Genomic DNA, 72,089 nt, shown 5'->3' with positions numbered 1-72,089 from the left:
ATACAAATTGGTGTGTGCTGTGCCACCACAGTAATAGCTACCATGCTCATGCACTAATAGTGCATGATAACTGACACATTTCTTTGACGGGGTGAACAAACATGTGGATAAAGGGCAGCCGGTTGATATTCTGTATCTGGATTTCCAGAAGGCGTTTGACAAAGTACCTCATGAAAGATTCCAGAGGAAATTGGAGAGTCATGGGATAGGAGGTAGTGTTCTATTGTGGATTAAAAACTGGTTAAAAGATATAAAACAGAGAGCAGGGTTAAATGGTCAGTTTTCTCAATGGAGAAGTGTAGTTAGTGGGGTTCCCCAGGGTTCTGTGCTGGGACCGCTGCTTTTTAACATATTTATAAATGACCTAGAGATGGGAGTAACTAGTGAGGTAATTAATTTTGCTGATGACACAAAGTTATTCAAAGTCATTAAATCGCGGGAGGATGGTGAAAAAGGACCTTACGAGACTGGGAGACTGGGCATCTAAATGGCAGATGACGTTTAATGTGAGCAAGAGCAAAGTGATGCATGTGGGAAAGAGGAACCCGAATTATAGCTATGTCATGCAAGGTTCCATGTTAGAAGTCACGGACCAAGAAAGCAAATAGATTGTTAGGTATTATTAGGAAAGGAGTGGAAAACAAAAATGAGGATGTTATAATGCCTTAGTATCGCTCCATGGTGCGACCGCACCTCGAATATTGTGTTCAATTCTGGTCGCCGCATTCCAAAAAAGATATAGTGGAATTAGAAAAGGTGCAGAGAAGGGCAACGAAAATGATAAAGGGGATGGGATGACTTCCCTGTGAGGAAAGGCTAAAGCGGCTAGGGCTCTTCAGCTTGGAGAAAAGGCGGCTGAGGGGAGATATGATAGAAGTCTATAAAATAATGAGTGGAGTTGATGATACGTTGAAACCTTCTGCTCAGTGTGCTGCTGCGGCTAAGAAAGCACTTGGATATTTATGTATCCAAATTTGGATATCAGTATTTATGCCACCTGAATCCTGGTATAACTACTGACACCCAACTCTTGGCATTCAGGCATGGGAATGGTTGTATTCTATAACTCCATGCCCCACTTAGGGATTTAGGTACACAGGATTATAGAATACTGCACAGGAAGATGAGTGCAAAAAATCTAATTAATGCCAATTAACTGCAATAATTGATTTATTGCTAGTTAATGGCTTGTTAGCTAATTAATTTGTTTGTGCATCTTTGATCCACGTGCAAATTTGGCACTATATATAGAATCTGGGGGTAAGTGCTTAATGCACTTTAGTAAAATGTCCCCTAAGTTTGGTGACTTGTGCTTGAAATCAGTACTGAGCCTCTAACTTTGAACCCAATATAAAAAAACATGAGTAAAAATATATGCTAAAAAATTTAGGGCCCTGTTTACTAAGGTGTGCTAGCTAAACTTAGCACATGCTAAACACTATAGACATCCATATATTCCTATGGGTGTCTCTAGCATTAGCACATGCTAATTTTTAGCATGCGCTAAAATTGCTACACTGACAAAACACACTGCCTCATCCTCTCATCTCAACACAATACATACAAACCCACAACCATAAATACCCCAGACCACACCCTCCCTATAGCCTGAAAATACTCGGCGTTACAATCGACCGCAACCTTACACTTGAAAGCCAAGTGAACTTCACAACAAAGAAAATGTTCCACTCAATGTGGAAACTTAAATGCATAAAACCTTTCTTCCCAAGGGAAATATTCCGTAATGTAATACAATCAATGGTACTAAGCCATGCAGACTATTGCAACGGAATCTATGCGGGATGTAAAGAACAACTCACAAAGAAACTCCAGACCGCTCAAAATACAGCAGCCAGGCTGATATTTGGTAAAACACGATTCAAAGTGCAAAATCCCTCCGAGAAAAACTGCATTGGCTCCCAATCAAAGAGCGTATTACCTTCAAAATCTGCACCCTGGTCCACAAAATTATCTACGGTGAAGCCCCAGGCTACATGACAGACCTCATAGATCTAAAAACCAGAAACACAACCAGATCATCACGAACATACCTAAACCTCCACTACCCAAACTGCAATGGACTCAAATACAAAGCAACCTATGCATCCAGCTTCTCCTATATAAGCACACAACTATGGAACTCACTGCCAAAAGCTATGAAAACAACCTACGACCATCTAAACTTCAGAAAATCACTAAAAAACAATCTGTTCCAAAAGGCATACCCTACCAACCCAACATAAATGCCTACACTCTGCAACACAGCAAAACCAAAACTCGGAGTGGACACTATATAACCTCTCCTCTCTTCGATCCCCATTGTGCCTGAACCTTAATCAACCACAACATCACCATGTATTTGTTTCTCTACTGGACTTGGCGAGCGCCTTTACGGTACTATGTAAGCCACATTGAGCCTGCAAATAGGTGGGAAAATGTGGGGTACAAATGTAACAAATAAATAAACAAAGCAGCTTAGTAAGCAGGGCCTTTAGAAAGGTAATCACTAGCTATATCTCTCCACACCTGACATCACCGCCGAGACCCAGGCCAAGGTATCGGCCTGCTTATCCGACATAGCTGCCTGGATGTCCAACCGCCACCTGAAGCTGAACATGTCCAAAACCGAGCTCCTCGTCTTTCCACCTAAACCCACTTCTCCTCTTCCTCCACTCTCTATCTCAGTTGATAACACCCTCATCCTCCCCGTCCCATCTGCCCGCAACCTCGGAGTCATCTTCGACTCCTCCCTCTCCTTCTCTGCGCATATCCAACAGACTGCCAAGACCTGTCGCTTCTTCCTCTTCAACATCAGCAAAATTCGCCCTTTCATCTCTGAGCACACCACACGAACTCTCGTCCACGCCCTCATTACCTCTCGCCTTGACTACTGCAACCTACTCCTCACCAGCCTCCCACGTAGCCATCTATCCCCCCTTCAATCTGGTCAGAACGCTGCCGCATGTCTTATATTCCGCCAGAACCATTATACTCATATCACCCCTCTCCTCAAGTCACTTCACTGGCTTCCGATCAGATACCGCATACAATTCAAGCTTCTACTCCTTACCTACAAATGCACCCGGTCAGCAGCTCCTCACTACCTCTCTACCCTCATCTCCCCCTATGTTCCCGCCCGTAACCTCCGCTCACAGGACAAATCCCTCCTTTCAGTACCCTTCTCCACCACTGCCAACTCCAGGCTCTGCTCATTCTGCCTTGCCTCACCCTATGCCTGGAACAATCTTCCTCAACCCTTACGCCAAGCCCCCTCCCTACCTGTCTTCAAATCTCTGCTTAAAACTCACCTCTTCAATGCTGCCTTCGGCACCTAACCTTTCGAGAAATTTAGTATGCCCTATCAGATTGACTCTACACTTGTCTTTTAGATTGTCCACTTGTCTCTAGATTGTACACCTGTCTTTTAGATTGTACACTTGTCTTTAGATTGTACACCTGTCTTTAAGATTGTAAGCTCCTTGAGCAGGGACTGTCCTTCCATGTTAAATTGTACAGCGCTGCATAACCCTAGTAGCGCTTTAGAAATGTTAAGTAGTAGTAGTAGTATGCTAAAGATCACTAATCCCACAAAAGTGCATAAAGTTAGTCAAATACAATTAGTCTGAACAAAACATTAATTCATCAATTCAACTCTTTTTAGAACATATATAGAAATGGAATAGTTGGCTTATGGTTTTTTCAAATGATGTTGGTACAGTAGGCATTCTATGTTCAAATGCAACTTTATAAGTTTTTCCATTCAACTGGAGATTGTTCTAAGGGGGGGGGGGGTAATCTACTCGCTCTTCAATATAAGTCTGCATGGATCCTTCTGGGGCCTAGCAGGAGTTGAAAAAATAGTAAGGAAGAATCAAGGTTTATCTCCTCCATTCCACGATATAATAGTGTAACTAAACAGGAATGCAGGCTTTAAAATTGTTAATGCAGGATTCATCTATTGTGATTTAAAGAAGTGGGCAAGGGTAGTGTGGGACTGAGCTGATATGAAAAAGAGGCATTTAGGCAGTTGTACAATACTGAATTTTATCTTTCCTTTGATTGTGAACATACAAAATTGATACAAAAGGAAATTGACTCTAGTAAAAGAAATTAACTCTGATACAACAAACTTTGGTTCAGGGACTTATCACTGAGAAGGATGGATATTTCTTTTATAATAAACATCCCATAATACACAAATTTTGCATGGTACCTACAGTCAATAAATCTATTACTCATCCACTGGGATATCCAATAGTTTGCAGGCATCAGTTCTGTTTTGGAATCCTTATGATAGGCAGCATTTTAGATTAAGGATTCTATGGCATTAACTAGAATTTTATTTGCCATTGATAGAGCGGATTCCTTATGGAGACTAATTACTTTAGATATCACATCCTTGTATATGAATATTCCTCAAGATGAAGTAATAGAGCTCATCCATTCTAGATTAGAATCTGCTAGTTAATCCAAATTGTAGACTATATATTTGATTGATTTGTTCACTATAGTGTTGAAACATAACTATTTTTGTTTTAAGAAAAAAATAATTTAACAAATTTATGGCGTAACCTTGGGGACCAGTGTTCCTCCCTTGAGAGTATGTATTTATGTGATCAGTTTTGAGGAGGAAGTTATGTATGAATTAAGATATTGGCAATATATTCAAGTTTGAACTAGACTTATAGATCATATATATGTAACCCTGGTATACTCCTCAGGCAGGGTCACCAGCTAAGCTGCCTGGGACCATGATGAGCTGGGCACAGGCTGGGGCCAAAGAAAATCTCTGGTAGGCTGAAGGGTTATCCCATTTTGGGAGAAGTATGCAAAAGTCCACTCACAAATAATAGGCGCAGTCACAGTAAACTTTGAACTCTTCTTTTACTGTAGCAACTTCAACTAAACCAACAGTTCATAGAACATCCAAATATCTTTTTTTTTTTACATTTGTACCCCGCACTTTCCCACTCATGGCAGGCTCAAGGCAGCTTACATATTATATACAGGTACTTATTTGTACTGGGAGCAATGGAGGGTTAAGTGACTTGCCCAGAGTTACAAAGAGCTGCCTGTGCCTGAAGTGGGAATTGAACTCAGTTCCTCAGGACCAGAGTCCACCACTGGGCCACTCCCCCACTCCAATATTTACAATTCAGGTGCATAAGAAGCCATATGTCATATCCCATCAAAATCCAATTAAAGTCTAGCCTATCCCAGATCAAGGATCCTTCCTGGGCAACTGCCAAACAGTCCTGTCAGGGAGTAGAACTCTTCCACTCCCACTTCCCTCCCACTTAGGATGGTCTTTCACATCAGGCACTTCTCTTTTCTTTGATCCCTCATGCTGAGGAATCTAACATAAATCACCTCTGTTTCCTGGCAGAGGTTATAACAACCAGTCCTCTTGGGATTCCTCTGTTCAGCTCTGGGACTTCGCCTAAGCTCTCAGGGTCTTTCTTAGTGGGGATCGGGCAACCAAAGATCACTAACCACAGTCCATTTTATTGATCTCTCACTCCACATCTGGAGGTTGGGCTCCCCCCATCTCCACCCACTGAGCTGGTTTTACCGGTCCCCCAAAACCATGGTGACCTCCAGGAGATCCTCCCACCTCCTGATTAGCAGTGGAGGCTCCCAGGAGGTCACGTATATTTTGTTCAGACTGGTTCAGATGGAGTTCTTAAAGAGTTCTTGCAATGGATATACTGCCAAAAACAACATTTACATTTTATACCTCAGGTAACTTTGGATACGTGGAGGGGCATAATCGAAAGGGACGTCCAAGTTTTTATGAGGACGTCCTCGCAAAACATCCCCATCCAGGGGCGGGGAAACCCGTATTTTCGAAACAAGATGGATGTCCATCTTTCATTTCGATAATACAGTCAGGGACGCCCAAACCCTGAAATTTGGTCTTCCTTAGAGATGGTAGTCCCTAGACTTGGTCGTTTCTGATTTTCGGTGATAATCAAAACCAAAGACGTCCATCTCAGAAACGACCAAATGCAAGCCATTTGGTCATGGGAGGAGCCAGCATTTGTAGTGCACTGGTCCCGCTGACATGCCAGGACACCAACCGGGCACCCTAGGGGCACTGCAGTGGACTTCCTAAATTGCTCCCAGGTACATAGCTCCCTTACTGTCTTGCTCCGCCAAAGGATGAGCAGCTTTGCTGGTGTGAGCCCTTGGATCCGGCTGGAGACGGCGGAGTGAACCCCTCCTTCTCCAGAGGACAGCCGACCCACCCCCACTCTTCGCCTGGGAAGGCTGCCGTTCCTTGGAAGTTGAGCCTCCAGGTGCGGGCAGCCTACAGGGCTTCTGGAACAAGGGGCGGACAGGCCCAGCAGACAGCGCGGGCTCTGGGTCCCCGGGAGTCAACTGGTCTGAGGTCCCGGGGAAACTGGCACGCCGGCGTGGTGGACAGCAACAGCAGAGGTAGAGGCAGGCAGCGGTCAAGGTGAGTCAGTAGCAGGCAATGGTCAAGGCAGGCAGCGGTCAAGATGAGTCAGTAGCAGGCAATGGTCGAGGCAGGCAGCGGTCAAGAAGAGTCAGTAGCAGGCAATGGTGAAGGCAGGCAGCGGTCAAGATGAGTCAGTAGCAGGCAATGGTCGAGGCAGGCAGCGATCCAGAAGAGTCAGTAGCAGGCAATGGTCAAAGCAGGCAATAGCAGATAGCAAGGTACAGAGTTCCATCCAACGATGCGGAGCTCTCAGGAACGAGAAGCCGAAGCACTGGCTAGGAGGAGTGGTGCTCCTTAAGTAGGCCTTCTCATTAGCGCGGGACCCCAGCTGGTGCTTCCTGCGGTTGAGCCTTCATGTAACCAATCCGAGGTGACGCTAGTCACCGCTTCCCCTGCTTGATCCCGCAACTGGAAGAGACGCCGGCTATCCTCTGCCGGCGCCATGTTGCAGGGGTTCCATCCCGGAAGTGGAAAGCCGGCCATCGGCGGGAACAAGGCAAGAACAACCGGCGATCCTCTGTGGCTGGACTGAAGGCAATAGCCGTTCCTCCCCATTGGCCGGTGATAGCCAGCCACCAGAGGACCTGCGGCGAAGGCCGGCCATCCGTGGCAGCCCCGGGCCCCACGGCCCACTGGTACCAGCGGCGAGCAGTGAGTGTCGGTCCCGGCGGAAGACGGGACACTTACCTTGTGTGCTGAGCCCCACAAATCCCCCCCCCCAAAATCCACTACCCACAACTGTACACCATTATCATAGCCCTTATGGGTAAAGGGGGGCACCTAGATGTGGGTACAGTGGGTTTGTGGTGGGTTTTGGAGGGCTCGCTGTTTCCTTCATAAACGTAACAGGTAGGGGGAATGGGCCTGGGCCTGGGTTCATCCGCCTGAAGTGCTCTGCACCTAATAAAACTGTTCCAGGGACCTGCATACTGCTGTGATGGACCTGAGTATGACATTTGAGGCCGGCAATCAATATTTTGAAATATGTTTTATGAGGGTGGGAGGGGGTTAGTGACCACTGGGGGAGTAAGTGGAGGTCATCCCCGATTCTCTCTGGTGGTCATCTGGTCATTTCGGGCACCTTTTTGTGTCTTGGTCGTAAGAAAAATATGACCAGGTAAAGTTGTCCAAGTGTTCGTCAGGAACGTCCTTGTTTCATTTGATTATGGGTCGAGGACATCTTAGTGTTAGGCACGCCCAAGTCCCACCTTTGCTACGCCTCCGATACGCCCCCTTGAATTTTGGCCATCCCTGTGACGGAGTACAGTTGGAGACGTCCAAAATCGGCTTTCGATTATACAGATTTGGACGACCCTTTGAGAAGGACGCCCATCTTCCAATTTATGTCAAAAGATGGGCATCCTTCTCTTTTGAAAATCAGCTCAAAAGTCTTTTGTGGATATTTTGATTTTTAAGCCTGAGTATACATTTTCACTCTTCTATTTATTGATAGGAAACAGATAGTAACATTGTATTCATTTATCAAAGGTAATATTCCTACAAGTCATTTCTTGCACTTGAAATGTTTATGTACTACTAGAACAGATTATAAATCCCTACCTCAGTGTATGAAATGGTTTTTTAGTTTTAACAATTCTTATTGATGATTCAACAATATTTACATAACCGATAATTTAACCGGGTAAGAGTACATCACACTTGGATACATTCAGCCATATCTTGTTTCATCAATGATTTTATCCTTTTCTCCCTCCACCCTTTCCCATTCATATCATCATATTCAACAGGCTTGCGTGTACATTGTAACATGAATAACAAAAATAGCAGTGAATCTACCGATTACGCTTTGCAAGCAATATTTATATTGACTTCTTCCAAATTCCTTCTCTTCCCCTTACCCTCCCCCTCCCCCCCAACCTTACCAACTACTGGAAACATATAACAACTCGGGGTATCCCCGCAACTCAATAAACATATGCAATACATGTGACTGGTGTCTGATGGTACAGCTAAGCATACTATGATATAACAAAAGAGAGGGAACGAAGTACAAACTAAAGTTCAAACAAAATAAACAGCACCATGGGCCTTTAAAAATGGAACACAGTTCTTTAATGAATGAGCCTTGACAAAAAGACCCGACACGGGCCGTGTTTCGGTGACTAGCACCTGCGTCAGGGGTCACAGTGATGACGTGGAAAACTTGGGGAATAACTCGAATATATTCCTCTACAATATATTATTCCTTACCCCACGTCTCATGTAGTAAAAGCTACAAAGCACCAAGGCACTTTCACTTTCTGTATCCAAATGACCCCTGACGCAGGTGCTAGTCACCGAAACACGGCCCGTGTCGGGTCTTTTTGTCAAGGCTCATTCATTAAAGAACTGTGTTCCATTTTTAAAGGCCCATGGTGCTGGTTTTTAAAGGCCCATGGTGCTGGTTTTTTTTGTTTACAGCTAAGCATACTTGCATGCATAAGCCAGTGTCTTGAATCATCTATGTTTGAGAAGATTTTCTCTTCTCCATCCTACAGGTCGTTAACTCCCAATCCAAGATTTTAGTCCATTTTTTTTGTGAAGTAAATAAAACCCTAATGTGTGGATTATTTCCAAATTCACAGAATCGGTGCGCTTTATAGTACACCATTCTGTATAATTTCCCCATCGAAACAGGCCGACCCCGTGACCAAGTTAAGCATTCCCCTACCCATCTTCTCCACACTGACCAAGGATACCAAAGACTGGAAGATGTATATTGGTAAAATGGAGTTTATTGAAGTATGAAGATTCTGAGTGTTCGTACTTCAATAAACTCCATTTTACCAATATACATCTTCCAGTCTTTGGTATCCTTGGTCACCCTCCCACTTTTTTTGTTGTACTGTTGTATTTATTGTGGGGCGTTTTGAGTTCTCCTTTTTTGGTGATAAACAGTATTCCACATTTATTATACATAAAGCATACAAAAGAGCTATGTATATGAATCAAGATTTGTTACTGGATTCATAGAAACAACAAAGTACTGCTCGTCATACTTGTATTCTTCCATATTCTGCTCAATCTTTTATCACTAAAAAGATTTTTCAGAGTCAATGGGGGATATGTGGAGGGGCATTTTCAATATGATGTCTTTAAGTCAGACTTAAATGTTTTGCACTAACCCTCAGATTCTATATATGGTGACTGGAGTTATGGGCACAATTCTGGTTGTATTATGAATTGCAAATGCATTTTAAATGTCTTAACAAGCCAATCAGTGCTGATAATTGCTTGAGGAGGTGGTCTTCAGTTGGTGGGGGCTTGAGGATCCCTGCCAGCTCAGGTATTTATATTTTGCATTTGGGCAGGGGGATGGGGAGGGGAGGGGAGTGGAGAAAATTTGGTGCCCACCCTTTTTGGGCTCAAGCCCCCCCCCCCCCCAAAAAAAACCCAAAAATCAGCCACCTGGCTACACCTCTGAACAAAATATAAAAACACCTGTAATGCACATATCCAAAAGCTAACATATTCCTGTTAATAAATCCAAAATAAAACACTTTTTCTACCTTTGTTGTCTGGACATTTTATTTTATTTTTCCATCATGTTGGTCCCATTTTGGTTTCTCTTTTCTGCTTTTTGTCTGTGCTCTGCTAATTCTCTTTCTGGTGTCTGCTGTCCATTTGCTCTCCTGTCTTGTTCAATTCCCTCACTATATCTATCTCTAATATTTACCATTTCCTTTTAGCTCTTTCCTCCCTTTTCTTTTCTTTTCTGCCTCTCTGCCCACTCAAGTTTCACCCCCTTTCTCCCCCTTCTCCTCCTTTTTAATTTTTAGCTACCTATCCACTTTCCATCTCTTCTCATGCCCTTGTTCTCCCACTTCCCATCTCACTCCTTCTCCATCCTCCTATTTCTTTCCATGTTCTCCCCATTACCACATTTCTACCACCGTACTCACTATCCTCCTCTCACTCATCTTCTTGACACCCGTCTCCAGCAATTGAGAAGTATTGAAGATCTACACTGATAGCAATGTTTGTTATCTTATGTCGATGTTGAACTATTCACATTGGTATGGCTACCCATAAAATTGAAACTTAAATTATAGAGCACTGTTTGAATATTCGGAAGAAAAAAAATGGCTCTCCTAATGCCCCATTGTCTGCATATATCACATACAACTGAGGATTTTTTTTTTTTTGGGGGGGGGGGTATTTATAAAATCGTATATCCTGTACATGTGCAAATCTGGGTGACTTACAGTAAATCATACGCTATTCAATTAAAACAAAACTAGTATTAAAACATAAATTAGCATTCTACATGAGTCTAACAGATGAAACAGCAAAGTAGGGTAATATGAATAGCCTTCCAAATAAGGTAAAAAAAAGGGGAAAGTGAAGAGGGAATTTGTGTATATATATATATAGTTAGGTAGTTAGTTAGATCCTGAAACTCCTGAAGTAGGCATTTGATGCTGAAACACAGCTCCATGTGCCATCCTGATTTAGTTTGATGTATCAATGACCTCTGTTTACATCCTCTATTCTTTTTTTTTTTGGGGGGGGGGAACCTTATTTGGAAAGGTATTCTTATTACCTTACTTTGCTGTTTCGTTCATAAATTATTTTCCTATAGCATTTCCTTCTGGAATATCTGCAATGATTCTGCCTAAACCATTTTAAGGGAAGGGAAAGGGAAATGGGACTTGATATACCGCCTTTGTGTGGTATTTTGCAACTACATTCAAAGTGGTTTACATATATACCAGTACTTATTTTGTACCTGGGGCAATGGAGGGTTAAGTGACTTGCCCACAGTCACAAGGAGCTACAGTGGGAATTGAATCCAGTTCCCCAGGATCAAAGTCCGCTGCACTAACCACTAGGCTACTCCTCCATTAAGCCAGAGACCCCTTGTTGGCAGTATATAGTTTGCCTTGAAGTTGTAGGAAAAGAGTTTATTTGATTTATTTGATTGAGCTCAGCCCTGAGGTCTATGTACCATTCGCATAGACATTCAATTGCAGAGGTGCCTGATTCCAAACTAAGTGGGAAGAACAAAAGTTTGACCTGCTTTCTCCATGCTCTCTGTCTCTACCTTGCCCTCTGTGCCCCCATGACCCCCAAATACCTAAGCTGGTGGGGATCCCCAAGCCCTGCTAGTGGAAGAAGTCCTTCTTCAATGGCCAGAAACTCTCCAGCACTGGCAGTTGGCAACACATAAGAATAGCCATACTGGGTCATACCCAGTGGCAGACTGACCATTCAGGCAACCGGGCAGTGCCCGAGGGAACAGAGGCTCTGGGGACCCAGAGGTTCTGCCAGTTGCCTGCTGCTGCAGCAGCACATTGCAACCCTCCCGGAACCTACCTGAAGGGCCTGGTAGTCTAGTGGCCTCTAGTGCCGGTGCTACCATGTTTTAATAATGACTGCCAAGACTGCTGATATCTGCGAGACTACCACAGTAATCTCAGCAGCCATTTTGAAAAACACGATGGCATTGCCACTGGCCAGGGACAGTAGCAATAGCAGGCAGGAAAGATTAGGGTTCTTTCCTGCCCCAAAGAAGCCACTAGACCACCAGGCCCTTCAAGGTAGGACCAGGGATGGTGACGACAGTGCAGGAGGGGGCGGTGGCACAGCAGTGGGGTGGTGGGCAGTGGCCGGGAGTGGCCCTAATGACCCTTACTGCCCGGGGGCTCCGACTACTGTCAGTACACCTCTGGTCAGCTCAATGGTCCATTTAGCCCAGTATCCTATTTCCAACAGTGACTAATCCAGGTCACAAGAACCTAGCCTCCTCACCCTGCACATGCTCAGTTTTCATTTTGAAAGAAAGTGTTCTTTGTGAAGGCACCACAGTTGTGAAATGCTTTTCCCAGTGAACTTCATCACGAAACAGCTTTATCTCAATTTGAGAAGGGATTGAAAACACATATATTTAGATGTGCATATGGCCTGTAATTTTATTTGGGGGAGTCGTTGAAGTTGTGGGGGGAGGTAAAGGTGTTAGGGTTGTGTAACTTGGATGGTGGTTATTTTTGTAGTATTGCTTATTTATTTTAGGATACAGAAGGGTGTGGGCACTTCTCCATGCAGAGCAGCTTATGGTTTTCAGAATTTGGGTGGGGTGGAGGGTGAGGAATAAAGCTGGAATTCTGTAATTATAGTCTTGTCTTTCCTATTGTTATGTACAATTATGTATTTTCCTATTGTTATTTATAGTTATGTATTGTTAAGTGCAGGAAGTACATCAGATCTGCAGTATAAAAATGTGAATAAATAAATTGAAGACCTACTAGCAACCTATATATAAACATGTACTAAATTATAAGTGGATTGTCTGGAAATGTGATTTATTAGGTCACCGTTGAGTACCTGAGTGATCATCCTCTGCTTAAAAGATTTCATATTAATTCCATTATCTATGACCCATGCTTTAGATGAAGGACAGATTTCAAAATAACTGCAGGGGCACATCAGTGTTGTTGCATAAGAAATCTTTGTATTTTTTTTGTAGGACAATGAACAAAGAAACATTAAATGATGGTTGTATTCTATATTCTGTCTAAATGTCAAAAACAATACATATCAGACACACAAATAAAATTAAGGAAGTTTTCTGGCACTGAGAAAGATGAAGATGGACGAGTAAAAGAATACACCAGTGCTATGAAACATTTTTTTTGTAAAAGGATAGAGAAAATATTAACCAACTCAACCTCTCACTAATGCTGAACTCTAGAACGTAATGGGAACCAGATTTATGTCTAAGGCACTCTGATATCTGTAGAGCAGTTATGTCTTGACTTGCAGTTGACCTGAAGTCACAATGTGAGAAATTGGACTGAGTATTGCCTTACAACCTGGCATCTAAGCTTAGTGAAGGGCTATGAGGCATTTCCGTGATTATAAAAGTGAGGGACTAAATAGATTTAGTTGTACCAGGTATTCAGTAGCAAAATTCCTAAAGCCTGCTGCCAGCAATCCACCTTTCACCTGTGATCTGCAGCAACTCTGTAATTTTAGATTTATACCATTCATTAACAGATAACAAATCATGCATCGTACTCCTTACCCCTCCCAATCTCTTCTCCTTTTACTCATCCTATCTTTGTTTACCTCTCCATGCTCAATTTACATATCCTCAAAACCCCACTACTACTATATTTACTACAACTTGTAACATTCTCCTTCAAGACTTTGTAATTCTATTTACTATGTAAGCCGCATTGAACCTGCTATGTGTGGGAAAGCGCGGGGTACAAGTGTAATTAATAATAATAATAATAATAATGCTGAAATGTGGAGTCCTTTCTGATATATATATACCTATTGTACTTCAATGTCTCTCGCCTTGAGCTACCATTGAGAAAGTGTGTGCTAAATCCAAACTCAGGAACCTGACCCTAAGACCACAAGGAGTGGATCTGGAGAGAGGTCTGAGGAGGCAAACATGTTCAGGAGCAGGTTTTGGGCAGAGTGCAGGCAGAAGCCATGAATTACTCACATGCATTATAAAATACATGTGTTTATACATGCTCTACATGTGAACATTTAAAATACTTTTAAAACAGATAGGAGGAAATATTTTTTCACCCAACAAATAGTTATGCTCCGGAACTTGTTGCCAGAGGATGTGGTAACAGTGGTTAGAGTATCTGGATTTTAAAAGGTTTGGACAAGTTCCTGGGATCAGTAGCATAAATGTTACTACTATTTGGGTTTCTGCCAGGTACTTGTGACCCAGATTGCCACTGTTGGAAGCAGGATATTGGGATAGATGGATCATTGGTCTGACCCAGTATGGCTCTTATAAACATCTGTAGTTTCACTCTGGGCATGATTTCTGCACGATTTATATAGGCACCAATGTGTCTTTATAAAATAGACACCTTTTTGTCCTCTCAATCTAGGCTTCCTATATCAATTTACCTTCTGGGAGGGGGGAGTTATCAACATGGGCTACCATTAAGACAGATTGTTTTACCATAAATCGTGTTATTTTAGCACAGTGTTCCATTTTATACAATGAGACCCTGTGTTAAAATAGGATGACTTGTGATTTTAAAAAAGGGGGAATGGGAATACTGCCTTTCTGTGGTATAATAGAGGAACTTAGTTGTACCTGGGGCAACAGAGGGTTAAGTGACTTGCCCAAAGTTACAAGGAGCTATAGTGGGAATTGAACCCAGTTCCCCTAGATGAAAGGGTGCTGCACTAGGCTACTCCTCCACCCAGCTTAACAGTAAGGTAAGCATAACTTTGTCAATCTTCAATGGAACATTCCTGAGGGCAGCAAAGGACCTAGTGTCTCCAGCGCCTCCTGCAGTTTTTAAATGGTACTCTGTCCCTGTGTCCAGTTTCTCATTACTTTTTCCCTAATCCTGCCCTTGGTGCCCTCTCCCTGTGTCCAGCTTCTCGTTACTCCTTCCCTAACCCCCTCCCTCTCTAAGTGGCTTTCTGTCAGAGGGGGTAGACACTGCAGGCTTGATTGTGGGCCTCAAGCAACCACTGTAAGCAAGGTAAGTTTGGGGGAGGGGGTCTCCATGGTACCTCCCAAACAGTCAATAAATTTAAAAGGCAAACTTCAGCAAAATGTCACACTTCAGGTCTCAACTCAAAGTTTACCTCAAGTTGTGGGTAAGGACCCTCAGACATTCAGTCTACATTTACAGGTGGATGGTGTGTGCAACCAGTTACTCAGCCCACGCTGTTGACTGGGCAATGGAGTGAGGGGAAACTCGGCCTACGCCCACGGGTAAGTGGTGTGAGAGCAGTGTTTAGTCCTTTTGTTGCTGATTCATGGGCTATGCAAAACTGATTCTGCTTAATGGTATGACTTTTGTCTTCTTACTGGATTGTAAACTAACTTGATTGAAGAATGCCTCCCTTGGCCCTGCTACTTTAGCTGGGTTAGAAAGAGGAGCTCTTGGGGGGGGGGGGGGTTAGGTTGAAGGAGGAAAACATTGCATGCACATGCCATTTTCAAACATAAGCATGCACGTTCTCATAGACTTCCACAGCTGGTCTATGATTTTTGCACTTGTCTAGGTCTTGCTGCGTCTGAGTAAGTGGAACTGACATTTCAGCCATTGTGCTGTGGCTTACTTCAGGGTATGCTGTCAGGTCTGCAGTTTGTCTTTAAATATAGTGGGTTTTCAAACCTGATTTGAAGGCAACTGGTCTTGCAATCCAGAGGTGGCCAGTTCAAATCCCACTGCTGCTCCTTGTGATCTTGGGCAAGTCACTTAACCCTCCATTGCCTCAGATACAGACTTAGATTGTGAGCCCTCCTGGGACAGAGAAATATCCAGTGTACCTGAATGTAACTCACCTTGAGCTACTACTGAAAAAGGTGTGAGCAAAATCTAAATAAATAAATAAAAATAAATAAAAATCTAAAATCAATAAACTGGTCTTATATTTAGATTTGAGGACAAAGAAAACTTTGAGAGAGAAGATCGCTAGTGGCCGAGAAGAATCAGAGGCAATAGAGATAGCAAGTCACCCTAATAACTTTAATGGCGACAAAGGACTCATCCAAAAGAAATTATCACAAAAAGGACTGGGGCCAAGAATAAATGCCTTCTTCCCCACTCCCAAAGGTTTAGAATATGACCTACAGAAAGTCTTCCTCCTTCCAGAATCAGAATGATCCCGATGAATTCCCAGCCTTATCCCTGCCAGAATTTAAAATCGTGACCAACAGACTTTCCTGCCAAATTCTAATTTGTGACCAATGAACTTTCCCTTCAAAATTCAAATTCATGATCAACGGACTTTCCTGCCGCAATTTCTTGCCAAAATCACCTTAAACTCCAGCCAATCAGGTTTGAGAACCCACTATATATAATGACAAACTGCAGCCCTAATAGCATACCCTGAAGAAAGCCACAGCATGATTATTAAGGGGCTGAATAATATATTTTGTAAATTAAACCCTTGTCTGGTTTCTGTTTTTAAGGCTATCAGTGAAATGTTAGTAGATTCTATAACTGGTCTTGTGAATAGATTTTTTTACTAAACAGGTGATGCCTCAATGGGACTTGATATACTGCCTTTCTGAGTTTTTTGCAACTACATTCAAGGTGGTTTACATATATTCAGGTACTTATTTTGTACCAGAGGCAATGGAGGTTTAAGTGACTTGCCCAGAGTCACAAGGAGCTGCAGTGGGACTTGAGCTCAGTTCCCCAGGATCAATGTCCACTACACTAAACACTAGGCTACTCCTCCACTCCTTTAAAAGGACCTCCATCTCTCCACTTCCCAAGAATGAAACATTTGGACGCCCCTGTTCCAAGTAACTTATCATCCTTTTCCTTCCATTCCTTTTCTAGCTAAAGTTTTAGAGAATGTTGTTCTTCAGCAATTACAGGAATTTATTGACCAACATAATTTACTTGACAAAAATCTATTTGGATTTTGACCAAAACACAACACAGAAACACTTTTATCCCCTGATTCTGTAAAGTTCATCAAAAATTGTGCTTACAAATTTAGATGTGTTCCCAATTTGTGATACTATAAAAGTTTTTTTGATTGTGGGTCTCAATATTTTATAACTCCGAAGAACAGCAAAGATGACAAAGTCATAAGTGTAATGGCGTAAAAACTTTAATAAAGCATACACGACTCGGCACAGGCCATGTTTCGGCCTACCAGGCCTTCATCAGGAGTCTAAAACAGAAATTTATAACAAACATATATAGAAAAAAAATAGCTTAAAAACAATTTTAAATATGTTAGCATAAATAGTATAGATAATATAAATAATAAAATCTACCATTAAAAGAGATATCTAAAAAGGAATAGCAATGAACAAGAAAAATAATACAAAACAAATAAATGAGAAGAAGCCAAAGAATGAAAATGGAGTCTAAAAATACCATGTCTCTTATAATGGTAGATTTTATTATTTATTTTATCTATACTATTTATATTAACATATTTAAAATTGTTTATAAGCTACGTGCCTGTTTTTTAAAGTTTTTTATACCATTATACTTTGCCGCTTGTGACTTTGTCATAGTAACATAGTAGATGATGGCAGAAAAAGACCTGCACGGTCCATCCAGTCTGCCCAACAAGACAAACGTATGTGTAAACCTTACCTTGATTTGTACCTGCCTTGTTCAGGGCACAGACCGTACAAGTCTGCACAGCAGTACTTCCCGTCTCCCAACCACCAGTCCCACCTCCCACCACCGGCCCCGGCACAGACCGTACAAGTCTGCCCTCCACCATCCTCGCCTCCCAACCACCAACCCCTCTTCCCCCCACCTGCTCCGCCACCCAATTTCGGCTAAGCTTCTGAGGATCCATTCCTTCTGCACAGGATTCCTTTATGCATAGCCCACGCATGTTTGAATTCCGTTCCCGTTTTCATCTCCACCACCTCCCGCGGGAGGGCATTCCAAGCATCCACCACCCTCTCCATGAAAAAATACTTCCTGACATCTTTCCTGAGTCTGCCCCCCTTCAATCTCATTTCATGTCCTCTCATTCTACCGCCTTCCCATCTCCGGAAAAGATTTGTTTGTGGATTAATACCTTTCAGATATTTGAACATCTGTATCATATCAACCCTGTTCCTCCTTTCCTCCAGGGTATACATGTTCAGGTCAGCAAGTCTCTCTTCATACGTCTTGGAACGCAAATCGTCTCTGTTCTTCTGAGTTACAATTGTGCTGGTCATGAAGATTTGTTGTTTTATCTTTCCCTCAATATTTTATGGCAACCTTGGACATAGCTGCTTTTGCCAGCCAAACCAGCAAATGTTGGGGGCCCGAACCCAAATTGAAGGGGCCAAGGCCCCCCATGGCTTCATAAGCACATAACTATTGCCATACTGGGACTGACCAAATGACCATAAAGCCCAGCATCCTGTTTCCAACAGTGGCCAATCCAGGTTACAAGTACCTGGCAAGATCCCAGAACAGTACAATACATTTTTTTGCTGCATATCCTAGAAATAAGCAGTGGATTTTCCTCAAGTCCATCTCAACAATGGCTTATGGAGTTTTCTTTTAGGAAGCTATTCAAACCTTTTTTAAACCTCACTAAGCTAACTGCTTTTACCACAGTCTCTGGCAACTAATTCCAGAGTTTAATTACACATTGAGTGAAGAAATAGTTTCTCCAATTTGTTTTAAATTTACTACTTTGCAGCTTCATTGCATGCCCCCTAGTCCTAGAAGTTTTGGAAAGAGTGTACAAGCAATTCACGTCTACCTGTTCCACTCTACTAATTATTTTATAGACTTCTATCATATCTCCCCTCAGCCGCCTTTTCTCCAAGCTGAGGAGCCCTAGCCACTTTAGCCTTTCCTCATAGGGAAGTCGTCCCATCCCCTCTATCATTTTTGTTGCCCTTCTATGTACCTTTTCTAATTCCACTATGTCTTTTTTGAGATGCAGTGACCAGAATTGCACACAGTATTTAAGGTGCAGTCGAACTATGGAATGATATAAAGGCATTATAAAGCCCTCATTTTTGTTTGCCATTCCTTTCCTAATAATACCTAACATTCTATTTGCTTTCTTAGCTGTCACCGAACACTGAGCAGAGGGTTTCAACATATCATCAACGATGACACTTAGACTTGTTAATACTACAATTGAAGAAGCATTAAAACATTTGTCTCAATCTATAGCTTTGATCTGAAGATGGCTAGCTATAGATTTCAGTTAAATGTTCCCAGAACTCAGGTTTTGTTTATGTCTAAAATTAAGAATAGCAATTGTCTTGCTAATTTTATTCTTGATGGTTACAGTGGCGTACCAAGGGGGGGGCGGTGGGGGCGGTCCGCCCCGGGTGCACGCTGCTGGGGGGTGCCGTGGCGCGCACCTGTGGGCTCCGACTTCGCTAACTTTGCTCGTTCGCTGCAGCTCCCTCTGCCCCGGAACAGGTTACTTCCTGCCAATTGATACAAAGGATTAATTTTAAGATCGTGAATCTAGTTTTTAGGATTTTTAAAATTAAAGTAACTTCAATCTTGTCTACTACTTTAAAAGTATATAAAGGCTTTAAATCTGCTGACAAATTGCTTCTGGAAATTCCTAGTTTTGTACTGTCAGTTTAGTTGACCTTAGGTCTTCTACTTTATGGAACTCATTGCCTATAGACTTATGGAAAATTGATTCTTATCTTTCCTTTAGAAAGCAGCTTAAAGCTTATTTATTTCAGAAGGCATTTTCATAAGAGTTGAATAAAGGCTTGGACTAGCTCTTGATTGTTATTTGTGACATGATGTGGAGTTTGTTTTATTTTGTATTTTTTATTACATGTTAAGTATTTGGTTATTTTGATTATGTGTGATATTGTTATCCACTGGGAACTGTGGACTAAGCGGAATATAAATATTTTAAATAAATACTGTGATGCAGCAAGACAACTGTAACAATCATAAGCATGTACAACCATTTGTCTACCCAGAGAAATAGCAGATGCAAAATGTGCAGGAACCTAAGAATATTTATTCTACAAGGAAGCAGGTTCCTTTTTCAAACTATAGCATGCATAGTTACAAAGTATACATGCTAAAATATTGTGCATCTTTTGAAACTATGGAAGCTACTTAAATTGTCCCACCTAAAGAGCCTTTCGAGATTAGTTTTGCTATGTTCAGTAGCATTTCTTTCATTGCTAACTTTAGCTTAAATTTTTAAAGCCAAGCTCAAGGTGAGTTATATTCAGATGCACAAGTTATTTCCCTGACCAAATGGACCTACAATCTAAAATGTACCAGAAGCAATGGCGTGTGATGCAACTTGCCAAGGTGGCAAGGAGTGTCAGTAGAAGAAGCAGGATTTGAACTCTGGTTTGCAATCTGTCTCTCTAGCCTCTAAACTACTCCCCCATCTTGGCTGATCAGTACTTTATACTCTTTGTTACATGAAGTGTAGTTTAGTAAGACATCATTTCCTTTCTTATTCATTGTTTTACACTCTTTCTTCTCAAGTACCAGTATTTTTGTCTCTCCCCATTTCAGCCATAAAAACTGTTATTCAATAAGGCATTTTATACCATAGGCACATCTTGGCAAAACCCCCTTTTCTAAATACCATAAGTCCCATAAGATATATGTCTTTACTCTTCTATTTTATTTCTTTTGGAGATATAACTTTTGGCAACAGTGAAAGCTCTTTTTAAATATCTTCAATTTCCTTTCTGTCTCTTCTTATAAATTCTTCATTAGAATTTGTCCTAGCCAGCAAGGTATACTTCCCCTTAATGTGCCCTCTTTTAAATTTGATATCTTGGTTTTAACGTTTTTTTCTCCTTCTATGCCTTTGTCCTGATCTCAAAAGATGTTATGTTGTGGTCACTGTTGCCCAAATGTTCCATGACCTGCAGGTCAGGGACATTCTTTTCCTGGTTTGTAATTTAGATGGGACATTTATAAGCTGACTCACAGGTTTCAGCTTGTGGTAATTCAACCCCTTTTATGTGTGTTCTCAGAGAATTAACTATCATTAAAGATTTTCAGAAACCTTATACTCTCTTAACTTACTTGATTCCTTATTCCTATTAAGTTGGCATAATTAAAATTCCCCACGTTTATTTCATGCTCAGCCTGGCTTTTTTTTTTTTTTTTGCATTTGATTAAGTAATTCTAATTCAATTCCTCTGTAATACTGGGTGGTCTATATTATGCAGGGACCCCTTAGATTCCACACTAAGCTGTCCCCTCTTTATCAAACATATTTTTGTGAAGAATTAAAATGTTCTAATTGTATGAACATCTGTTTGGAAGATTGCCGGAATGAATTGCACAGTGAACATTATAAAGACTACTAGAGTTTTCTAGTAGACTTCCATGATGCTGTGGTTCAGAAAGAGATCTGTCATTCTCGTAGCATGAAAAAGATGCACACAAGCAGCACTTTTGGGGAGGGGGATAATCTTCAGGTTGTTGTATTCTTTTGGAGATTTAAGGAGAAAAAATAAGCCATAAGGTCTTCATTTCTGTATTTTGTCTTCTCAAAAGTCCTAAGGTCATAGACATGAGAAGGAGTGAAAATATCTCATAAGAATGTGCACTGGAAACATTTTGTTTTGCTCCATTTTCCATCAAATTCATTTTCAGGTTCCAGAAATTCATGCACTTAACATAGCTTAGTAAAAGCGCCCTAACCACTACTGTGCTTTCCACATACACTGTGTTATGGCATCAAGTGCAGCTGTGTTACCAGCAGGCCAGTAGTGCAGCTGCTGCCATCAGTTAAAAAATGTTAAGTGCCATATTTCAGTGCAACCCCCCCCCCCCCCATTCCCTCTGAAGCAAAAAAAAAAACCTTCCATCCCCTGTGCAGAACCCCTTCCAATCCCCCCAAGCAGAAATCCCCCTTGAATCTCTCCAGAAGAAACCTCCCCCCCCCCCCTCCCAGCAAGACCCACCAATGGAATAGTAACCTACCTAGTAACATGCATAGTAAATGACATCAGCTAAGACCTGCACGGTCCATCCAACCTACCCAACAAGGCAGCCAGAGCCTCACCCTCCATTCTATGCAGGCTATAGTCATTCATGATTAAACACTGGTTAGTAATTTGACATCATGCCAACCATATATAGGCAGTTAAATATGATTTAGTCTTGGAACAATATGGTGGTCATTTTACAAGCACTATTCACACTTTAACTGTCTCAATTCTGGCACTTATATGTTTTTATGGTCAAATAATATAAGCTAGTAATTTACAAAAGGGCAGGAAAAAACACTTAAGCCACTAAAATGTATAGGGTCAGTGGAGACATATTGAGGGCAATACAGGGGAGTGTGAAGGGCAACACTTTGTCAGCAATGTCTATCCCCAATTCTGGATAGCATGCCAACATACATCCAATGCCAGATGATAATTGGGACTTAAACCATCTTTCAATCACAAATAAGTGTCTCCATAGCATATCCTTATGACTCATTGTGTTGGTGATGACTGGGAGAGAACCAAGAGTCTGTGAACCTGATCGATGCTTCTATCCATCCAGGTTTGTTGGCTGAAACTGCTCTGTCTCCACACCTGCTACCTCCCCCACCTTCCAATACCACGCCAAATTTATTTTATTTATTTACTTATTTATTTATACAGTCTTGTATCTCACTATTATCCAAAAACAAGTTTCGGTTCAAAGTGGCTTACAGTTTAAATTTTGGTGGAGTTACAATAGTGTTATGCAATGTTGAGAGGGCATCTATAATTCATGCGGTTATTCATAGAGCTTTTGAAGAGAGAGATTTGAAGTGGAAAATGTAGTGTAACTTTTGTGTTCAATTGTAGAGTATTAGTGATATTTATTCATATAGTTTTTGAAGAGGTAGATTTGAAAGGAAGACAACAAAATATTTATGGTTAGCTGTAGAAATTTATGAAGAGGTAGGTTTTCATTTATTTTCTGAATTAGAGGAGATTTGTGAGGCTTCTTATGATTTTTGGTATCGAGTTCCACCATTTGGAACCCAGGTAGCTAAATCTTGCTGTGTAGATAGTTTTGTAGATAGTGTTTTTGCAGTTGAGTAGATGTAGGAGTAGGCAGTTTCTGTTCTCTCATGCTCCTCACGTGCCTCCTTTCCCTCTCCCTCTCCCCCTCCTACTCCCCCTCTGGGGTGTAATAGGTCCCATTTGTGATCCTATCTGGCTCTCAGCATGTTTATCATTCTGCTCCTTGAACTGAAGCAGTTCTTGTCCTGCAAGGGAAACCTCCTGTAATTCCACGTAGCCTCTGCCAGAGATTGTAAAATGGCAAGCATGATGTTTACAAATGCCTTACAAAAAATCTGGGTGGGAGAGCTGTAAACATTGTAATTTGGTATGTTCAAGTAAACATTTAGGGCTGCAAAACGTCTATGCCAGATGGTTTACAAATCTGGTAGCTTCTGTGCCTCTGTATTGAAAAATCGCCAGAGTTGTTTATAGAAGATTTGGGTAGTACAACTTTCTTCTTATTTCAATTCCTTTTTTGTGATTTGATGCCTTTTATATTGTTTTTTGCTAGTGATGTATGTACCTTGTTCCATTTCTGTGCAGTGCTGATTTAAAAAGGCGGCTGCTAAACATTTTTCACTATTCTGAAGAGATTTCTACCAAGCACCTCTGAATATCAAGCTGATACTCTAACCACTATGTTACTCCTCTGACTCTATACTGCAAAGCATTTTCCACTTCAGAGCCAGAGGAATAACTTAAGGAGTCTTTTACAAAGGCACGGTAATGATTTAAATGCCCATAGGAATATATGCGTATCTCTACTGTTTAACGCACGCTTATTTTTAGTGTGCGCTAATAACACTAGCAAACCTTTGTAAAAGGTCCACTTAGAGCACCAGACTTGACATCCAGTCAGAGGAGTGCTTAGTGACCAGAACAACTGGCTTGACATCCAGGGGTTCCTAGTATAAATCCCACTGTTGCTCCTTCTGATCAGAGCAGTGCAAAATGTTTAGCACTGCAAAATATTTTGTAGGGCAATACATCTTGTTTAGCTTAGCTGTTATAGCACTGTGCTTGATATCCAGAGATGCCTAGTTCAAATCCTTCTGCTGCTGCTGCTGCTGCTGCTCCTTGTGACCTTGGTGCAAGTCACTTCATTCTCTCAGGTAAAAAATTAGATTGTGAGCCCAACAGGGAAATGCCTAATATACCTGAATATAACTCACCTTGAGCTACTACTGGAAAAAGATGTGAGAATAATCCAATTAAATAAACATTTTACACCCCAGGGTGGTGTACAATGCGTCCAATAAAGCAAAGTGCATTGCACCCCAGAGCAGTGCTAAATGTTTTGCATGCACTATACATTTTGTACTGCCACCACAGTCGACACTAGACATTTTCCCCTGCAGGGGGCATGGAAGGGACCTCACAGATGCTATGTAGTTGTCCTATGTGGCAGTGGCGATCCTAGGTCGGCTGCCACCCGGGGCAGATCGCCGCTGTGCACCCCTCCCCCAGGTGCAGCAGCGTCTGACCCCCCCAAGGTGCAGCACGACAGCTCCCTCCCCCGGTGCAACAACACCTCCCCTCCCCAGTGCATTAAGCCCCCCCCCCCGGCGCAATGACACCCCCTCCCTAGCGCATCAAGGCCCCCCCCCCCGGGTGCATTCTTGGCTGCTGGAGGGTGCAGAGAGCAGCTGCGCGCCTGTCGGCTCCACTGGCTCCCTGCTCCCTCTGCCCCGGAACAGGAATTAATCTGTTCCAGGGCAGAGGGAGCAGGGAACCAGTGGAGCCAACAGGTGCGCAGCTGCTCTCTACACCCTCCAGCAGCGTGCACCTGGGGTGGACCGCCCCCACCGCCCCGCCCTTGGTATGCCACTGCTATGTGGGCAGGGCATGTTGATGTGAGCTCCTGTGGGCTGTTTTCAGCTTCATGGGCACCCTTGGATATACTTTATTTTTTGGAAGTTTTACTTTGCCGCATTTTCAGACCTCACTGTTGATGTGCTATACATTTTTGAATGCCTTTAGGACATGTTGGTCAGGGGATGGAGATATGACAAGTTTATATTAGGTTTTTACATTTAGTCCTGCATTTAGAAAATATGTCACAGGCTCTAGATGTTTTGCCTAAAATGTTTATATGCTGACATCCATGACTTCTCTAAAATGGTCCTGTATATGTTTAATCCAACAATATTTCTAACAGCATTTAACTTGATCATTTTAATATTAAGAAGTCTTCCCCTCCCCCTTGAAAGCACGCATACTCACTCATAGCATATGATATTAAAGTAATATAAAATACTCAGACTTGATCATCATCTGTCTTTTGCCATTTATGGGACATGGACCATGGAAGTCTGGTACTGGCCTTTGTTGCCTACTACTGAAATTGCCAATTCTTTATCTGTCTTTTTCCATTTATATGACAGACCGTGGAAGTCTGTCTGGCACTGACCTTAGTTCTCAACTACTGGAGTTGCCAAATAGGCACCACTCTTGCCCATCATAACATCTCAACAGTCATCTTTTGATTCCATCCTCTTTCTATTTAGGGATCCCCCTATGTTTATTCCACACATTATTGAATTCCATCAATGTTTTTCTCTCAACCACCTCTACTGGGGGGAGCATTTTAGGCATCCACCACTTTTCAAGACTTCTCTGGGGATTTCCTCATAGTCTAGAGCAGCAAGGTATGAGCTGTCCCTCTCCATAGATAGGCACATATTTAGAGAGGTTATCCAGTCATATAAGAACATTCATTTTTTTATATTGCTGGATAACCCTTTGCAGGAGCACTGCAAAACTATCAAGAAACTTCCAGGGGAGTCAGGGGTAGGGGAAGGTTAGGGTATCCTGTGGGGGAATCTTGATGGTAGATTTCTGCAGGGGGAATCAGAGAAGACTTTCTGCTTGGGGAAATCAAAGGGGGTTTTGTAGTGTAGAATTGGAGAAGACTTCTATTTGGGTAGAAGCAGAAGGAGGGTTCTGCTCAGTAGAGCTGATCATGGGGGGGGGGGGCTGCACTTATATTGTTTTGACTGAGTGGAGCACTGGGGTCTGCTTTATATGTTATCAGCAAGTAGCTTGGGTTGACTCATACTATCTACTGCTGCATGTAAATCAGGCCCACGTGCTAAGTCTCTGCCCTGAATGCAGGAGGCATGTTGATGTAGGCAGCAAGTACATGTGTAAATACTGGCATTCTAGTTATTTACACGCATATATGAACATATATATATACACAAATAAATGACAATAATCTGGCTACATGCTATTCTCTAACTAAATGCTTACTACAATGGCTCCTTCATTGCAGGTGGACTTTCACATAAGTGGAGCCGGAGAAGATGTCAGACTTGTGAGTTCTTGTACCAAGTAGAGCGCTGCTGAGCCCGGTACTCGGACCAGGTTCTGCTTGGCGGCCGGACAACCCCGGGTTTCACCTGTGCTGACCGCCGTTCCCCACAGGTTGAGCCCCTAGGTGCGGGTGGCCTGCAGGACTTACGAAACGGAGCTGGAAGCAGGATGATGAACGTATCGGCCAGTCAGGCAGCAGGCAAGAGAGTACAGGTACAGGCAAAGTCAATAGGCAGGCAGCAGGCAGGGGAGTAATCCAGGAACAGGCAATGTCAATAGGCAAACAACAGGCAAGAGAGTAATCCAGGCACATGCAAAGTCAGTAGGCAGGAACCAGGCAAGAGAATAATCCAGGTACAGGTAAAATCAATAGGCAGGCAGCAGGCAAGAAAGTAATCCAGGTTCAGGCAAAGTCAATAGGCAGGCAGCAGGCAAGAGAGTGATCCAGGTACAGGCAAAGTCAGCAACAAGGGACAAGTAGATAAGAAGCAAATTACTGAGCAAGTAACACCTACCAAAGTAGAAGCCGAAGCATGGAGTCCAGGAAGAGATCAGCTGATAAGGTGCTGGTGTCTGACATCAGCAGGAACCAGCAGGGAGAAGGAGCACAGTCATAGGACAAAAGCAGGGGAAGGAGGAACCAGAAGACCAATAGGAGAGAAGCAAGGGAAGCCAGGCAGAGGGAGAGCAGACACAGGTGGGTGGAAGCAAAGCAATCAAGGAGCCTGGAAGCCAGGCAGAGAGAGAGAGCAGACACAGGTGCATGGAAGCAAAGCAATTAAACCCAAAGAAGAACTACACACACATGGCTCAGGGCAGTGCCAGTCAAGTATGCGTGTCGAAGGTACCCTGTGCAGCCCGAGGACACCGCTTGCATTGAGGTAGGGGACATAACAGAAGTGCATCTAATTCAAAAAATAACAATGGAGAAGTGGAAAAAAACTAAGATCATTATACTTAAAACACATTCCCACTAACAAACACCAACACTGATGGAGTACATTTATAGTCAAACCATATAAAGGAAAAACATATTTAAAATATATATTTTTAATAAGGAAGGAAAAGAGTCCCAGTCTAAAATCTTACTTTAAGACCTTTCAGGACAGTCACTTCATTGGCCAAAAACTTTCCATTATTCTTTACAATAAATAATTGACTAAAGAATTCACTTATCTGTATATTTTCTAAGCATTTTAATAAAAAGGTAATTTATCTGTGCATTTAGTAAGCTTTTTGGTAAATGGTCCCACCAATGGTGGCCAGCATTTCACTTGAAAAGCTGCTCCAGGGAAAAGGACCATCTACAAGAGAGAGAGAGAGAGAGAGAGAGAGAGAAGGTGCAATTATTTCTCAAAAAATAAAAATACTTAAGTACATAAGTAATGCCACACTGGGAAAGACCAAGGGTCCATCGAGCCCAGCATCCTGTCCATGACAGCAGCCAATCCAGGCCAAGGACAACTGGAAAGCTTCCCAAACATACAAACATTCTATACATGTTATTCCTGGAATTGTGGATTTTTCCCAAGTCCATTTAGTTGCGGTTTATGGACTTGTCCTTTAGGAAACCGTCTAACCCCTTTTTAAACTCTGCCAAGCTAACCGCCTTCACCATGTTCTCCGGCAACAAATTTCAGAGTTTAATTACGCGTTGGGTGAAGAAAAATGTTCTCTGATTTGTTTTAAATTTACTACACTGTAGTTTCATCGCATGCCCCCTAGTCCTCGTATTTTTGGAAAGCGTGAACAGACGCTTCACATCCACCTGTTCCACTCCACTCATTATTTTATATACCTCTATCATGTCTCCCCTCAGCCGTCTGTTCTCCAAGCTGAAAAGCCCTAGCCTCCTTAGTCTTTCTTCATAGGGAAGTCGTCCCATCCCTGCTATCATTTTAGTCGCCCTTCGCTGCCCCTTTTCCAATTCCACTATATCTTTCTTCAGATGCGGCGACCAGAATTGAAACACAATACTCAAGGTGCAGTCGCACCATGGAGCGATATAACGGCATTATAACATCCTCACACCGGTTTTCCATACCTTTCCTAATAATACCCAACATTCTATTCGCTTTCTGAGCCGCAGCAGCACACTGAGCAGAAGGCGGGACTAAGGGCACGAATTTCACGCGAACTGCAGCAAACAGGGAGGAAAAGCTTGGGCAGCAGGGCTTTAACGCGGCGCTTCAACGGCAAGGAGGTATTTAAAAATGATGGATTCAAGGACTTCTCATCCAGAGACGGCAAACATCTGGAAAAAACCTGGACGAATTTCTGGGACACATTGCAGCCAGCAGCACGGAGCAGACTTCTAAATTAAGTGCACACTTGAATAATGTTTGATGGACCGGTTTACCGTGACACTCTAAAGGGGGGGGGGGTGAGGGTGGGTTAGAAAGGGGGAGGACTGGGGGTAGTAGAGTAGGATGTTATACTGCTGTACAACTTTACTTGTGATTGTACCACTAATTTGGGTTGAAACGTGAATAAGTGGAGTTAACAAAGAGTTGGGGCGGGGGGGGGGGGGGGAGGGAAGGAAAAGAGGGGGGGTTATAAAATTGTTTATGGTAATAGAAATTTCTGACTCTTGCTGATTGTCCGGAGCCATTGTTACAACAGATTTGTTTGTACGATTACGACTATGGTTCTTGTTTGTTTGATTGCTTAATAAAAACAGATTTAATCGCTGGGCATGTTTGGGAGTGGGAGAGGAGGGTAGGGGAGGGAGGAAAATCGCTGGACATGAGATGGGAGTGGGAGGGGAGGGCAGGGGAGGGAGGAAAATCATTGGACATGGATGGGAGCTGGATGGGAGTGGAAGGACAGGGGAGGGAGGAGAATTGCTGGGCATGAGATGGGAGCGGGAGGGGAGGGCAGGGAAGGGAGGAGAATCGCTGGGCATGGATGGGAGCCGGAGGGGAGGGCAGGGGAGGGAGGAGAATTGCTGGACATGGATGGGAGCGGGAGGGAAGGGCAGGGGAGGGAGGAGAATCACTGGGCATGGATGGGTAGAGGGGGGCAGGGGAGAGAAAACAACTGCTGGGCATGGATGGATAGAGGGGGGCAGAGGAGAGAAGACAATTGCTGGGCATGGATGGGTAGGGGGCAGGGGAGAGAAGAGAATTGCTGGGTATGGATGGATAGAGGAGGACAGGGGAGAGAGGAGAGTTTCAGGACATGGATGGAGGGGAGGGAAGGGAGAGAGAAGAAATGCTGGACATGGAGGGAAGATAGAGGAAGGAGATTAGATGAGGGAAAAGGAAGTGAGGAGAGAAACTGCACATGGATGGAGAAAATAGGCAGAAGCTGGATCCACTGTACAGTCAAGTCTGCAGAGGACCAGAAATGAAGAAGAAAGGAGGAAAGAAAAGAAATAAATGGAAAGGAAGCCATGGAAACGGAGTCAAGGGAACAGATAGAGAGCAGCAGAATCAGATACTGGGCCAGCATGATCAGAGAAACAAAGTCACCAGACAACAAAGGTAGAAAAAAATAATTTTATTTTCCTTATAGTGTTTGGAATATGTCCACTTTGAGAATCAGGTGCTGAATGTTAAAAGTTTATATTTATTTACTTATTTATGGCATTTTATCCCATATTAAACATGAATTAGATTGGAACCTGGGATCATTTAATTTTTTTTTCCTGGAGAGAGTAATGCATTGCCCCCCGCCCCCCCCCCCCCCCCCCCCCCCCCGGCTATAGCCAGCTCTGCAATTTTGGGGGGGGGGGCGCAGAGGTGGATGGGGGGCGCAGAGCTGGATGGGGAGGGCGCAGTGGTGGACGGGGGGGCGCCGAGGTGGACCGGGGAGAGAGCCTGTTGTTAAAAATTTACCAGCACACCACTGATCACTAACAACACCCTCTCCAAAAGACATTGACACTGCTTAACACAAGACTATCTCTACTTCAGGAAGCAGGTGAAAGCTTGGTTCTTCAACCAGGCCTTTAATGGAAGAAGTAACTAACTTGTTAGCAGGCCAGCCCAACCCAGTAAGCGGGGTAAGCACCGCAGGAGGGCGCCTGCCTTCAAGAGCGCCGGCTCCCGCAGCCTGCCCAGCTGTTCGACGGCCTTCCCACTTCCCGTTCCCGCCGTAACGCTGCACGCTGCGGTGTGCGTGCTTTACACCTCTGTGGCGCTGCTTGTCTCCTTCCAGCCTGGCCAGCTGCTCCTCCGCTCTCGACATCACGAGACGACGCCTCCTCCCCCTGCGGCACCCTGCGTGCGCGCTAGTGTGCCTTGAGGTTGCGGCAAGTGAGTAGCCTAACTGCCTAACCGTCTTGTGTCTCGTGTCCTCCTCCGGCCAGCTCGCTCCTCCATCCCAGGCACTGAGGCCCCCAGCTGACTGCCTGACTCACTGCCTAAGCTTCTGTCCCTGCCCTGACCTTTCCTGCACTGGCTTTCCTGTCCCTGCCCTGACCTTTCCACCCCTGCCGTACACGGGCCACGCCACTAGTCGGGACTCACTCAGCAAAGCAGAAGAAAAGAAGAATCTTCTCAATCAAGTTCTTTAAGCCAGTTAATGGCCCCGCGGGGGGGGGGGGGCGCCAACTGATAGTCTGCAGGCGGGCACCAGAGAACCTAGGACCGGCCCTGCTTGTTAGTTTCAGTCACACACACAAAGAGTGGCACAGGCTGCACATACTGTAGCAGGACATATTTATCCACTCCTACTCTAGCTGAGATAATATTTAAACATCTCTCTGACATCATGTGCACCTTTCTTTAAATTAGTCACCTTATTTTCCAACTCCTCTTACTCTCTTACCTATCTATATGTTCCATCTTTGCTTATAGCTCACACTGTCAATTAAAATGTTCTATTATGTATTGTATTGACATAGTAATTAATATACTATGCCATACTTTGTTTTATTTGAATAGTTTTACTGCTCTAATTGCCTATTGCTCATGTTTGATCTATTCTTACTGTACACTGCCTTGAGTGAATTCCTTCAAAAAGGCAGTAAATACATCCTAATAAATAAATAACTGCATTGTAACTTGCCTTGAATTATTTTTTTACCTGTTTCTCCAGAAGTAATAGTTCAAACAATATAGATACCTTTCTATGATACTTGGCATTCCTTGTTTCATAGATATTTTAAAACTGTTTTTAGGTACCAGTAATTAACAGGTGTCCTAAGGGCTATTGGTGGTTCGGCTTTCTATCTCTGTTTGCCTCCTAATCAGTAGGCTCACTTAGAGATGGTTTACAGAGCAATCATCTGCTTTACATTTAGCCCCTGATTTATCGAAGTCTCTTCCATAGACACAGAATGAAAGCAAAAAGTCTTAGTGATTCAGTTGATTCTGAATGCACACAATACCATATTACAGCTTTATAAAGAGTGGTTTAGATTTATAACATTGTATGTAGCTGTGGTCTGTCATAATGAGCATCACGATTAATGATGGGCTCGTTAAGCACATTTCATTTTAGTCAAACTGCGAGCGGCATTTTGTTTATATGGTTCATTTCTTCAACAAATTAGGTTTCAAATTGATTGCTTTCCAAAATGCCTTTGTTCATCAGTTTCTAAGCTGGGCAATTACAAATAGTATTCATGTAAATAATGAGGTTCTCTCTTATGAGTGTCCCTAGACCACAGGGCATCAGTGTTGAAGTGCAAAGCAATTTAACATTTGATATTGAAATCTTTTTTTGCCCTGATATCAAATCTTTCATATTGTCTTTTGGCAATGGATGATGTGACTCGGAATAAACTAAGGGGCCCTTTTACTAAAGTGAGGTAAAATTTTGCACTCACCCTGAATTAGATGTAGAAATCACTACGTGGTAAGTGCAAAGCCTCTGCACTATCTGTTGAAGGAGTTCCCATAGAGTTACCACACAGAAAAGATTTTTACTGCGTGGTAACTACATTCACAGTTAGCAAAGATGTTATATGTTATACACGTTATATGTTATTCAAAGTTTCTATTCCACAATCTCCTATGCAGATTACAACAATCAAGAAGCTGGACACTAAAATATCCAGGAATTACAATACATAAACGAATACATTCAATTACTTAATAATAAATTCTTGCTAAATAACCACACTTTTAGGGCCCCTTTTAAGAAGCTGCAGCAAAAGGGGGCCTGCGCTGGCATCAGCACGTGTTCTGACATCTTTACTGCAGCGGGTAAAAGGCAGGTCCTTGTTTTATTCAGGAAATGGTCATTTCTATTGGACTGTTGGCTTGCCTGATATTGAACATAGTGTGAGAGGGTGGTAACCAAGCACTACGTGTGATGTCAGACACCTCCAGAGAAGGGTGCAGCTAATAGTCAGGTGTGATAGTGAGGCCCAGAATACCAATTTAGTAAAAAGGAGCAAGATTGTTACTGACCCAAGACTTGGAATACCCTTAAGGGGAGCTATGCTGGAAGTAACCATAGCTAACAGGAGTGCATTGGGGTGATTCGTATGTTGCCACTGTGAGGCTTGAGGAGGAACCTGTGTCACTCCAATAGCTGTGTGATGAGTGTGAGCCCACATCATTGGCTCAAGAGCCCCCCAGTGGATGACTAGCAGGAGAGCTCATACGGGTAGCAGAGGCAGGAGAGCCAACCCGGTCTCCAAGAGCTGAACCCAGACTGGCCCCCAGACGACACCGAAGGGGAACTGGTTTGGGGGATGCAACAGCTGGGAGACGATTGAGCTGAGTGAGCCAGGCCACAGAGCAGCCCTAAAAGAGATGGCAAACCCCGAGACTGGGTTCCAGGTGCAGCTGGAGGGGAGAGAATGTGCAGGTTGTGCCGCTGTCTCCCTGTGTGGATGGAGGGGCACATAAGTAGCAAGTAGTCTGAAGGAATGCACACTCAGGAAATTTAGATGTAAGGAAAAACTCTAGTTAAAGAGAACTGTGTCTGCCTCATCAATTGTAGCCCGACCTGGAGGGGTGTTGCCAGGGAACAGATTTTTCCCAGTGGTTGAAACAGCAGATAGGGGAGTCTCTCCAGAAGCGCATTGAGGAGAAGACTCGCCTCAGTTATGCTGGAAGATCTTTCCAAGCATCCCATGCATGACTGAGTGGAACATGGAAGGATAAACCAAACCCCAAGTAGTACCGCCAAGATCACATAGCTGGACTAAATGTAATGCCAGTTGGACTTAGTGTCCCTGTTTATTGAACCATGTGCATGTACTGGACTGAGTTGAATTATGAAAAAAACAGAGACTGGTTGGAACCAGGTTCAGAATTTAATCTGTTGACAGTGATGTTACAAAATAGAGATAAGAGAAAATAAAGAAATGTAGAGATAATGTTACTGGTTGATTTGAGAGAATATGTAATAAGAAATAATGTTTAAAAAACAAATGTGTTTGAATTATATGGAAAACTGATGTGTTGAATAAAAATGGATGTGTTGTTGTTGAATAAGGTGTTCTTACTGGGTTGGAAAAATAATGTTATGACCTGTGGGGAAAAGCACACAAGGGCCTTCAAGACTGGGACAATGAATGAAAATTTATTCGAAAAATGACCCGACACAGGCCATGTTTCGGCGAGAGTCTGCCTGCATCAGGAGTCAAAAACATCCCAAGTTTCTTGTTATATCTTGCAGAATAATAGATAATGCCTGACAATACTGCCTGTTTTCCTATAAGCGTCTACACAATCGCAGAGAAAAACAACACTATCTTGGTACTTGATGAACTGGAAATATCTAAGAGGTATGACAAGTTATTAACTGGTTGCAGAAGTTACGGTAAAGTTGGAGTTGCATTTTCATAAAGCTCCTGGAGTACTGTATGTTCCTTTGGAACGTGAGTGAGAAAGGTTGCTTAGACTGAGAGGAGCGACACCCTGACAAACCCTGATATACTCCCAACACACCAGTTCACTATTCTGGACCATTTGACCCACTCCCATGCTTGCTTAGTGGAAACTGGAGACTGGATGTGTGGTGAGCTGAGTGGAGGAAGGATAGAGTGTTAAGAGAGAAAGATTCATTGTTTTTCCCTATGAACCAGGTCAGGACCGGAGCTAGCCCAAACCAGTGGCAAGACCTGGGTTACACTACTATTTAAACATGTAGATGTTTCTAAATTGACCTCTTTAGGCACCATGTAGATGCATAAATGGCAGATTTACACCAGCAAATTGAACTATAAATATAAGTAGAACATGGAAATTTAGTATGTTATGTCATGTTGACAGGGATTTATCTCTCGCCAGCTTTCTTAAATAAGATTCAAGGCGAGTTAGAGCTACTCAAGGATTAAGAGACTGATAACAACTATCAGGAATTACAAATAAAAAACAAATTCAAGCTTAAGGGAATGGGACTTGATATACTGCCTTTCTGTGTTGTTTTTGTTTTTGCAACTACATTCAAAGCAGTTTACATAGTATATACAGGTACTTATTTGTACCTGGGGCAATTGAGGATTAAGTGACTTGCCCACAGTCACAAGGAGCTGCAGTGGAAATTGAACCCAATTCCCCAGGATCAAGGTCCACTGCACTAACCACTAAGCTACTCCTCCACTTAAAAATGATGTTTGTAACCCCAGTGGCCTAATGAACAAATATGTTTTCAGGGCATTTTGATGATTTGATAATAATTATTTGATGAGCGAAATTCTGAGCATGGTTTGGGCAATCTTTTAGAATATAAATATATGAGCCAGTATTGTACAACCTAGCTGTTAGCAGTTTCTGAGGGCAACTTGGAGGAGGTACAGGTGGCAAACTGTGTAGCCTCCTAAAAATCACTGAGGGTAATATTCAGCCCAAAGTGATAAGCAGCTCATAAGTTGCTTCTAGCCATGGGCTGACCTCAGGTTCGGCATTAGGGTGGGCAAACAGGGCAGCTGCCCTGGGCCCCACAGCTCCAGGGGGCCCCCAAAGTCTGCCATCTCTTCCCCTTCTTACCACCCGATCCAAGGTCTCCCTCGCTTCCCTTCCCTTCACCTTCCCTGTCCATCTTACTTAATGTTTATGTTGATGGGGGGGATTGTTGGCATGGCAGTGATTCTGATACGCTGCCTGTGACTGTCCCAGCGCTGTTCCTCTGCTGTGTTCCACCCCCTTCTGATACAACTTCATGTTTTAGTGGAACGCAGCAGAGGAACAGCGCTGGGACAGTCACAGACAGCGTATCAGAATCTTGCCACAGAGGCTGAAACTCACAAAAACAACTTTTTCAGGTACATCAGAAACAGAAAGCCTGTGTGGAACTGTTAGATCATGAAGGAGCAAAAGGGACACTCAGGGAGGACAACGACATAGCGGAGATACTGAATGAATTCTTTGTTCTTTATGGAAGAAGATGTAAGAGATCTGCCTGTACCTGAAAATGATTTTCAAAGGTGATGATGTGGAGAAACTGAAAAAAATCTCAGTGTACCTGGAAGGTGTACTGAGCCAAATTGACAAATTAAAAAGTAGTAGATCACCTGGATTGGATGGCATACATCTAAGGGTACTCAAAGAATTCATGTATGAAATTGCTGATCTGCTGTTAGTAATATGTACCTGTCATTAAAATCGTCCATAGTACCTGAAGATTGGAGGGTGGCCAATATGATGCCGATTTTTAAAAAGGGTTCCAGAGGTGATCCAGGAAATTGCAGACTGGTAAGCCTGACATCAGTGCCGTGCAAAATAGTGGAAACTGTTATAAGGAATAAAACTATGGAACACATAGACAAACATATTTTAATGGGACAGAATCAGTATGAGTTCAGCCAAGGGAAGTCTTGCCTCACCAATTTAATTCATTTCTATGAAGAAGTGAATAAACATGTGGATAAAGGTGACGTAGTGTATCTAGATTTTCAGATAGCTTTTTATAAAGTTCCTCATGAGAGACTCCTGAGAAAATTAAAGAGTCAAGGGACAGGAGGCAAAGTTCTGCTGTGGATTAAGAATTGGTTATTGGACAGAAAACAGAGGGTAGGATTAAATGGTCATTTCTCTCAATGGAGGTGGGTGAACAGTGGAGTGCCGCAAGGATCAGTACTGGGAGCAGTGCTATTTAACATGATATGGAAATCAGAAAGATAAGTGAGGTGATTAAATTTGCAGATGATACAAAAATATTCAAGGCTGATAAAAGAAGTGCAGACTGTGAAATATTGCAGGAAGACCTTAAGAAATTGGAAGACTGGGCATCCAAATGGCAAATGAAATTTAAAGTGGACAAATGCAAAGTGATGCACGTTGGAAAGAATAATCCGAATCATAGTTACCTGATGCTAGGATCCACCTTGGGGGTCAGCACTCAAGAAAATGATCTAGGTATCATTGTAGATAATACACTGAAATCTTCTGCTCAATGTGCAGCAGTGGCCAAAAAAGCAAACAGGATGCTAGGAATTATTAAGAAAGGGATAGTGAATAAGACCCAAAATACTACATATTACTCTCTTTTGCTCCATGGTATAACCACACCTTCAGTATTACATTCAGTTCTGGTCGCTGAATCTCAAAAAAGATATAGCGGAATTAGAAAATGTTCAAAGAAGAGCAACCAAAATGATAAAGGGGATGGAACTCCTCTCATATAAGGAAAGGCTAAAGAGGGTAGGGCTCTTCAGCTTGGAAAAGAGATGGATGAGGGGAGATATGATTGAGGTCTACAAAATCCTGAGTGGTATAGAATGAATAGAAGTAAATCGATTTTTTTACTCGTTCCAAAAGTACAAAGATTAGGGGACACTCAAGGAAGTTACATGGAAATACTTTTAAAACAAATAGAGGGAAATATTGTTTCACTCAACAAATAGTTAAGCTTTGGAACTCTTTGCCGGAGGATATGGTAGCAGTGGTTAGCATATCTGGGTTTAAAAAAGGTTTGGACAAGTTAATGGAGGAAAAGTTCATAGTCTGCTATTCAGACAGACATGGAGGAAACAACTGCTTACCCTGAGATTTGTAGCATGAAATTTTGCCACTATTTGGGTTTCTGTCAGGTACTTGTGACCTGGCTTGGCTACTGTCGGAAACAAGATACTAGGCTAGATGGACCATTGGTCTGACCCAGTATGGCTACTCATGTCCTTGTGTTCACAAAAAAATAAATAAATAAACAAACATACCTATTGCTTTGGCAGTGTCACACATAATTCATTTATTAAAAAAAAAAAGTCTGCGTGTTTGCCAAACCTTTCATAAAATACAGTCATAGTTTTGAATGCACAGAATTTTAAAAGTCCCTTTTCCAAACTCATTGATCTATGCATAGTTCTCCTCTGTGTCTCAGTTTTTGTGTAGGTTTTGAATTTTTTAATCAGAGATTTGTGTTTCTCACTAAGTAATGAGAATGGGACAGAAAAGGTATAGTAAGTAAGAATGAAAATGGATAGCACTGGAGTTTGTGAAAAGTGGGGCTTTAGAGTTTCTGCAGTCATCAGGGAGGGGGATCAGGGACCAGTCAAGGACCCAGAAGCTCAGCTATCATGAGAGGGTTGTGCATCTTGTATTGCAAAAATGAGCACACCAATAGGCTTTAAAGGCACATTTTTACAAAAATGAGTTACAGCTATCTTTATTAGGCCATTGCAGGAGCAAATTTTCATGTGCACTTTTACTGCCCAGCTTACTTAATGGATAGCAAAGCTGCATGCAAATAAGTCCACCAGTCCTCACAAAATTACATAGGTTAATACATTGGCCCCTAAGTAAATCATTGTTTGATGTTTGGAATCATAAAACATAGTTTTAACTTTTCAAAAAATGTTTTATTTAATATCATACGTTAAAGATACTTTGAAATATATTTTTTAAAACCTAGCTCATTCCCAATTAAAACTATTGGCCATGGGCAGCAGAATAAATGTTTGTATAGAAGGGTCAAGCAAACCAATTTATGGCCCCACCCCCAAGCTCTCCATGCTTTTTCCTGCGGTGTTGGACAAAATATTGGTGCAGCTAGGGACTCACTCGCCCTCCCAATTCTTCTGCCTATGCTGCTGTCACTGATTTCTGGTTGTGCTCGTGGATGGGATATATAGATTACAGTGACAATGTGGATGTAACAGTGCTAGGGAATTCTTCAATTTTAAGAGCTTGTCTTTGAAAAACTTGGCCAAAGTTGCAGCAGGCGGAGTACCTTTTTGAACAGATGTGAGCGCTGTAGTATCCGTAAGTTTGTTAACTAAAGAGTAGAGTTGTTTCAAATCTTTGTAATCTGGCCTATTTTAGATTTATAGTAAAGTTTCTTGGAGTGTCTAATAGCATATTTATACTTTCTCTGAGATGTCTTCCATGCATTTAGATTTTGAGTGTCCTGGTGCTTTCTCCAGACCCTTTCGAGTCTTCTGCATGTGGTCTTGAGTTGTTTAAGATCATCATTAAACCATGGTGCAGCAGCAGACCACTTTGTAGACTTTGCTCTTAGTGGAGCAATGGCGTCCAAGATTCTTCTACATCGTGTGTCCCAATTTGCAAAGAAGTTAACGGAATCCATCGGCTCGGCCAATCTGTCTCATACATTAACTGCCAAAATTCTTTGGGGTCGATATAACCTCTATTGTAATAAGTCGTTCGATTTCGGGAGTATGGCGGGCCTTTCACCTGCCATGAGATGGAGCAGTGTAGTTTGAAATAATCCGACCAAGGAATTGCGGACCAATTAGCATAGGATATATGCAAAGTGTGGTCATAGGCTGATTTTAGGGAGAGGAGGTCAAGCGTGTGTCCTTTAGAGTGGGTTGCTAGGTGAATCCAGCAGGAAAAATCCCAGGATTGGAGGAAGCCCAGGCAGTCTCTCATGTCGGAAGATGAATAGTTTTCTAGATGCAGATTAATATCACCCAGAATAAGTATATTAGAGCTGACCAAACATGCACTAGAAACAAAATCAGCAAAAATAGGCTGTGCCTCGTTCCAGTCGCTACGCGGTCTATATAATAGGACACAGGTCAGATCACTAGATAAGGTTTTATTGAAGATTCTGATAGAAGTGATTTCAAGTTGCAGCGAAATAGAGTCTGCAATGGGTTCTATTACTAAATTGGAGTGATAAATTAGGGCAATACCTCCTCGCCTCCCAGACCGTGGCCAGTGGGCAAGTTTATAGCCCGAGGGGCATAAGTCAAGCAAAACAGGATCAGATTGTTTATGGATCCAGGTTTCTGTGATAAAGACCAGGTCTAGGTTATCTGACACAATCCAGTCTGTGATGATTGCAGCTTTATTGACCACAGATCTGGCATTAACATAGCCAATTAGGATGGTAGAATAAGAGGTATGCGAAGGATAGATTTTAACAAGCTTACGGTCTTTGGCAGGGATGGTATTGAAATGGTAATTTTTGATATTATATGTGGAAGAGCTACATGGTAACCTGTATGGATTATGAATAATGGGAATAAAGTTGTTGTTGTCAGTTGTAGGGATGGAGAGTGAGAGGTAAACTAAAGAAAGAAATGTACAAGTGGAGAAAGGATTAAACATGTTCATTTGGAGTCCACTAGAGTCAGTTGGCATTCAAACTGGCATCAACCACCACAGAAAGTATTATGGCAAATGCCACATGCGGGTAGATACTAAATCCTTCCAGTGGAGCTGCAGAGGGCAGCAAACACAGCCAGCAGTCTCAAGCCAGAAGCCAATCACCAATCAGATGAAGAGGGTGTGGTGAGGTGAAGAAAATCCACAGCCAGTCAGCAGCTCAGGCCCAAAAGTCCAGATAGCGATCCTCTGCGCCTGTAGAAACGACGATCCCAACAGCAGTAAAAAGGAGGCGGACACAGTGAAGAGCAGGCGCCCTACCAAGCTGGACCCGAGTCAGTCCTTGGTGTGTGGGGTCCGGAGCAGTTAGCAGGAACATTCCAGGAGGGTTCAGAAGAACGTGTAACTTCCTCCCAGCCCCAATCCAAGCTGCAGTTTTATGGGCCAGGATCGTTTGCTGAGCCGTCCGCCGTCAGCCTCAGATTCAGCCTAGACCTCCGATAAGCTCCTCGGCGAATCATCGGAGGCCCCGCCGACTGGTCGGTTGGCAGTGCAGGAGAAAAGCGCAGCTGGTGAGCGATTGATGCCGCTGGAGATAGGTATAGCCACCTATTTTTTAGGCACTAAGGGCTCATGTTCTAACAACATGCTAATTGGTTAGTGTATGGCAATACAGCTGTGCTAACCATTTAGGGATAGATTCTATATATGGCAGCCAAAACGTCCACACAGAAAAAAATATGCCTAGGTGTATTCTCTAAAGCAAGCTTATATATTATAGAATAGGCTTAAATGTCAATGTGGTATATAGAATACGCCAAGCGCCTCTCCACTCAATCAAATTTACATCATGTTTTACTTGGCATAAATTCCGATGCCTAAATTAGGCACAGAACGGGTGTATTCTATAACAAAGCGCATAGATTTTAGAAATGCCTACGCTGCCCATGACCATGCCCCTTCTGAACCATGAGACTTAGAATTTAAATGCACCACATCACAGAATACACTTAGCGAGTTGTGCACATAAATCTTAATGAATGCCAATTAGTGCTGATAATTGCTTGTTAATATCCAATTGACAGCGTTGATTAGCTAGTTAACCAATTAAGTTGCGCACATTGTTATAGAATACACTTCGATTTCCAGGTGGAAATGAAGGCAAAATATATAGAATCCTGGGTTTAGAGCAGAGCATGCCTACTCTCTGCCCCCAGACCCCCCCCCCCCCCCCCCAGCGCTAAAAAATATATACCGTATTTTTCGGACTATAAGATGCACTTTTTTCCCCCAAAATTTGGGAGAAAAATGGGGGGTGCGTCTTATAGTCCGAAGGTAGCGATTCCGGATCGCCCTCCCCCCGAGTTCGGGATCGCCCTCCCCTACTCACGTCAGCGATGTTCCCTGGTGGTCTAGTGACGTCGGGGCAGGAAAGAGCCCCCTCTTTCCTGCCCAGCGCGCTGTTCTCCGTCCTCTTCCGTCCTCCTGTTTGCTGCCTGACGGTCTCGGCGAGATTCACTTTGAATATATATTTATATATATATATATGCTTGGTAGGGCGCCTGCTCTTCACTGTGTCCGCCTCCTTTTTACTGCTGTTGGGATCGTCGTTTCTACAGGCGCAGAGGATCGCTATCTGGACTTTTGGGCCTGAGCTGCTGACTGGCTGTGGATTTTCTTCACCTCACCACACCCTCTTCATCTGATTGGTGATTGGCTTCTGGCTTGAATATTTATAGAACTGGAGGGGAACACACGCGCCTCCTGGAGAGAATCAACACATCCTCCAAAAAAAACATGCTGGAGGGAATGAACACATCCTCCTAAATTTAAACTGAACATGAATCCTGAAGATTGTTTTCCAACTTTCTCCCAAGGAAGGAACTTCAGGAAATTAGAACAGAACCTGAAAAACAGATTCACAGCATACAGACAATCATACAGGGAGGGCTCATGGCTTCATCTGCTATGACTAAAGGAAAGAAAATTACCAAGGTAAGAACCTAATTTTCCCTTCCTTGTCATCAAGCAGATGAAGCCATTACGTATGGGATGTAACAAAGCAATCCCTAGATAGGGTGGGAACAAGCCACACCACGCGCTAGCACTTGTGCACCAAAACACGCATCCCTCCTGGCAGCCACATCCAGCCTGTAATGTCGGGCAAAGGAGAGCTTAGAAGCCCATGTTGATGCACTGCATACCTCTTGAAGAGAGAGTGCTCCAGTTTCAGCCCAAGAGGAAGAAATCGCTCTAGTAGAATGTGCCTTAAAGGCTACAGGCGGAACTCTGCCGGCCAGCAGATAAGCTGAAAAGATAGTTTCTTTGAGCCAGCGGGCAATAGTGGCTTTAGACGCTGGAGACCCTCTGCGAGAACCGGATAGCAAAACAAACAGATGATCAGAAGACCTGAAAGAGTTAGTAACTCGCAGATACTGCAGCAGAGTCCTGCGCACATCCAAAAGGTGCAGCTGCCCAAAAGATTCTGGAAACTCTTCCTCTGAAAAAGAGGGCAAGAAAATAGGCTGGTTTAGATGAAAGGCTGAAACCACCTTAGGCATAAAGGAAGGCACGGTCCGAACCGTGACTCCGGACTCTGAAAATTGCAGAAAAGGGTCTCTACAGGACAGCGCCTGGAGCTCTGACACCAGTCTCGCCAAGGTAATGGCCACCAGAAAAACGGCCTTCAGTGTCAAATCTTTCTCCGATGCTCGCCGAAGCGGCTCAAAAGGAGATGCCTGCAGGGTTTTCAAAACTAGCCCCAGGTTCCAAGCTGGACAGGGTGCTCGCACTGGAGGTCGGAGCCGAAGCACCCCTCTAAGAAACCGTGCCACATCTGGGTGAGCAGCCAAAGACACGCCTTCCACCTTACCACGAAGGGAGGCCAACGCTGCCACCTGCACCCGCAGGGAATTATAGGCCAAGCCTTTTTGTACACCATCCTGCAAAAAGTCCAGAATCGGCGAGACAGGAGCCCGCATTGGAGCAATGGCTCTGGAAGCACACCAAGACTCAAACAGGCACCAAATCCTGGCATAAGCCACGGAAGTGGACCGCTTGCGGGCTTGCAGGAGAGTGGAAATAACTTTATTGGAATAACCTTTATCCCTCAATTGCGCCCTCTCAATAGCCATGCCGTAAGACCAAAGCGGCCGGCGTCCTCCATGGCTACCGGTCCCTGAGTCAACAGGTTCGGTACCAGAGGTAACGGCAGAGGAGCCTCCAGGAGCATCTGTCGGAGGTCTGCATACCAAGGTCTCCTTGGCCAATCTGGGGCGATGAGGACCACTTCTCCTGGGTGCAGCCGAATCCGCAAGAGCAGGCGCCCTATCAAGGGCCATGGGGGAAACACATAAAGTAGACCCGGAGGCCAGGGTTGAGCCACGGAGGAGGACGGAGAGCAGCGCGCTGGGCAGGAAAGAGGGGGCTCTTTCCTGCCCCGACGTCACTAGACCACCAGGGAACATCGCTGACGTGAGTAGGGGAGGGCGATCCCGAACTCGGACAAGACGCACCGGAGCACCTAGGTTTTAGAGGAGGGAAAAAGGAAAAAAATATTTTCCTATTTCCCTCCTCTAAAACCTAGGTGCGTCTTATGGTCCGGTGCGTCTTATAGTCTGAAAAATACGGTATATATATATTTTTTTACTTCAGCGTGCCCTGTGGTAAGCCCTTTTTTGCTGCAGTAAGCATGAGTTAAAGCTTACTGCATCTTAGTAACAGGACTCCTAAATCTGGGTCATAGAACTTAATTCTAGTAAACCAGTTCAAAGTTAGTTACTAAAACAATCCGTGCAGTATAAAGGATCTAAACATTTATTTTTCATTTGTAAGAGTATGGGAGCACCTTCAAAATCACTGCTCTTAGCATTACTCCTCATTTGCTTCAACCACAGTCCATTAAGCAATGTGATGAATGTGTCCAGAATTAGAGGTCAGGGGAATTAAATGTCTTCAAAGAACCCTTGTCTAATTCAGTTAATGCAGCGCATTTGATTTTGATTATTGATTATTGGGCTACAGACCAATCTAAGAGAAGCAAAATGTCAGGCATTATATCACTAGATATATTCATAAATGAATTTTATACTGTCAAAAAATAAATATTTCCATTGCAGTGAACCTTCTCCTCAATGAAATTTCTTTGAAAATAAAATACTTTGCTTTTTCACAGTGTTAATAAAGTAATCTCACTTTAGGTAATACTGACCTGTTTTTAGTAGGGATAAGCACAAAGAAGAAATGTCAACAACAATTCTTCTATCATTTATGGTCATTAGCAAGTGTAAACAGGCAGGGTTCATTTTCCAAAGACAGGTTTCCAAATAACCCCCTCCCCCACCTCAGGTTAACCTCCCTTTGGGTCTAGTGGTCTCAGGTGGGGTAGGAGTGATGCTGATCCACTCCTACTCATGGCAGTGGCTGCATCCAATATGGCAGATGTGACCTTTCTCCCTAGTTTCATAGTACTAGCAGTACTGTAAGACTATGAAGAGAGGCCACAGCTGCCATATTGGATGTGACCTTGTCCATGCCAAGGGTAGGAGTGAATCGGCATCACTTTCCCCCGCAAGACTCCCCTAGACTACCAGCGAGAGGCCTGGGTGTGCATGGGGGGAGTTTGGATTGTGAGGAGTTGGAAGGGTGCCAGAAAATTTTTGTTTTGTGTTATCTTCCATGACAACACAAGGAGGGGACACCCCAGACAAAATGAATATTCCCCTAAATGGCACAAAACAAACATTTTCTGGCCTCTCATTCTGAGTTTTTAGGTGTGTTTGCACAAAAATGATCACATCTGTTGTCAAGAACATCTGCATCTTAGTCCATCTATATACATCTTATTTCTATGTATGACTCCCCCCACCCTTAAAATGCCCATGCTTAAAGGGTGGGAGGAAGGGTTTTCTGGTGGGTACTAAGGAGACAGAACTGCTATTGACAGCTTGGTAAGGAAATCAGGATAAAGCCCAGCCCCAGGGGGCAGGACATGAGAAATAATAGAAGAGGTTATTGGAGAAAATTCTGGTCTTTGGTAGCCCACCCTGCACCGAGACCCATAGCAATGAGGGGGAAGTCCTGGGTTCCAAAGCAGAAGTTTGCAAGTGTGGTGTATGAAAGCCTCTGAACAAGACAGGAGGCACCTGCAGTAGTGTTCCCGACTTGGGAACAGAGTACATAAGTACATAAGTACATAAGTAGTGCCATACTGGGAAAGACCAAAGGTCCATCTAGCCCAGCATCCTGTCACCGACAGTGGCCAATCCAGGTCAAGGGCACCTGGCACGCTCCCCAAACGTAAAAACATTCCAGACAAGTTATACCTAAAAATGCGGAATTTTTCCAAGTCCATTTAATAGCGGTCTATGGACTTGTCCTTTAGGAATCTATCTAACCCCTTTTTAAACTCCGTCAAGCTAACCGCCCGTACCACGTTCTCCGGCAACGAATTCCAGAGTCTAATTACACGTTGGGTGAAGAAAGATTTTCTCCGATTCGTTTTAAATTTACCACACTGTAGCTTCAACTCATGCCCTCTAGTCCTAGTATTTTTGGATAGCGTGAACAGTCGCTTCACATCCACCCGATCCATTCCACTCATTATTTTATACACTTCTATCATATCTCCCCTCAGCCGTCTCTTCTCCAAGCTGAAAAGCCCTAGCCTTCTCAGCCTCTCTTCATAGGAAAGTCGTCCCATCCCCACTATCATTTTGGTCGCCCTTCGCTGTACCTTTTCCAATTCTACTATATCTTTTTTGAGATACGGAGACCAGTACTGAACACAATACTCCAGGTGCGGTCGCACCATGGAGCGATACAACGGCATTATAACATCCGCACACCTGGACTCCATACCCTTCCTAATAACACCCAACATTCTATTCGCTTTCCTAGCCGCAGTATAATCACCTCAGGTGGGAGAAGTGGAAGCGGGACTGCCTTACTTCTGGCAGGACTTGCATTGCATGAATGAATGGACCTTGTTCCAGAATGGGACAGAGGACAATGGAATCCCTGTAAGTGGATTATAGGCTGTAAGGGAATAGTGTGGCTCAACCACATAATATTCTTGCTGCTTCTAAGTCCAAGAGTTCATGTGAGCTGGAGAATTTGGGAAAAGAAAAGGATCAAGGACTAAAGGGGACATGGCATGGATAGTTATCTCACTCCATCTCTCCGAGCCATGATCAGAGGAATGTAAAAGGAACTGTGTAATATTTGGAATAACTGCAACAGTTGTGTGTGGAGATGAATGTGGACCGAGATTAATCAAGAGGAAAATCGCCAAGTACTGTTTCTGTTTTTTATAAATAGAGGAAATAAGATTTGAACTGAGAACCCTAAATGTCCTGATATCATGTTTTGCACTATGCTGACCATCTGAAGGAGAAAAACACCCTGAATTGTACAGACCAAGTTGATATTTATGAACTGTTTTTCCAAGTTTGTTAGTAAAGCCAGTTAAAGTTTTCTGCAGCTGAGACTGCTGACTAATTCTTGGAGATGTGTGGCCAGAGAAAGAGTAGCCTTGGCCTACAGGAGTAAGTCCGGCCCCAGCCTATGCCCAGCTCGTGTGATTCTGCCAGTGTGAGTGTGACTGAACATTTGGACTTTGTCTATGTGCCCGCCCAGGTGGAAAGTGGGAGCTGAGCCGGAGGGGTGTGTGTGAGGCGCCGGGGTAGGTTACATGTGCATGGAGAGCAGCATTAGCCAGCAGACCCATGGCAATGTGATGAAAAGCAAAATGCCTTCCCCCACTGGCAGCAGGTTGGATGTGTGGTGACATGATGAACCAAGAGTCACAGAGGTTACCATCTCCCACCAGCTGAAGAAATGAGAGAGAGATGAAGAAAGAAATTAACATTTCTAAAGCTGAAGCTGTGTGTACTAAAATCTGCTAATTATTTACTACAAATAATCCAACAAAAAGGGTTATGGGCCCAGGGTCCAGGAATTGAAAAAGAAGAGAAATATTACCAGGCAGAAAAAAAAGCCACATTTTTCTCTTAAGTCTTAAAGGAAAGATTCAGTCTGTCTCTCTCTCCCCCCACACAGCAGACAGAAGGCTAAGAAAATGGCTGAGGGAAGAAATTCACCATTGTTCTATTCTCTCAAGGTGCCTAGATTAACTGAGTTTAATTATCAGAAGTGGGAACTAAGATTCATATGTCTCCTTCGAGCAAAAGGATTAAATATATGCTTAGACCAAGACAGAACAGCTGAAAATATGGCTGAATGGGACAATGCAAACTATTATGTGAAGTGCATGCTTTTGGAAGCTCTCTCAGAGAAACAAGCCATATTAGTGGAGGGAAAAGATACACCAAAGGACATTTTATATAAACTGAGAACTATGTATGCAACTACATATGCAAAGCAGCAACCAATTTGGCTGGCAGAGTTGAATGAAACCAAATTAAGGGATAAAAGTGAATGTAATGATCACATTATGCATCTTATGTCTTCATTTCAAAAGCTAGAACTTTCTGGAATTCCCATGTGTGATGCATTGAAAAGAGCATTTCTTTTTACCTCACTATCAAAGAAGTTTGATGTTTTTAGGTCTGTAAATGAGGCCATTGAAGGGCAATCTTTTGAACAGGCAACATCAAAACTAAGGCAGGAATGCATAATAAATGATTCTGAGGAGATGTGTTCTCAAAGCAAGTCAGAGAGAAATGAAACAAATGTCTTGGCAAAGAACAGAGGAAGGCGGAGCTATGGGAAAACTCCACCCAAGGGCAAGCTGATTTGCTACTCATGTGGAAAGGAGGGACATGTATCTAAATGGTGTAAGGAAACACAAAACACTCCCTCTAGCTCACCTAAGCCAATGGAACTAAAGAATTTTCAAACCAGGAAATGTATGAAGGACAAAGATAAACACAAGGGCTTTCTAATGGCAGAAAAATCTTTGACTATGGTAAATAATAATTCAAATGAAAGTACTTGGATTTTGGATTCGGGGAGCACATGCCATTTAACCAATTGTAAAGATTTCTTTCAGGAAATGTGTCCAGAGGAAGGTATTCTTAAAACTGCAAACGCAGGGACTGCTCAGATCCAAGCAAAAGGCATTGGATTCTTAAAATGCAAAGTGTCTAATGAAGTTAAAGAAATTCCTGTAAGTGATGTCTTGTATATTCCCCAAGCAGTTTGCAATATGCTTAGTGTATCTACATTAGATAAGAAGGGATTTGTGATTCATTTTGAAAACAGTAAGTGCACAATCTCTAAAAATGATGAAGTGTATGCTGAAGCTTTTATGCATAATGATGTTTATAAGCTGAACATTTCAGGTGAAGCCTCACATATGGCGCAAGTAAGGAAGAATGATGGTAAATGTAGTCTGGAAATCTGGCACCGCCGCCTGGGACATCGTGATTCTAAGGTGATCCAGGATCTTTACAGTAAGCAACTGGCCACAGGCATTCAGATAAGTGCAGATGCTGGTAAAATGGAGAAATGCATAGACTGTGTTACTCAAAAAGGTGTAAGACCCTCATTTCCTGCATACACAGGAAATAGGAGTAATAAAGTGCTGGACTTAATACACAGTGACTTATGTGGACCGTTTAATATCCCATCATTGGGAAATAACAGATTTGTGCTAATATTCTTGGATGATTTCTCTAGATACTGTGTGGCCTATTTGCTGAAAGAGAAAAGTCAAGTCACAGACATGCTGAAGAAATACGTAGCCATGGTGAGCAATAAATTTGAAAGAAAACCAAAGGTTCTTCAGACCGACAATGGTGGTGAGTTCACTTCACAAAGCATGCGCACATTTCTAGAACAAGAAGGCATTCAACATATCACAACAGTAGCTTATACACCAGAGCAAAATTCTGTTGCAGAGAGAAAATTTAGGTCAATTGTGGAAATGACCAGATGTATGCTGTCAGATAGCAATCTCCCTAAAAGACTATGGGGGGAAGCCATTCTCACAGCAGTGTACCTACAAAACAGAATGCCAACTAAAGGCGCTGAGCGCACACCACATGAGACATGGCATGGTAGGAAGCCAAACCTGTCACACATAAGAACATTTGGAAGTACAGCATATGCTCATGTACCAAAGCAAAGTTGGCATAAGCTGGATTCCACAACAGAAAGGGGCATTTTAGTTGGCTATGCTCCAGGACACAAAGGATATAGAATTTTAAATCTGAAAACTGGCATTGTTGGCATAAGACATGTTACATATTTTGATGAAAACAAAAGGGTTGATAAAGGCTGGATTATCCCAGATGAGCCTTATCATCCAGAATATGAAACTAGAACCATAATAGACATGCCAGTGTATATAAATGCCATACCAAGGCAGATGTCTGAAAGCAACTCATCTGTATCTAACGAGGAACAGGCAGAGGAAACAGACACAGAAAGGATCATTGAAGAAGACAGTACAGTTGGAGAAGGGGAATCAATTGGAGAAGAACTCTCAGATTTAGAGGATGCGGAAAGGTCAGACCAACCTGTTGTCAGACGCTCATCCAGGGAAAACAAAGGTGTTCCACCCCCAAGACTGTCTTACCTAACAAAGTCAGCAGAAGCTCAAGAGCCCTTAACATGGGATGAGATTGAGAAAATGCCAGCAGAAGAAGCTGCTGAATGGCATAAAGCTGCACAAGAAGAAATTGATGCATTGGATAAAAATAATACTTGGATTCTTACAAAATTACCTCCTGGCAAGAAAGCTATAGGATGCAAATGGGTATTCAAGTTAAAAAGGAATGCACAAGGAAAAGTGGAAAGGTATAAAGCCAGATTAGTGGCAAAGGGATATCTTCAAAAATATGGAGAAGATTTTGATGAAGTGTTTGCACCTGTAGTGAAACACACGACAATAAGAACACTTCTGAGCATTGCAGTCTCAAAAGGCATGCAAGTCAACCACATTGATGTGAAAACAGCGTTTCTTCACGGAGATATAACTGAAGACTTGTACATGGAACAACCAACAGGTTTCATAAATACAAAACAAAGACAGCTAGTGTGTAAATTAAACAAAGGTCTTTATGGATTAAAGCAAAGTGCAAAATGTTGGAATGAAAAATTGCATGAAATATTGACAAATTTAGGATTTAAGCAAGGTGAAGCAGATAAATGCTTGTACACTAGGTGCAGAAATGGACAATATGCATACATTTTAGCTTTTGTTGATGATCTGCTCATTGCAAGCAAAAGTGAGCAAGAGTACAAGGACATTGTAAAGTGTTTAAACCAGAATGTTGAGATAAAAGAACTTGGTAATGTGTCATACTATCTTGGTATAGAAATTGAGAAACAAAATGATGGTTCTTATCTTCTAAGCCAGAAGCAGAAAATAAATGAGCTTATTGAAAGTTTAGGTATGCAAGATGCCCAAGTTGTAAGCACTCCCATGATCACTGATTTTCTGAAGGATGAAACAGTAAGAGAACCTTTACCAGATAACATCCAATATAGATCAGCCATAGGTAAGCTTTTATATCTAGCTACCACATACAGGGCTGATATAGCAAATGCAGTAGGAATTTTGAGCAGAAGGGTCAGCTCACCTACCAAATCAGATTGGACTGCAGTTAAAAGGATGGTAAGGTATTTAAAGGGTACCATTGATTGTAAATTAAAGATTTCAGCCAATAGTAATCCAAAACTAATATGTTACTGTGATTCAGATTGGGCAGGGGATCATTCTGATTATAAATCCACAAGTGGATATGTGTTTATGTATGGAAATGTACAAATTTCATGGGCCAGTCATAAACAAAGTATTGTGAGTCTGTCTTCTACAGAAGCTGAATATGTGGCCGTATCGGAAGTGTGCAGAGAACTGATGTGGATTGAAAAACTTTTGCTGGATTTTGGAATAGCTGAACAGAGACCAATCCAGATAATGGAAGATAATCAGAGCTGCATCCGACTGTCACAGAATGACAAGGTTCAGTCACGCACCAAGCACATCGCAACGAAATACCACAACGTGCGAGAGTTGGCGAAAGAAGGGGTCATCAGTCTACACTATTGTCACACCAGTGAGATGACAGCTGACATCATGACCAAACCGTTACCCAGAGAACGTTTTGTGAATCTGCGTATAAAGCTTGGACTTTGTATGAATAAATAATTGCATGACAGTTATGCATGAGAAGGGGTTTGTTGGAATGTATTGTATTTTACATGCATTGCCTGTCACCTATTATTTCTCTGTGATTACTCTGTGACCTCTGATGTGAATTACTTAGAGAGGTCACACAGCTATGCAACTTCCTGTGGGGGTCAGACACAGCACATGCAGCACATGGAGCACATGGAGCTCATGATCTCTCCTAACCTGAGAGGATCTATGGTGGTGTGAGCATCCATTACCATCTAAGCACATGGAAGGAGCTGATAATACAAATGTATAGTAATATGTATATATAAGCCTGTCTGATTATAATCTAACTACAAACTGTGAGTAAACAGATGTTTTGTTACTTCAACTTTAAAGTGACTCAGCAGTGATTTATTCAGGGGTGAATGAGAGAGAGATGAAGAAAGAAATTAACATTTCTAAAGCTGAAGCTGTGTGTACTAAAATCTGCTAATTATTTACTACAAATAATCCAACAAGTCCCACAATAGCATAACTGTAATCACAGGCCACAGAAGAGAAGTAGGAAGAGCAAGAAGGGGGGTAAAAAAGGGGAAGGGAGAGAAGGAAGGCACTGAAGAGCAGAGAAGAGAAAACAGAGAAGGGGTGAAAGAGGAGATAGAAAGGGAAGGGAGTAGCTGACATGTATATCCACATACATCCCCTATACCCTGTATTCAACATCCTCACCCATCCACTTTGTGGAATGCACATTTGTGCAATGCTTAGATCATGCATTTAACATATTTCCTTTAAAGAAGGAGGCCATTTCCTATCTGATCAGTTTAAATTTCAGAAAATTTAATTGGATGATATCAAACTTTCTAACGCTATCTTACTATTGATGGACATCATGTATGTTTAAATTCATTTTGGCACCGGTTAGTGCCTTTGGTCATTAGTTGTCTCCATATGGGGAAAAATTCTGTCTAATGTTCCATAATATGTATGTTACACTAAAATTCACATATCTAGCATTACCGTAACCATCTGAAAATTTCTGAGCCAAAGAAGGTAAGTAGGTATCATGAAATTGGGGGTTTTAGCCTAACACTTTCCATAAGCACATAAAGCAATCTCTAGATAAAGTAGAGCTCAGTTTTAAATATTTGAATGTTTTAATGAATTGTCCCTAAACCCCCAGCTGATAATAAATACCCTAATTATGAGGTAAAGCGTTAGCATATGATTATTGAGCATATGATTCATTTCCAATTTCAAATAGCATTAATAGTGTCATATAGGAAAGATGAAAGCCCTTTCCATGTTTACAAAGTGCTGCGATGTTGCAAGATATAAAGACCCATTTCAGATAGGCCATTGAAAGTTTTGAATTGAGATGTCCAGGTTGGGGCATGTTCAATTCCCCCTTTATTTTACCAAGTGCTATGCTGAATAAGGAGCCTTTAGTAAAATACTTAGAATGACACTGACATATACATGGAGTTTTACTAGCATGTCTAGCAGGAGCAGCAATTAAAGCAATTAAGATCCTGAAAAAGAGCACCTTACACATTTGCTTTGCTTCAGCCAGAAACATTGCAACTTCCTGGCTGCACATAATAGTGGACCCCAAGGGAAATTCATTATCTCTTAAGGGGCTACTGGTGGTAACCCACCTCCCCTTCCCACACAAGACACACCACCACTACCACCATCAACCCATCCATCTTTGAACCCCTCTGACACCTTCATCCAGAAGAAGTCTCTGAACCACACCCTCGGCTTTTACCAGGGGGTTCCCTGGTGCCCAGTATAGGTGCAGGGATGATCCTAACGAGCTCCTGTCCTGTTGGTACCCAGGTTCAAAATGGCACATCTGACCCCCTAGCAGTAATCTATTGGTATTACTGATAGAGGTCAAAATGACAAATAAGAAGTGTACTATGGCACTATCACTTGGAAGGCAGAGGTGCCAATTTAAACCTTCATACCTATGGGGCACAAGCATCTGGAGATTGCCCCTGTGCCCCACTAGCCAATGAGGAAATATGCAGTAAAAGCCAAGGATTAAGGGGCAGGATGGGGGGGGGGGGTTCATTGGGTGATTATCAGGCTCATTTTCGAAAGAGAAGGACGCCCATCTTTCGACACAAATCGGAAGATGGGCGTCCTTCTCACAGGGTCACCCAAATCGGTATAATCAAAAGCTGATTTTGGGCGTCCCCAACTGCTTTCCGTCACGGGGACGACCAAAGTTCACAGGGGCATGTCAGAGGCATAGCGAAGGCGGGACTCGGGCGTGCCTAACTCATGGACGTCCTCGACCCATAATGGAAAAAAAGGGTGTCCCTGACGAGCACTTGGACGACTTTACCTGGTCCATTTTTTTTTACGACCAAGGCACAAAAAGGTGCCCGAACTGACCAGATGACCACCGGAGAGAATCGGGGATGACCTCCCCTTACTCTCCCAGTGGTCACTAACCTCCTCCCACCCTAAAAAAAACATCTTTAAAAATATTTTTTTCCAGCCTCAAATGTCATACTCAGGTCCATCACAGCAGTATGCAGGTCCCTGGAGCAGTTTTAGTGGATACAGTGCACATCAGGCAGGCGGACCCAAGCCCATCCCCCCTACCTGTTACACTTGTGGTGGTAAATGTGAGCCCTCCAAAACCCACCACAAACCCACTGTACCCATCTAGGTGCCCCCCTTCACCCGTAAGGGCTAAGGTAATGGTGTACAGTTGTGGGTAGTGGGGTTTAGGGGGCTCAGAACAGAAAGTAAGGGAGCTATGTACCTGGGGAGCAATTTATGAAGTCCCAGTTGGTGTCCTGGCATGTCAGGGGGACCAGTGCACTACGAATGCTGGCTCCTCCCACGACCAAAGGGCTTGCATTTGGTTGTTTCTGAGATGGGCGTCCTTAGTTTCCATTATCGCCGAAAATCAGAAATGACCAAGTCTAAGAACGACCATCTCTAGGGATAACCTAAATGTCAAGATTTGGGCATCCCCGACCGTGTTATCGAAACGAAAGATGGACGTCCATCTTGTTTCGATAATACAGGTTTCCCCGCCCCTCCACCGGGACGTTTTGTGAGGACGTCCTCAGCAAAACTTGGGCGTCCCTTTCGATTATGCCCCTCTATGTGCCACAAGGGAAGGTATAGGGAGGGGGGTGAAGATCGGTGCCAAGGAGTCTGGGTAGAGGATTGTCTTATGTCACTGCTGGGAGAAGAGGTTAATTTAGATTTATAGACTCTAGGTCTAAGCTGGTAACTGTACCAATGTTTCAAGGCAGGTGCAAAATTGGATATGGAAGTTGTTTTTTTAAATAGATATGTACTGCCCATTCTAAAATGGAAAGTATATATCTGTTTTTCATCCATGGCTGAACCACACCTCCACAACACTCCCTTAAAATATCTCCATGGGCATGTGCAAATAGTGGCCTTCTAAAATTATTATTTGTACATTTATGTGATCTAGGTTTCTTAGTATACCTATTTAAATACTTGATACTTCTAAAATGACTTCCTTAAGGCTACACCAAGATTGTTTGTTTCATTAATCTGCTAGGAAGAAACTTGGGGCCATAGGCGGTCGGTGGCCCAACTGTTTGGGGAGGCTAAAGGGGGCGGGGTTAGGGGTGGGGCCAGGGGTGGAGCTTAAATCCATAATTGTCTGATAACACACAGAAAAAAATAAATAAAAATAAAAGTCACAATTAATACCTTTTATTAAATTTAGATATTAGATATGTATCATATGTCAAAGAATAAAGTGGTTGCTCAACTGCAAAACACTATGCACAACTTTGTGCAAAAACACACTCAGAACCTTACTGTACCATAAATATTACACTGGGCAGAACCTAATACACCAATATACCATCCATACGGAAAATGCAGACCGTCAACAATATGAAACAAGGGATCATAATATCACAATTCTCATGTAGAGCCACAAAACACCCTAATTCATGTTTAATGTGGGATAAAATGCCATAAATCAGTAAATAAATATAAACTTTGAATGCTGAGCACCTGATTCTCAAAGTGGACATATTCCAAACACTACAATGAAAATAAAATGATCTTTTCTACCTTTGCCTGATCATGCTGGCCCACTGTAACATCTTCCAAGATCAGGATGTTCTCCTTGTTGGTCTGGATAGCATGTGTTGTCCAATTAAGAGAGCCCGTGATGAGAACAGTTTTGTCAACCACTCCAAATTTGTGATGCATGTACCCCGTGTGCTGGTCATGCCGCACTGCGATACCTGCTTTCCGCAACACTCCGACCTGCGAGCCTTTCACCGCCATGTAATCGGAGTCAGCGATGAGGCGGACCCGCACGGCCCGCCGGTGCAGCAGCAGCACGGTCCGCGCCAGCTGCGGGTTGGAGAAGGAGAGGATGCAGAGCTCGAGGCTGCGGCGGGCCGACAACAGGCGCAGCATGAGGCGGCTCAGCGAGCTCTCGGCGTGTGGCAGGCCGCAGGCGCAGCGCAGGGGCCGGCTTGACCGCAGCAGCGCTTCCGTGCACGTGGGTGGCGCCGGGAAGAAGAGCACTTCGGACGCCGAGCGCCGCTCTTGCCGCCCCGCAGTACGAACAGCAGGAGCCGAGTGACGCTCTCCAGCCCCGGCGCCAGCAGCAGTGACGTCAGGCCCAGCGCCTTCCACAAGGCCGCAGTAGCTCACATGATCAAGATTGGGCTGGGGAGGCTTAGCCTTCCCAAGCCTCTTATACGGGGCGCCTATGCTTGGGGCCCTGTTCACTAAGGTGTGCTTGCATTTTTAGCTAGTACTAAAACTTAGCACACGCTAATGCTAGAGACACCCATAGGAATATATGGGTAAGTCTAGCATTAGCTTACACTAAAAATGCTAGCACACCTACAGTGCAGCTTAGTAAACAGGGCCCTTGGACTGTAGCACTTATTTACAGTTTTTAAGGTTATGCATCTCTTTGAAACCTAATATTTAAATTCAGGACTTTCTGCTTTTCTTGTCCAAGGTCCTTGGCAGTGTAGCAAAAAAGTACATTCATTTTTTTAATGACTCATTGAAATTACCAAAACAGCAAAAGTAGAGGCTGACAAATGCGCAAACCAATAGGGAGATAATATAAAAAAACAGTTTATTCTGAATATTCATATCAAGGACCCGACACGGTCCGTGTTTCTGCGCCAAAGCGCCTGCCTCGGGGTATTATCTCCCTATTGGTTTGCGCATTTGTCAGCCTCTACTTTTGCCGTTTTGCTTTGACTTACCGTGGAGGCTCTTCCTGTCTTCTTGGATTTGCTCATTGAAATTACCAGCAGGGAATTTTTATGGGGTTTTTTTTAGGATAGGGAGGCAAGGATTCATAAAAGTTTAGAGGATATTCTTGATTTACATCCTTGAGGAGTGTAGTTATTAAGGTGCATCATGGCCCTAATGTGCATCTTTTGCCCCCTAACACATATTAAAGGGTAATAATGCACATTATATTGTTGTAATGCACATTGATATTATGTACTGTGGAAACAAAGCATGTAAATGCATGCAAAACAGCTCTTTACTATGCAAATCATATAACGCAACATGTGGTGAACTATGTTAATCAAACCCTGCAGCTGGCAGCATTTTTCCGTTCCAGGAACATTGGGCCACAAAGCCATAGCCTGATGTTCCCAGCTGCTTCTTAAAGGGGCTAATGCTCAAAATAAAGAGCTTGCACCACTCCCCACTTGCCTTCCCAAAGATCCCTCCAATCACATTTTCCTGCCATGAAGACTCTCCCCACCAAATGCTTCCCCCTAAATAAGCCCCCCTCCTTATGCCCTCACCCTAAAAACCCTCTCAATCAACAAAAACATGTCCCACTCTCCTAAAGGCCTCCCCAAAACCTACCTTTAATCGAGTCTGCTCATTGCCAGTGCCGGGCTCAAAATGACACCAGTGACCCCTAGCAGTAGTCTTGTGGTACTTTCACAAGGGATTGCTAGTATAATTTTGAATTCAATATCAACAAAGGGATACTGGGGATGGTCTTTGAGTCAGAAGGGATATCAGGAGGTGGCTTATATTAGGAGGGCATCAGACGAGGGATGTGCAGTGAAGCCACCAGGGGGAAGGAGGAATGGGGGCAGCTGTTGAACTTATCACCAGCCCCTTTAAGAAGCATGCAGGAACATTGGGCTGTAGCTTCACACCTGATCCTCCCAGACACTATGAATAATGCAGCTTGCAAGGTTGACTGCAAGCTACCTTATTCATACACAGCAGGAGTGATAAACCTGTGGGAAACTAAGGTATGGTAATAGCTTGCATAGGAGCCAACTTTTCAAAATGACTGGGGGTGCATTCCCCCCTCCCCTTCTATCCCATCCCCCTCCTTTCCCCCTCCCCCTCCTCCGAGTTCCAGGCCCCCCTCCCTCTCCTCCGAGTTTCAGTCCCCCCTCTCTCCTCCCAGTGCCAGTCCCAACCCCAGCCCAACCTCTTCACCCACAACAGTCCTCTGCCCTCACCTTCCTGCGTGCCACCCAGAATTTAAAACTCAACTTACCTCGGGGTCCCGGCAGCAGCAGTGAAAGGCGAGCAGGCTTGCCGCTTCAGCCTTCCCTTCTCTCTCAGCTTTGGTCCCGTCCTTGCAGAAACAGGAAATGAGGGCGGGACCAGAGCTGAGAGAGAAGGGAAGGCTGAAGCGCCGAGCCTGCTCGCCTTTCACTGCTGCCGCCGGGACCCCGAGGTAAGTTGAGTTTTAAATTCTGGGCGGCACGTAGGAAGGTGAGGGTGGAGGACTGTTGTGGGAGAAGAGGGCAGGCACAGGGCAGGTCGGGCTGGCTGGGAAGGGAACCTCCGGTGGGTCAAAATATTGGGGGTGCTCGAGCACCCACAGCACCCACGGAGTCGGCGCCTATGATCGCTTGAACTTTACTGCATCTTAGTAAATAAACTGCTTAATATCTGAGGGGTAGGGTACTTTGAATACCTTTACTGATTTTGCTAGGGCAACAAATTATGAGGTTAGGGATCACAATGAAGTTGAATAAGCCAAATATGTTAGATGCTGTGCCTACCATCTGGGTAAACAAGTGTTAAGATATTGTGATCCCAATTCTTTTGCAAGTTTGCCAAATCAGTGCTATGGTCAAACCACTACTTGAAAGAAAGGGTTCTTTATGAGGTGCTTTGCATTGCTATTGACCTATTTCTAACAGCTCGTTTTTAGGGAACTTTAACAAATTTGTGCATAAACACCTATTTATACACAAATTTATTAAACATCCCTATAAATTTTATTTTTGTTACATTTGTACCCTGTGCTTTCCCACTCATGGCAGGCTCAATGTGGCTTACATGGGGCAATGGAGGGTTAAGTGACTTGCCCAGAGTCACAAGGAGCTGCCTGTGCCTGAAGTGGGAATTGAACTCAGTTCCTCAGGACCAAAGTCCACCACCCTAACCACTAGGCCACTCCTCCACAAATGAGATATTGGGTTGGTTGGAAGAGGAAAGTATTCTTCATCTACAGTAATCAGGCTTCAGAAAGAGACATGGTACCCAAACTGCCCTGTTATTAGCTGTGAATGGTGTTCCAATGACTGTAAACAATGGATAGATTCTATTTTAGTATTCCTGGACCTCTCCACAGTATCCAGCATAATCATTGTTCATGGATTGCTCTTACAGGGTTCATTGAAATAGAGACTAGGGATCAGTTCTGAATTAATTAACATTTTTATGTGAGCCCTTCAAAACCCACCACAAACCCACTGTACCCACATCTAGGTGCACCCCACTCACCCATAAGGGCTATGGTAGTAGTGTACAGTTGTGGGTAGTGGCATAGGAGCCAGCTCTGTGGTGCTGTGGGTGCTTGAGCACCCCCAATATTAGGAAAAACTCCTTGACTGTGTCCAGGGATGGGATAGTTCCCATTGGGTATAGCACCCCCAATCATTTTGAAAAGTTGACACCTATGGGTAGTGGGTTTTTGGGGGGGGTTTGGGGGGCTCAGCTCCCTGGACAAAGTAAGGGAGCTATGTACAGAAACCACTGAAGAACATTACCGCTTAGACCAAAGTGGTCTAGAATATTTAATAATATCCCTATGGTCCACCACATCAAATTCATTTGACATGTCAAATTGCATAAGATTATTTTATTGCTAAAGCTAATTCTCTTTTGAATTTAGAAATTAGAGTGGTTAGAACAGTTTCAGTACTATAAGAGGGTCTGAAACCTGATTTGGTTTATGCAAGAGTGAAAAAGATGAGAGATAATCAATACACTGGGCTAAAACTAGGCCTTAAAAGACTGGGAAAAATGGGACCCAATATTCAAAGGCTGAGTTGGCCAGCCACCGTTATTTAGTGATATTTAATCAGTTAGTGCCAATGAATGTCAATTCTAACTGTCCATTTCCTGATTGTTAGGTTTGGGGCAGTCTGGAGAAATGTTTGGGATAAGCCGCGACATAGCTGGTTAGTGGCAATATTCAGTCCACTAACCAGTTAAGTAAGTGGATAAGTTAGGACAGCAAAAATGCTGCCTTAACTTTATCCATTGAGTTAACCAGGCAACAGTCTGACTATCAGCCAGTACCCAGTTAATTTCCAGGATGCCACATTAACCAGGATATTCTATGCCAGAGGCTGAACATGCCTAGGCATTGAGTATCTGTGGTTATTTCAGCTCACAGCTTTGAGAGGCTTGCAAGACACTTACCGCCATGGGCTGAATAGCGAGCCTAATAGTTTTTAAACGTAAAAAAGATGAACTTATATTAGTCTTGTTCTGATATTTTTTCTTTCCGTAAAAATAAATTCTATCAGTTTAGAAATAAATTATATTGAAAGTCAAATATCTGTCCCTCCCCCTTCTTCCATGTCTCACACATCCCATTTCTATTATGCATCCTGCTTCTCTTTTCCTGAAGAGAGATTTGCTGCTTCGATCACTTTCTCAGTACCGCAGTATGTTTTCACTGCATAAAGTACTAATGCACACACAAAGATTTGTCTAAATTTGCATTTTTATTGCTTTCATATCCCTGGACTCATTATGGACAGAAATGCTGGATTGTTGATTTTTGAAATAAATTCACTATGCATCCCTCATCCACTGTTCTGTTTCATTTTTATAGGCTGATGCAAATTCAGAAGTCCCCAGTGTCACACTAATGTTTTTCCATAGATATGCTCTATGTATTTATTAATCTGATTTAAACCTTGCATTTCCATTTGGTCAAGATGGAGTACATAATATTTGCTGTGACATGGTATTTCCAGACTCCAGTCCTCTATCTTCTCACCCAGCATATTTGGTTTTCAAGATATTCACAATGGATATTAAAAACATATTTCTACACATTTGTTTCAAGACCTGGTTAGAACATAAGAGTAGCTATACTAGGTCAGACCAGTGGTCCATCTAGCCCAGTATCCTGTTTCCAAAAGTGGCCAAGCCAGTGCACAAGTACCTGACAGAAACCCAAATAGTAACAACATTCCATGCTATAAATCCCAGGGCAAGCAGTTGCTTACCCATGTCTGTTTCAATAGCAGACTATGGACTTTTCCTCCAGGAACTTGTTCCAACCTTTTTTAAACTCAGATACACTAACCGCTGTTACCACATCTTCCAGCAAAGAGTTCCAAAGCTTAACTATTCGTTGAGTGAAAAAATATTTCCTCCTATGTGTTTTAAAAGTATTTCCATGTAACTTCCTTGATAGTCCTCTACATTTTGTACAAAAATCTATTTACTTCTACTCGTTATACACCACTCAGGATTTTGTAGACCTCAATCATATCTCCCCTCATCCATCTCTTTTCCAAGCTGAAGAGCCCTAACCTCCTTAGCCTTTCCTCATACGAAAGGAGTTCCATCCCCTTTATAATGTTGGTCGCACTTCTTTGAACCTTTTCTAATTCTGCTATATCTTTTTTGAGATACGGCGACCAGAACTGACCGCAATACTCAAGGTGCGGTCACACCATGGAGTGATACAGAGGCATTATAGTATTTTCAATCCTTATTCACCAACCCTTTCCTAATAATTCCTAACATCCTGTTTGCTTTTTTTTGCTACAGCCACACACTGAGTAGAAGATTTCAGCTATTGTCTACAACGACACCTAGATCCTTTTCTTGACTGCAGACCCCCAAGGTGTAACAATGATTCAGATTATTCTTTCCAATGTGCATCACCTTGCATTTGTCCACATTAAATCTCATCTGCCATTTGGATGCCCACTTAACAACACTAACGAACCATAGTAAACAGGGCCCTTGATTAATTAAAACCTTTCTCTAGTATCTGGCAATAAAATTTTACATAATTAATGCATTAATGTGTAATATGAGGGGCCCAATGTCTCTAGGATGGAAAAATGTTGATAGATACTAAACTGGAGGAAATACATTTGTTTCCAAGGAAACTTGTGCTTTTTTAATAAGAGGTCATCTTGGTAAGAGCAAAGAAATATTCCAGATATATTTGGGCTAGGTTTAAAGGGTTATGGATTTGATATACCACCTTTCTGTGGTACAACCAAAGCAGTTTTATATTTATTATATATGTGAATACATTCTTTGTCTCTAGTGGGCTCACAATCTTAGGGCCCCTTTTATCAAGCTGCAGCAAAAGGGGGCTGGTACTGGCATCAGTGCACGTTTTACATGCGCGCTGAGGTCCCCTTTTACCACAGCTGGTAAAAGGGAAGTCTCACTTTCCTACAGGAAATGGCCGGGTGGCAAGTAAAGCACTTGCCGCACAGCCATTTTGAGGGGGAGCCCTTACCGCCACCCATTTAGGTAGCAGTAAGGGCTCCCACGTTAACCGGGAAGTAACCAGGCAGCGTGTGGCATTGCCCAATTACCACCAGGTACACTCTGGCATATGCCAGAAATGATGGTGTGCCAGGAGTGGGAAGTACCACCTGGTTGCTGTGGTAGCCTGGTGGTACTTCCTGTATAGCGAGCAGTATGCCCGCGTTGGGCTTACCACCGCTTAGTAAAAGGAGCCATTTCTTTCTCTACCTGGGGCAATTGAGGGTGTTTTGCCTGGATTTGTGCGCTAAACCATTTGGTAATAATTTTGCAAAAATATTTTGGGAGGGAGCATGGCATGGGCAAGGAATGGGCATGTTTACATTAACCAGCTAGCACATACTAATTTGTTAGCAGAGAGTTAATGCACAAGCACTAAATGCCTCCTTAATAGGAGGTGCTAAGTGCTCCTGAATTAAGTTTTTGCAGGTCTCTCACGCTAATCACAATATTAGTGCACAACCTGCATTAAAACAAAAAGGGAAATGCCTTTAAAAAAAGAAGTGCTAAACTTTCAGTTAGTGCATGTGAAATGCCAGCATTAAGCTGTGTTAAGTGCAAATTTTATTTATCACACTAGTAAATAAGGCCCGTTTCTGACACAAATGAAACGGGCACTAGCAAGGTTTTCCTGGGAGTGTGTATGTTTGAGAGAGTGTGTGTAAGAGTGACTGTGTGAGAGAGAGAGAGAGAGTGAATGTGCGAGTGTGTGTGTGACAGAGAGAGAGAGTGAGTCTGGGTGCGAGTGTGTCTGTGAGTCAGAGAGTGTGTGTGTGAGAATGAGAGTGTGAGTGTGTGTGTGAGAATGAGAGTATGTGCGAGTGTGTATGTGAGACACAGTGTCTGTGAGAGAGTGTGTTTCACACAGATACACTGTGAGTGTGTGTGTGTGTGAGAGAGAGAGTGTGTGTGAGACCGACTGTGTGACACAGAGAGTGAATGTGATACAGTGTGAGACGTGGTGTGAGAGACTGTGTGAGAGAGAGAAAGACACTGACTATGAGAGAGTGTGTGTGACAGAGATACCTCTCCCATCCCTCTGTGGTCTCAGGACCCCCTACCCTTGTGGTCTCCCTCCCCCCTCTGGTGTCAGGATCCCCTCCCCTCTGGTCTCAGGATCCCCATCCCTCTGAGGTCTGAGGACCCCCTTCCCCTCCCCCACTCTGAGGTCTGAGGACCCCCTCCCCCCTGTGGTCTGAGGACTCCCTGCCTCTCTCCCCCCTGTGGTCTGAGGACTTTCTGCCTCTCCCCCCCTCTGCGTGGTTGGCAGCACCGTGCGAGTGTGTGTGTGTAACACAGAGACTGGGTGCGAGTGTGTGTGTGATTGTCCTCTCTCTCCTGCCCCCTTCCAGCCAACCAGCGATTCTCCTCTCTCCCCTGCCCCCCCCCTCCAGCCACCCAGTGATTCTCATCTCCCCTGCCCCCCTCCAGCCACCCAGCTATTCCCATGGCCTCGGCCTCCAGCCACCCAGCAATTCTGCTCTCTCCCCTGCCCCCCTCCAGCCACCCAGTGATTGTCCTGTGTCCCTTGTCCCCCCTCCAGCCACCCAGCGATTCTCCTGTATCCCCTGCCCCCCCTCAAGCCATGCAGCGATTTTCCTCTCTCCCCTGCCACCCCTCCATCCTCCCAGCGATTCTGCTCTCTCCCCTGCCCCCCCCCCTCCAGCCACCCAGCGATAAGTTCCTCATACCTTTGTCAAACTTTGAACACATCTCTACTATAATAAAAAGCACCTGCAACGTTCTGAAGCTGACTCCGTGGCTTCACTGAAGGGTTCATTCACTCCTGGCATCTGATTACCCGCCCTCGACGTCATGATGTTTTGACGCGAGGGCGGGGCCCTCGACATCATCACATTTAGATGCGAGGGCAGGGCAGAGAGACATGGGCAGAGAGAGAGATGTCTACACCGTTACGAACCCATGAACCCTTGAGTGAAGCCACGGAGCTTAAGAACGTTGGAGGTGCTTTTTATTATAGTAGATTTTAGTAAAAGGGCCCTATGCTAATGGCAATGTAGCACTAAAATGCTTGCATTAGAAGCCTCTGTAATAGTTCCCAAAGGAACATTTGCTACCAAAAATAACTTTTTGGTACTTCTTCCTGTTTCTAAACTCTTTCCCTGAAAATAAGATTTCCTAGCCCAATTCACTTCCCCAACATATTATATCTATTTTCTCTTTAAGTTCAAAACCTCTTAACTTCCCGATATACCTTTTTCAACCGCTGCTACTCTGCTCATCAAACATGCTTTTTCAAGTCACATAAATATGCAGAGCACCTTACATAGTAAATGATGGCAGATAAAGACCTGTACGGTCCATCCAGTCTGCCCAACAAGATAAACTCATTTCCAATGGTATATGTATACCCGAGTTTGATTTGTCCCTGCTTCTCTCAGGGCACAGACTGTAGAAATCTACCAAGCACTATTCTTATACTAAGTTCTGGCGCTAACGTTGAAGCCCCTTAAAATTTTCACTCCAGTCCATCCCTATCTATTCAGTCACAATCAGGGTATAGACCGTAGAAGTCTGCCCAGCTCCCATTTTGTTTCCCAATTACCGGCTTCGCCATCCAATCTCGGCTAAGATTCTGCTGAACCATTCCTTCTAAACAGAATTCCTTTGTGTTTATCCCATGCACGTTTGAATTCCATTACCATTTTCATCTCCACCACTTCCCGTGGGAGGGCATTCCATTTATCTACCACCCTTTCTATGAAAAAGTACTTCCAGACATTAGTCCTGAGTCTGCCCCCCTTCAACCTCAATTCATATCCTCTAGTTCTACAGCCTTCCCGTCTCTGAAAAAGGTTCATTTGCGAATTAATACCTTTCAAATATTTGAACGTCTGTATCATGTCACCCCTGTTTCTCCTTTCCTCTAAGGTATACATGTTCAGGTCAGCAAGTCTCTCCTCGTACGGTTTGCAACGCAAATCCCATACCATTTTTGTAGAATGAGACCCTCTTATTGAAAATGTATCTCGTTTTCCTTGTATTTGTAATGTAATGTTTGAGGGTAAACAATTTCAATTTGTGGAACCTAAACAGCTTAAAGAATTTCTAGATGCTAGAGTTGATGTGAATGTTGTATGCTCTCCCTAAATTGCAGGCTGGGGTCTGAAAACAGAGGTAGCAACTGTGTTTTTTGTATATTTTTCCTTAATGGTTATTAGATACTTGAAATCTTGGAATCATTTTTCTCTTAAATTGTGGATGGAAAGGCCGTATACTTTTTTTTGCTTAATGTATTTTAGTTTCATTTTGCCTGTAAAATGAATGCCGATTGCATATTCACATTGGTTTGTGATATATTATAAAAAATATTAATAAAGATAAATAATAAAAAAAAAAAAAGAAAATGTATCTCTTAGCACATAAAAAAAATCTTCAGACCCTCTTATTGAAAATGTATCTTTTAGTACCATATAAAAAAAAATCTTCCAAACAGACCTCTGAGTTTTGTATTCATATAGTACAGAATAGGTCAAAAAAGGCACAAACTGCTTCCCCAGTTTCAAACATTATGGTTGTCATTTTACAAGCACTATTCGCACTTTAAATGTCCCAATCCTGGCACAAAGATGTTTTCAAGGCAAAAACCTGTAAATTGGTACGTTACAAAAGGCCAGGGCAAAATGTTTAAGTAACTAAAATGTCTAGTGCCACAGAAGTCATGTCAGGGCAGCAAAAGGGCATGTTGTGGGCAGTGTGGAGTCATCTATATTGATCCCTGATTCTGGATAGCATGCCAATATATATGCAAGGACTTAGACCACCTTTAAATTACAAGTAAGTGCTGTCACAACGTGTTCTTATGACTGTGCATCCCCTAGGGCATGTACACCTCCAACTCAACTCCACCCCAGGGTCTCACTCTACCTCCAATCCAGGGTCCGGCGGGCCACACAAACAAATCCAAATCTTTTTCTGCCACACACACAGCTCCCCTGGCAGAATCACGAGCTAGGCATAGGCCGGTGCTGGACTTACTTTGGTAGGCCGAGGGTACTCTTCTGGGCACTCTCATTCTCTTGCACACCAAAGACTAGTCAGCAGACCCAGTTGCGGAAAATGTTAACTTGCTTTACCAACGGTAACTAGAAAACAGTTCATAATCTTGATAACTTGGTCTGTACAGTATCTTGGAGAGGAAGGGTAGGGGCGGTAGTTGGAAGGACAGGTAGGGTCTAGTGATGGTTTTTGAGCCTAAGATCACATGGAACAGCAGTGGGATTTGAACCAGCCACTTCTGGATGTCAAGATCAGTGCTCTAACCACTAGGCCAATCCTTGTCCAAATGCTGATCTTGCCACACCTAGACTACTGCAACATCCTATTTTTTGGGATCAAGACTCAACATCTGAAGAAACTGCAAACAATACAGAATACTGCAGTGAGATTGATTTTTCAGGTTAAATAGGTATAGCAGTGTCTCATTATATCTGGTTAAATTGCACTGGCTCCCCATAGCTGAAAGAATCAGGTTTAAAGCAGCTTGTATAGTTTTTCAAATCTTATATGGCACCACGTCTTGTCTGTTGATTAATATATCATCATTATGTCTGGCTTGATCTAACAGACTAAAAGAACAATTGTTCCTATCATACCTGACATGCAAGGGAATTAGATTTCAGAAGACTTTTAAATCACTCTTCCCTGTATGAGGAACTGCTCTATGGAACTCTCTTCTTATTGTTATAATGTCTGATAACATCTACCTTAACTTTAGGAAGAAGTTAAAAACTATTTTATTCCCAAAGACTAATACATGATTATCCACCACTGTGTCTTACCCACTCACTGTGTACAGGGCTGTTTTTTCTTATGTTTTTGCATCTTCCAATCGCCTATAGGTTTGCATTCTCTTACACTGTACTAATTAATTAATGTAGACTAATTGATGTAAACCACACTGAACTCTAGAAAAGGGATTTTAGCAGTACATAAGACCTGATTTGAATTTGAATCTAATACATATTCTTTGGAAGAAATGTAGGAAAAAGGAGATATGATACAGGTACTTAAATAACTTTATGGCATAAACTTACAGGAGATGATCCTCTTTCAGCTGAAATGAATTTTGAAATGAGGGGGTCATAAGAGGAAGGGGAGGGGACGTAGACTCAGGAGTAATCTAAGGAAATATTTCTTTATGGAAAGAGTGGTGGATGTGAGGAACAGCTTCCCAGCAGAGTTGATGGAGACGAGATTGTGTCTGAATTCAAGAAGGCATGGAACAAGCACAGAGGATCTCTCAGGGAGAGGAAGGAGCTGTAGAACTTAGTAGTTGGTTTGGTTTAACATTCTAGACAGATTTAAATACTTTCAAAGAATTAAACAAATATATACTGTTTATTACTTAGAGGGAAGTACTGCTTGTATTTGCAGTTCAACATTTCTGGTATACAAAATAATTTCCTGTGACTCTTATTTGAGTAGGTCTCAGAGTAAAAGGAAAGAAATTATATACATGTAAGCAGGACATCAAAATCTTCCCCTGTCTTTAGAATGAGAAAATTTATAGAGTCCCTGCTTACAATATGACCTGTTGATTGAAATGATATAATAGAGGCTGGAGCGACAGAGGGTGATTTCCATTCTGTATTCTGGGAGCAACAATACTTAAAAAAAAAAAAACCTTTAGAACGAGTGAGTGGTGTGTGTATTGGAGAGAAATGCTTTTAGCTAGTATTAGGCTGAGAGTCTGTGGAGCCCACTGGGGCTTAGGGCTGCTGAGAAGAAGCAGGGAACTGCCTTTCTAATGGTTGACTAGACTTTGCAAAAGCAAAAGGGATCTCCTAGGCTGGCTTGATCTAATCAGTAAAGAGAAGCTGAGAGGCATACAGACCCACAGATGGTCTGTAGTTAGTGTATTTGAACTGAGAGAAGCTTTTGAAAGCAGCAAAAGTTTGAAAAGATTTAACCATAAGTATTCAAGATTCAATTTTGGATTTTTGCATGTTTTGAGAAGCTGGGGGGACCTAGAGGTAGGTCTGGCTTAACCTATGGACTAGGTGAGGCTCTGATCCAGGACTCCAGAGATAAATGGTACCAAACGCCTGAGCCTGTGATGTCACTGGCCCTATAGGTTAAGCTGGCCCAGAGCTTAGCTGGCGGCATTGTGTGTGCAGGGAAAAAAAAGAAGAGCTGACAACCCCTTTCCTCTCTCTGTCTCAGGCACCTATCCCCCTCTACCTTTGAAGTCAGTTTTCCCCTCCCAAACACAGACAGATTTTCACCTAATGCTACCAGAATTAGCCCTAGCATCTTCCTTCTGCTGCATCCCGGCCCCTCCTTTAATATAACTTCCTGTTTCCACAGGAGCGCGGCAGATGGCAGGTAGTGTTAGGTGAAATTCTGTCGGTATTCAGGAGAGGAAAACTGCCTTTAAAGGTAGGCCAGAAGGGGGTAACATGGCCTGGGGGGGGGGGGGGGACAATGTGCCTATGGGAGGGCACCAAATCAAAAGTTGGCTCAGGGCACCACAGTCCCTTCAGCCAGCCCTGCCTTGAGGGTGTGTAACCCTTAGTTAGATTGGGAATTATTAAAAGAGGCCTTGGGTGAGAGAAAGCCCAGCCCAAGGAGGGTTATAAAATCAATGCAGTGAAAGAGTGCCCTGATTGTCAGAGTTACAGAATGGGGAGGAGCTTGGAAGATAATAAATAGGGAGAATTAGAGCGGGAATTTGTCCTTGGGTGCCTAGGTCTTGAATTGTCTACAAGCCCCCTGCCAAGTGACCCTTAGAAGTTAAGGGGGGTCCTGTAGTGCCAACTCCAGTTTGGGCTAATTTGAAAAAAAAAAGGGACAGTTGCTGTCAAATTCATAGAAACCGGCACAGGAACCAGAACCTCGGGTGGATTAGGGAGTCCAACCCATAAACGGGGCTCAGGGTAGGATGCGCTCTGCCCACAACTGGATGTTACCTGTGAATGGAAGATAACTTCATAGATGGTTCAGACCTGGTGATGACAAAGATTTACCAATCATGGCCATTGATGATTGCTGTCACCCTGACATGCTAGCAAAACTTTGCAACCTTTTAAAGGAGTTCCCTAACTGAGGGGCCCTTTTAGTGAGCCACGTAAGTGGCTATGCACTCCCAATGTGCGCCAAAATAGATTTACAGCCCAGCGGTGGTTTCATTTTTTAGGACGGCTGCTAGGCAGGATCAGAGTCTTGAATGCAATAAGTGGAGTCCAATTCAATAGGAACCCTCTCCTGAAGGAGTCCACAACTTCCTTGACCTCCTGGCACTCCACTGTAGCAGCCGGAACTGGGCTAGAGCCAACACCCATCCTGGAATCTGAAGCCACACAGGAACTCGAACTGGACTTCAGACTGGACCTTGCCTCTTGGCTGGAGCTGGAACTCAGAAGGAGTTCAACATCTTGGCTGAAATGGGAACTCGGAGTAGACTCAGCATCTTGCCTGAGACTGCAACCTGATCAGGCCTCAGCATCTTGGCCGGAACTGCCACTCAATTCTGACTCAGCCCCTTGGCTGGACTCGGTACTCAGCGTAGACTCAGCATCTCGGCTAGCACTGGAACTTGCTCCGGCCTCAGCATCTTGGCCGGAACTGCAACTCACACCGGACTCAGCATCTTGGCTGAAACTGCAACTCGATCCGGACTCAGCATCTTGGCCGGAACTGCAACTTGACCCGGACTCAGCATCTTGACCGGGACTGCAACTTGACCCGGACTCAGCCTCTTGCCTGGGACTGGAACTCCAACCTGACCCGAACTCAGCATCTTGACCGGAACTGCAACTTGACCCGGATTCAGCATCTTGGCCGGGACTGTAACTCTCACCGGACTCAGCATCTTGGCCGGGACTGCAACTCAATTCTGATTCAGTATCTCGGCTGGATTCTGCACTCGGTGCAGGCTCAGCACTCATCGTAGACTCAGTATCTTGGCTGGACTCTGCACTCGGTGCAGACTCAGCACTCATCGTGGACTCAGCATCTCGGCTGGGCTCTGCACTCGGTGTAGACTCAGCACTCATCGCGGACTCATTATCTCAGCTGGGCTCTGCACTCGGTGCAGACTCAGCATCTTGACTGCCACCGCTGCAACTCGCTCCAGACTCAGCATCTTGGCTGCCACTGCTGCAACTCACTCCAGACTCAGCATCTTGGCTGCCACTGCTGCAACTCGCTCCGGACTCAGCATCTTGGCTATCACTGCTGCAACTCGCTCTGGACTCAGCATCTTGGCTGCCACTGCTGCCACTCGATTCGGACTCAGCATCTTGGCTGCCACCAGAACTGGGCAGCGGCTTGGCTAGCAGGGCCACTCAAACTGGCATTGGAGGCTCAGTCAGAAGTGACCCTTTAACTGGACTCAGGGGCTTAACTGGCCGTGCCACTTGAACTGGGACCGGAGGCTCAGCCAGAAGCGCCACTTGAACAGGAATTGTAAGCTCAATTAGAAGCATCCCACGGACTGGACTTAGAGGCTTGACTGAAGGCGCTACTTGAACTGAGATTGGAGGCTCGGTTAGAAGCGCTGCTCTGACTGGCCTCCAAACTTGGCTGGAATTGGGCCTCGGCTTGGACTCAGCATCTGGGTTGGAATTCAGTGTGGACTCAGAAGCTTGGCGGGCAGAGCCCTTCAGGCTGGACTCAGAAGTTTGGCGGGAAAAATCAGGAAGCCACCTTCTTTCAGCTTGGGCTTCAGGAGTATCCCGCAGGGCTGGATCCGATAGGAGTTGGAAGCGGTAAAAAAACTGCTTGGTAGAGGGATCCATAGCAGAAACTGGGTTTTCTTCGAACCCAAGCCAGGAGACACACTTTCTCTCTGCGGCAGCTTCAGGGGTATCCTTCAAGGCTGGATCAGACAAAAGTGCAACTCGGTAATCCTGGAGTGTCATAAGCAGATCCAGATCAAAAATTGGGTTGGAACTGAGATCCGAACTGGAATTAGGAGGTTCGGTTTGAAGCGCCACTCGAATTGGACTCAGAGACTTGCCTGGAAGCACAGCTTGGACGGGACTCGGAGACTTGATTAACCGCCCCACTCGGACTGGAATCGGAGGCTCGGTCAGCGTCCCCCGGACTGGACTCCGAGGCTTGCGTGGAGGCGCCATCTGGACTGGCACCGGAGGCTCGGTGAGAAGCCCCCCTCGGACTGGACTCCGAAGCTTGAGTGGAAGCGCCACTTGAACTGGCATCGGACAATCGGTCAGAAGCGTCCCTCGGACTGGACTCAGAAGCTTGGCTGGACACGCTGCTCAGACTGGATTCAGAGGCTTGTCTGGGCACGCTGCTTGAATGGGACTGGACCCCTGCTGGGCCCAGAGCGTGGAATTCCCAAGACGTCTCCTCTCAGCGACAGCTTCAGGAGTATCCCACAAAGCTGGATTCAAGACCAGGCTGCGGCGATATTCAGCGAGCGTGATAAAAGGGTCCATATCTGAAACTGGGTTTTCAGCGATTCCAAGCCACCGGACATGTTTTCTCTCAGCTGCCGCTTCAGGGGTCTTCTTCAAAACAGGATGAGACAAAAGTTTTCCACGATACTGACGAAGAGTCAAAGAAGGATCAAGAACAACGATGGAGCTGGACCCCAGCTGGGTCAGCTGGGCGGGGATTCTTGCCAGGCTCATGGCCTTTGCAATCTGTCAGGTTCTCAGGTTCAGAGCCCGCAGGGCCGGGCTCTGGAGCAAACGTGAGCCCTTGGGCTGCTGACGAGGAGCGACAGCAGCAGGCAAAACCCACCAACCAACGCTGGGCAAGCACACTGGCACTGGCAGGGACTGCAGGCACCGCCCAGCAAGCCAGAACACACGGACTGGAACCCCCCGACTGGAGGACACAGGACTGGAACACTGGACTACAACACTGGACTGGAATCCCCCGGACTGGAGGACACAGGACTGGAACACACACCGGACTGGAACACACTGGACTGGAGCGCACCCAACTGGAACACACACCGGACTGGAGCACACTGGACTGGTCCATACAGCTTCACCTGCACTTGGCCACTGCCCCCAAGGGTTGAGCCCTTGGGTTCGAGTGGCCGGCAGGACTTACCAGATACCAGATGACACAGGGGCCAGGACTGGAAACAGAAGTACTCCTAAATCCTAAACTGACCTAAGTGCTCCCAAGCCCTAAACCAGTAGAAGTGTTCCTAACAGTAAACTAACAAAAGGACTTCCTAAGCCCTATACTAACAGGAGTGCCCCTGGGCACTAAACTAACAAGAGTGCCCCTAGGCACTAAACTAACAAGTGCCACTAGGCACTAAACTAACAGGAGTGCCCCTCACAGCACCAAAAGGGAAAGCAGGGGAGCCACAAGGAAAAAGCAGGGAAGCTAAACATATAAGCCAAAAAGTGCTACCAAAGCAGCAGACCCAACCGTGTTTCTAAAGCACCAAACACAGCAGAGCTTCCAAAGCCCTAGACACAGAAATGCTTCTAAAGCACCAAGAGGGAAAAGCAGGGGAGCTACAAGGGAAAGGCAGGGAAGCTAAACACATAAGCCAAAAGTGCTTCCAAAGTACCAGACCCAACTGTGCTTCTAAAGCACCAAACACAAACAGCA

The 72,089-nt window shown here is 43.7% G+C and overlaps 1 pseudogene; it reads right to left on the bottom strand.

Moving 5' to 3' along the window:
- Positions 1 to 32,734: 32,734 nt before the first annotated feature.
- LOC115462166 lies at positions 32,735 to 55,405 on the bottom strand (annotated as a pseudogene).
- Between the last annotated feature and the right edge of the window lie 16,684 nt (positions 55,406 to 72,089).

Source organism: Microcaecilia unicolor, chromosome 2 (genome assembly GCF_901765095.1).
Source record: "Microcaecilia unicolor chromosome 2, aMicUni1.1, whole genome shotgun sequence".
NCBI lineage: Eukaryota > Metazoa > Chordata > Amphibia > Gymnophiona > Siphonopidae > Microcaecilia > Microcaecilia unicolor.
The sequence above is the reverse complement of the archived record's forward strand: the minus strand, read 5'-3'. Positions and strand labels throughout refer to the sequence as shown.